Raw genomic sequence first — 72089 nt, 5'->3', positions numbered from 1 at the left:
TGAATGAATGTGAGGAGTAATGGTGCGCTTCATAGACAACACAATCAATGCATGGGCTTGTGCATCCTTTACATCCCAACGAGCTTATTCTGCCATAGGCAAAACACCTCTAACAACAGCAATCCTTGCAGCAAGACCTGCAACATTCTCAACATTGCCTACATCCTCAGAACCAGGACATACATCAATGCCCTGCACAATATTCAGACACCCTTTGACACAAGAACATGTTGCATCATGTAAGCCCACATAGGATAATTGTCCCCATCCAATCTGTCCTCAGTAGCAAACATCTTGAACACATCTATGTTGTTGTCAACCATGGTAAATGTTGCACCTGATGTGAAAACTACCCAAAAAGAGGATAAATAAAGCGGGAACAACATGTGCTATTAGCACAAACTATAGAAGACTGTAAGGGACCTATTATGCAAAAAATGGCACTGACAAAAATTCTGCACAAGATGATGAAATAGCTTGCACATTACTGCATGTAGTGGAAATGGAGGCTGAAACGAGCCCGATAAAAAATCAAGCTCTACAAGCTTGCCCAAAATTTTTGTCGACCTGCAAACGCTCGCCAAAGCTCACAAAAATCATAGAAAGTGAGCACGCATGTGCTGGAGATGCTGGTGACTAAGCTCGGGAGGATGCAACTTGCTTTGATACCAATTGTTGGAATTAGGGTTGCAAGAAAACACATACAACTTGGAGAAGATGAAGGAAGCTCAAGGCACACTACAAAGAGTATATTACTTAGTGTGCAATGGAAAGATAGATAGCCCTAGAGTTATGGGCTTATATACAATGCACGGGGAAAAACCTCCTAAAGAGGGAAAAAATTGCCCCGGCGGTCCTAGTGTGTTCACACACATCACTACCACATGTATATAGTGACAATTTTGCAAAGGAAAATTCTGTTCGTTTTTTCCCGTTAAAATTTTGCAGTGTGATGCCATCTTCTACAATGGGTAATATATTCCCACTTTGACAATGATCAAGTATTCACTCTCACCTTTGACAAGTTTTGTTGGTTTGGACACAGTTTGGTGTTCTTGTACCCACTCTCTTAGGAGTGAGGATTACGTTTGCTTGTGTGGCTATAGACTTTGGTAGTCACAGGTTTCACAGGTTTTTGCAAATATTTGAAGGCAATTCTCTTGTGGGATGCGTTTTGAGCTAGTTTTCTCTCTACTTGTGTATATGGTTATGCGCTTTATGCTCGATTGAGTAGTTTGTCCCAATTCATGCTTGCAGAGTTTGTAGATTGTGGAGTTGTTTTAAGCATATGTGAGCTTCATTTTTGATGCGTTTGATCATGCTTTTGATGATTGTGTAGTGGTCGAGTTACCTCCCACTTTGTTGCTAGTTTGGCATGGTATATGGTTGAGATTGTACTTGGCGTTTTTCTCAGTTTACAGGTGAGATTTTGTCAAATTTTTCCCAAATTTCTTGCCATACTTTGGTTCTTAGCCATTCACTTTTACAGTTGCAGACATGTGTGAAAATTTAGAGTCCATATCGAAGACTCTTGAGAGACGGCGATCTCATTCTTGCCGATACTTACATTGTTGGCATTGTGGTCAGGCAGGGCACATTAGACGTTGTTGTTTCAGATGTATGAGGTAGCAGCAAAGATGTATGCGTACTGCAGATATGGCTTTGACACAGGTTAGAGAGGCAGTTCCAGTGGACTGGCAGTCTATGCCAGTGAGACGGTGATGTCATGCTCGCCTTGAGTGTATCTCTTGTATCTTTGTCTATGGATAGCACACTTTCTCCACAATGGTTACTAGATAGCATTGTTGCTTTTGATGTCACACCGCATTGTGACTGGTTCAACACATTTTCTAGTGGGAGTTTTGGTTGTGTGCACTTGGACGATGGTTCGGCGTTTGACATAAAGGGTGCAGGAGATGTTTGTTTGTCTTTGCCTAGCGATGCATCATACACACTACAGCATGTGCGTTATGTTCCTCAGCTGAGACAAAGCTTGATCTCAGTGAGACAGCTAGCAGACTTTGGTTGTCAGATACTGCTTAGAGAGTAGTCTTTCCAAATGCATTGTGGTTCACAAGTGATTGCCAGAGAAGCCCGCAGCGGCCTGATATATCCTATGCATGTGTGTGAGGCTCGAGACGGCATAGTCTCGATTTTGTTACTGGCATGCTTTGAGCAAGAGGCGAGACGTGTCTCTTTCATGCGTGAGATACACCATGCTCATGAGACAGAGCATTTAGCCGTACATGACATGCCAATAGACTCTACAGAGACAGGGATAGAGCGATAGTGCTCTAGTAAGACTTGGGTGGTGTTGTCAGAGTTTCTGCAGGCAGAGGTAGAGCAGGCCTGCTCCCTAGAGCCACAGAATTAGATGACGGACATGTTCTTTGACATGCTCATGTTAGAGGCTGATGAGTTAGTGCCAGGATGCATAGTTTTGCCTATGGGTGACAAGGACATAACTTTCCCAGTGTCCACAGTGATACATCCATACGTGGTGAGTAGTCTTGATGATGCAGTGATTGTAGATAGCACAAGGGAGGCGAGTACAGCCAAGTTTGTGCAGATTTTATCAGCGTTCGAGCGTCTCATGTTTGACTTGTTAGTGTCAAGGCCCGATCTAGCAGCTGTAATGGGAGCATTTGCAGCAAGGATTGACAGTCGTGCCAGGGCTCACACTAGCATGATACATAGTGGAGTTTTGCAAACCATACATTGTAGTTTGCAAGATTTACATGCAGGCTCTAGTGTGGGTACGCACTCTCGCCTACCACCAGAGCCGATATGACTGTGTGTAGATCGATAGAGTGAGCCAGTGGGCATAGGTTGAGAGAGTCTCTCACCTAGTTTCTTGTACATACTAGTAGTTTAGCTAGTAGGTCTCACTTATCGGCACATCGGCTTTAAGTGGGAGTTTGTTGGGGTAAAGGAGGTGTGCCTCTTACCTCTGTTAGACATGTCAGAGATGTCCACCCGTCCATTACTTGTACACACCTTATTCTTCACTAGATAGAAGAATAAGGGGCTCTTTCACACACATAGTGTTGAGCAGATCCACCCACATCATGTGTCCTCTCTCTCTCCCCTTCTCGCTCTCCACACACACACCGCATTCGCATACTCACAAGGATATCATATGGATATGGGAGGGGTAGAGATCTCGAGGCCGTCAAGGGTTGGTTCATGCAGTGGAAGAGAGAGTAGAGAGTGGAAAGTCGGTCAGGTGTCTCAAGCATGCATAAAATGCTAAAAATGGGTGAGTTGAGTGAGCGTATTGCATGGAAATTTCTAAAGTGAGCTCAAGAGGTGGATTCCATGACCAAAAAAAAAAAAGAATCTTTTAAGTTTTTTGTAAAGAACATGTAAAAGGGAGTTCGTACGCATTTACAAGGGCTTTTTGCTAATTTTGAAGGTTTGGGAAACCGTCGGAGCTCCTCTATTGAGCGACAAGCTGGTTTGTGTATTACCGAGAAGCGGCTATCGTGATGGTGCGGAGCCGGAGGGCTGCCTGTTGATGTTTTGGGCTCGCCGAGGATATGCCGACTTGGAGATATCTTTGTAATTGGTCATGTTTTGCAAAGGGAATCCATCATTCATGTGCATTTCATGTCCATTCCCCCTTGCCCCTTTCTTCTTTGTTGTGTGCACGTGTTTTCGGGTGTGTGCCGATAGTTGTGCCCCCCCCCCCCCCCGATGGTCTATTGTGCACAGAGGGATTGAGAGAGGTTGTGTGTGTGGTGAAGGCCGTGAATCGAGCTGCACAGGGTGATTTGGCTTTGTCTGTGTTATTGTATAGAGTGTGTGCATACGATGGTGTGCAAACAGTGATTTTCCTACGAGTCGTGTGAGTCTTGAAGATGAACTCTATTGGTTAGGGGTGATGTGTATATCCTAGGCTGTACAAATGCGTTGGTATAGCTAAGTTAAGTCGGTCCAGAGTAATGGCTATAGCCTCACTATGGAATCATGTAGATACAGCTCGAAGCGGTGGAGTCGGTGCCAGATGCCGATAGCGGCAAGCTTGATCATGATGTGTATGCCAGATGTGGCAATTAGCAGGTCAAGTAGTGGTTTTTGGTTGCTAATGGTCGAAGTGCTTGCAGATGCATGAACATGGTCTTTAGCTCCTCTATGGTTCGACCATTGGCTTGTCCCTTGAAGGTTTTTGCAGATCCATTTCATGTTAAAGCTAGGACGAGGCCATCTACCATGATTACATTGAGGGTCAAAGTATCCAATGCTTGTAGCAGCAATACCTACGAATATCAATGAGATGGTTTGGTTCTAGAAGGCCAATGGTTATCTTCTTGCGGCCGTAAAAGCCGGGTCGTCTTCAAATGATGGTAAAAGTTTCAAAGCTTTTGAAGGTGATCGGCATCCGGCGGGAATGGCCGCTAAGTCGCAAGATAAGCTTTTTTAAAGCTTGCGATGCTAAAAAAAAATCGAGGGCGAGCCGCAGTCGAATGCAAGAAGAGGGCGCCATCTGTTGGGGAGTCTGCAGTGCAACAAAGGGCGTGCATGGGCAGCAAGGCCATTTGGGGGGGGCTAATTGTGTGGTGCATGCAGAGGATGAAAGCAGGGATTGAGGAGCCCGCCAAGGACCGAAAGGGAAAACGGGCCATCTGGAGGGCAAGCAAGGGCCAGTTGGCATGGCATGAAGGTAGCGCTGCCAGAAGGGGAGGCCGCAAGGTGACGGGGCCATGGATTGTTAGGCCGAGAGCTCCTGGCCGGGAGGAGGACGGGTTGCTGAAGGCGGCCAGTAGCTTATGAGGGGCTCCATCCTGAGCAACCAGAGGCGCGCTACAAGAGCGGTACCGGCCGAGGTTCAAACAGAGAAGGGGCTGGCCAATTCAGCTCTGGAGGGGAGAAAAGAGATAGAGTTGAAAGGAAGGGACAGTCACCCAAGGCTTGGCAAGAGGCTGCGCTACCAAGGGGCTGGTAGAAGATCAAAAAGGGGGCTGCAGGGTTGCGCCATCAAGGAGGGGAGGGCTGATAGGCCGCCTGAAAGAGGGGACCACTAGTGGCCAAAGCACGAGACGTGACGGGGGCTGCATACGTCAATAGACCGGCCAAGGGGGTAGCGCTGCTGCAGAGAAGGGGCCGCATGAGGGTGGCCATACCAAGCAAGAAAGGGGGGCTCGAGAGCTGCAGGTCAGCGCCACAGAGAATCTGAGGGGGCCGCATGGGCCAATTGCATGCAAAAGGGGACTGATTGTGTACCAAGGGGGAAACGCTGTAGAGTTGAGGGATGGCTATGGGTAGGAAGCGAGAAGGTGACAAGGGAGACAGTTTGGAGGAGCAGTCAAGGCTCTGAACAAGACAGTATGGTGATGAAAACAAGAGAGAGAAGGGTCGCAGGCTTCAAGGGTTACATCTCAAGGGAGTCAGAAGTAAAAACAAGGACGAAAAGGGCACCTGATGAGGTTCATAGGGCTATAGAAGGGGTCGGGTGTGGGAAACCTGCATAGAGAAGAGCTCCATAAGTTGAGTGAGTGGTGGGGTATGAATGCAAGTGCAATAGCGTGAGCAGAGAAGGCCACAAGGGCTGCAGTTTGAGAAGCGACCAAAGCATATAAATGAGGAGATGGGCCTCGAGGGGCCGTAGTCATCATAGGCCGCCAGGTCGTAACGGGCGAGAATAATCACACTGCATGGAAGTGGTCGCCAAGTGATACCATCATTGTATTCCGATGTTTTTGATGTGATGCATAATGTATTTGTAGTTGTCTTGAGTGTTTTGAACTCAATTATCGTTTCTCTCTAGTCTCGTGCAATGAGTCCGTGGTAGCTTGGCTCCGGACAGGATGTGTGTGTGTGCAGAGAGGGAGGGAGGGAATGATTGACTGAGCAATTTTTTGTGTGGTCGAGGCGTGTGTCGCCTCCCTGTGTGAGTGCATTTACAAGTTGGGAAGTTGTATGCATCCATTGGTGTCGGTTATGATGGTTTGTTGGTGGGTTTATTGCTGAAGTGCTCATGTGTGACTGTGGGTAGTCGTGATTGTCCATAGGCGAGTCCATGGTGTGAAGGTTGACAGATAGTGTGTGTGTGTGTACGTGATTCTCTGTGGCTTGGGGTGCAGGATATCTGCTAGGCTATAGAGAGGCATCTAGTTTGTGTACTGTGTGTGTTCCCACTTCCCCCATCCCAGCGTGTTGGTTGTGTGTCAGGTGTGTTCCTTTTCCCCCTTCCCCCCGTGTCCAAAGAGCAAATTATAAATGCAAAAAAAAGGGGAAAACCAAGCTCAATCTAAGATCTTTGGATGTAGTAAATCAACTCCGAAAACACTTAAAATCACCACAATATGCATACATGGTTTGCATATCTATCTACAACTTCCTGAATACCTTGCAGTCGACCGCCGTCAAACCATTCAGAAATTGCAAAAAAAATCCTTCTACAAACTTTTAGATCTCAAAAATTGGTTGGGAGTTGTTGGAATGGGCATGAAATGGGCTATTTTTATAGGTCAAAATAGATCTGTAAAAATCCACAGTTGTCTACCCTCAACATGCATGTAGTCTGCCAAACGTACAACAAAATTGGTACAAAATTTGGAAAAGTTTTCAACTAAAAATTTGTAAACCACAACATTTTTTAAAGGGATCACGAGAATCAAACTAAAAATTGGTCTTTTACTCACTAAAATTTCTGTTGCAAAACAGTGCTGAAAATTTCACAGCTTCATTGCACATTATAATTATGCAAGACCTTCACTCTGGCTCTGATACCACTTGAAGAGTGTGTAGTGCATGTGGAGTGCAAGGGAGAAGAAGAGGAGACACAAGGACAGTGTGGCCGGAGAATCTAGTGAGGATTTAAAATTACCTCGCTAGTCCTTAATGTTCCATATGAACAAAAGAATAGGTAAGGCTAGTACGATTAGTGTGATGGGTGTCCGGCCAACTGGCCTGAACCGTAACACAAATCTTAGAGTCATCTTGCGCAATTGATGCTATTTTTAGTCTATGTGATAATGCAAATACATATGCTTTTGTTATTAATGAGTGATGTATAGGACATTGTCCTTATGAATTGTTTCCATTTATGTAATCTGTTTTTAAACCAAATAGTGGATTCTCACACCGTGTTGTAGGGCATTGTTAAGGAGATGCTTGAGGATTTAGAACATGATGTGTACGTTGTTACGATGTAGAATTTAGGGTCATGTGATAAAGACGATGTTTTTATTTGTGGTGTATATGCATGTGATTTGATATATGCTGAAAATTCCAATGAAAATTTTAGATGGGGTGATGGATCATATACAGGCACTTACCTATACGACTGTGTGCATGGAGTATGCTAACAAGATGGAAAGGGAAATCCATGCTCTCTTTGTGGCATATTCATATTTTTATGAAGAAGAGATACAAAGATGCCTACAATAGTTGAGCAGGATCTATGTGAGAAAGAAGAGGCACAATTCTAGGTATGTACAAATTTTATGCATGCTATGAGTGTAGACATTTCCTTACATTAAACTACATGAAAATTGAAAAATGTTTCAAAGGTGGAGGAATTGATGATACATTATTGGAGCTTCTAGATGACGCTTTGGAAAGATTCCAGGTTCCATATCTCTAGCAATGAGGTGATGCGAATGATGTAGAGTTTAAGTAGATGCTAGATGAGGCTTTAAATGATTTTATGCCTCCCATGGATGATGTGCATGCAATGTTACAAGGTCCATATGAACTAGTAGACGTTGTAGAAGTCTCTGAATCAATGGCATACTAAGTGTGTTGATGCTAGTGAGGATGATATCAATTTTTTTTTGTTTTTATTCCTGAAGGGATATTTGTTGTTGCTACCATTTGATCTTGGTGGTTCTATAGGCTTCATAGACCAATGGAGGAATTTATGTTGATAATATGCTATGTAGGTTTTCTCTCATGCCATATGATCCAAGTGGCTATTACAATGCTTATGATTTATAATAGTTGGACACAATGCCATTTGATCCAGTAGGATATAGTTATGTGCACGTTCTTGGGCATTTTATCTATATGCCATTTGATCCAAGAGGATATAGTTGTAATGCTTGTGACAACGTATGTATTTGTGCCATGATGCACATGATTTGTTGGTTATTGGATGTTCATGCTCTCGTGGCTACAAAATTTTTTGTTTTCTCTATGGTTCCCGTAGGGGTTTATGCTTACATGAAGCCAAATATTGGGAGACTATTTCTAGCATGCTTAGAGTGGGGCAATGATTGAATCATTACATGTTTTATGCAAGCATGTAGGTTCAAAGGAGGTGGATGTTGTGCTACTATTTATGGTGATAGTGAGAAACAACCATCACATGTTTTTTTTGGCTTCTTATACATGGAAAAGTGAAGGTGTTTCATTTGGTCACTTTACAATGTGAAATTTCAAGAATTTATTGAACATTTTAGGCTATTTTTATAGTTTTTCACATTATTTTTAGAAAAATCAATAGAAAATTCTAGGTGAAAGGTCGAGGGCTATTGCATACTCATCTCCTCCCATTTGTGCTCCTATTATAGGCTGCCTGGCCCCTCTTTAGGAGGCCCCTTGAAAACTCATGCTTAGTCAGTACCTTGCCACCCAGGGTTGTGCCCCCCTTGTCCTATTACCCCTTGGAGAAGCGCTTTCATCCTCAAATATAAAATTGGGATATCATAAGGACACCAATGTTTTTCCACTAGAGCTATACCGTGATATTCAAGAATACCTTTACGCTCATGGAGTTGAGTGGGAGGTTTAATGAAATCAACAAGAACATCTTGATTGACAACATTGTTGTCCCTATGTAATGGTTTACGTAAATGGATTACATGAAAAACTGGATGAATACTAGAGTGTGGAGGTTTAACTAACACGAGTATTTTGAATGTGCCTCAATATCTAGGAGATAACTTAGATGTATGACCAGTTTTAGACTTTTTTAAGGTTCTAGAACACGTAAGAATACCTCTTCTTAATGTTCCATGAAAGTCACTCGCTAACGGTTCTCATCATTATATTTCTTGCATCGGTCATGTGCTTGTCATTGCGAGCATGTTGACAAGCAATCTTGAGCATGTCCATGTGATCTTGATAAAAGTGCTTGACACCCTGAATTGTTTCTTAAGGGCGGTCACTCATCAAAAGCTCCCTATATCATGTGTGTTCAAGAGAATATTAATAATACCCCAATATTCATGTTATATTTTTACACTATGGGCCTATTAAAAAAACCCTACCCCCCTCTAATGTATACATAAAAGTGTACAATTTGGACTATTAGTAATCCTCTTCAATTAACTCACATGATATAATACACATTTTGAAAAGTGATCACCTTGAGATTGTATTTATGGCCAACGTCATCGTTAATGGTGACTTAGGTTGAAAGCCATACATAAATCCTTAACAAATAATACATTTTTTCAACAAGAAAAAGACTTTAGAAGCAATCAAATGAATGGATTTACATGGCACTAGAGATATGCATTTGCTAAATACTAGGGCCATAACACCTAGTGTGCATGCACCTAGTTAGAGAGAGAGAGAGAGAGAGAGAGAGAGTAAATACAAGATAGAACACCTTTGGAACTGGAACTTAAAAAACTAACTAGAACAATGAGAATGTACAATAAGTGGTTTTATAGCCAAAATGCAATGCAAAGATGACATCGTAGACCATGTCATAGTATGTTGACCTCATACGTAGGTCAGGTCTAGGATGTTAGCATAGGGATGGTTCCCACACATACCATTGATAACATGGTGAAGTGATATGTCCAAAAACTGGAAGAATCTAAAAACTTTTAATATGAGTAGAGTGAAACAACGGATAAATGTTTTAGGCTATGCTTTGATGTGGGGTACCATGTTATTGAGATCGGAAACTTATGTAAGATTTGTGCAACAAGTGGAGAAGTGGGGAACCAAAGATTCCGCATAAGGAAGGTTAGGGTGTTCTTATAGATAATATATTCCTTCCATGTGTATCCAAACTCCTATACCCTTCTTGTGCTACCATAATTGGGTACCAAGAGGAAGGGCGATTTTGAACCTGGTATAGGGTTTTCTATTGCTTCCACCTTCAATATTGCATAGGAATAAGCACATTCCTTGCTATCTAAGATGGATTATCTATAATCTCTCACCACTTTGCAATAGGATCATCTTGATGCCAACAATTTTGTAAACTTTAGTGTCATGAATTCCACCCCATGCACTATAAATCCAAAAAAAACAAGCGACCCTCCAACAGTAGAGGAGGAGCAATCATGACTCTTCAACACTGGAAGAGATAACAAGTATATGAGCGAAGGGTTTATGGGCACAGCATGCAAGCACGTGATGCATTCCTCTTTATCTTCTCATGACAATATCTACAAATTTTCATTACTCTGATGTCTACTAACTCCCAATTTCTTCAATTTGCAAGGTTTGAACAATCATTAAACTCTATGCGAGCTCTTTGACAATCAACATACCACACAAAATTAAGGTATACTACTATTCTTTTGTTAGAATGAAGCACATTCAATTACAATTCACAAGAACCCTACATTTCCATAACTTACAAAAAAAAAACATATCAGTAACTTACAATGTTCACGTTGTTCTTAAATATCACTAGATGCTTGGAACTACATATAATAAGTTTAATTTTCCACAATAAACATTTACAAAGTTAATCATTATTCTCCTACCAACCAATCAAATTTTCACAAAGAGTCCTAAATACAATTGTGCCATTACTTCCATGTAAGTTTGCATAATCGCTAATAAATTCAATTGAAAATTTACTACAAAGTAATCATGGTGGCACACTAGTTACTAGAGTAGTAGCCAAGCATGTCCTTCACCATCTCATTGTCTTCTCTTTCTATAAAAAATATGGTAGGTTGGTTATCCCAATTCCCTCTTGAATAACAGGTCTTGAGTTCAAGACTTGCTAGATAGATCTTTAAGATCTCATGGGATTGTTCCTACAATGTTAAAACTTGTCTTCACATCTCTCTTTGCAGAAAATAGTAAAAGATTATGCCCCACCACCATTGCATCCATGCCCAAAAAAACCACCTCTACCACACCATTTGTGCCGCCTCCTCTAGAGTTTTGGACAACCGAACTCATACCACAAACATTAATGAACATAGATGTTGTAAAGTCCACTATGACGGAGAAAAATCACCTATGTAACGACCGATGTGAGATCTTGTTGAGATGTATCTTTCATGAGAGTACATTTGTAAGGTTATATTACTAGTTTGATTGGTGTTCTACGAACTTATGTAACTTGGATTTTATGTAATCTAAGAAGCACTCCAAGCTACCTTTTTATGTGCTTTGAGAAGCACTTGAAGGAACCATTTTTGTCTTTAGTGTAGAGTGTAGCATGTGAAGCATCAACGTGTTTCCTCATTATCTTATCACATGAAGTTTTTAGTTTTTTGTGTTGAAAATAGAGAGAGTGTATGCCACAGAGACTATCATCTATTGTGCTAAAAGTAAAAGGAACATATCTCGTAGAAATAGCAATAGAATGCAAATATAGACATGTTTATTTGTTAATCCATAATTTTTTAATAATATTAAACATTATTCTTAAATTTGTTACTTGCTTATTGATCCATCACTTTTTTGCTATTGTGTTGCCTATTCAATACACTACTAATGCCAAATGCTATGTTGCATTACTCTGCAATACGTTCTTGGGATTCTTTGTTTGACACCTATTGTCATAAAATATAATATCTAAACTTTACCAAATTATTTTCTCATATTAAACTGATCATTTAATATGGGAAGATAAAAGGGGAAGAAGAGTTAGAATAGACATGTGCTTCTAGACATGTCTCAACAGGGGACCAAAAGGACGTATTGCATTACTCTGCAATACGTTCTTGGGATTCTTTGTTTGACACCTATTGTCATAAAATATAATATCTAAACTTTACCAAATTATTTTCTCATATTAAACTGATCATTTAATATGGGAAGATAAAAGGGGAAGAAGAGTTAGAATAGACATGTGCTTCTAGACATGTCTCAACAGGGGACCAAAAGGAGAGATGGTTACATCTCAATAGGGGTCTAAAAGGAGATGGTCTACCAAAGAGCAATGTGTAATAAGTGCTTTTAGACTTATCTCAGTAGGGGACCAAAAGGAGAGATGGTTACATCTCAATAGGGGTCCAAAAGGAGATAGTCTATCTAAGAGCAACGTGCATCTAATGGAGCTTAAAGACCTTAGGGTTAGCCTTTCATTATATACCTCCACAAAGGTTAGTGTTAAAAGTCCTTGACCTAGGCAAGCTAGGGCTGAACTTGAGGTGGGAACCCGACCCAAGCTTGAGGTGCTTGTCATGCTTGGTGACTAAGGTGCTTGAGGTTCTTGTCGTTCTTGCTGACTAAGGTGCTTGAGGTGCTTGCCGTGCTTGCTGACTAAGGTGCTTGAGGTGCTTGTCATGCTTGAGAAGAAAGGTGCTTGAGAAGCTTCCCATGCATGGGGAGTAAGGTGCCTGAGTCAAAAAGAGACCCTACAAAGGAGGGGGACATCTCCAAAGTTAGGGGAATCTTTGACTTAACCTCCCACTCATCCAAAGGGCACCCCCTTTCTTAAGGGATAGATGGATACATGTCAAGATCTCCCTATGCTTAGACACATGGTGTGCTTGAATCCAATTGGTTGGTCTAAAGAGGGGTCCAATGAGCTTCTAGTTCAATTCAACAAATATCTAGATATTTCAAGCTCTCTCTCTCAAAGGGGTAAGGAGGACACTTGTCCAAAGGCTACCCATGTTCTTGAAATGCATTGTGCATGTGATTGGCTAGGATGAGAGGGGTCCAATGAAATTCATGCTTGAGAAAAAAGGAGTGTTCACCCAAAGCAAGGGGTGTGCTTGGGGGTATACACCTCTCACACACTCATTTTTCAAAAAAATTCACTTGGTGAAAGAGGAGAAACTCCATCTCCTTCTCCAAGATTTTTGAGAAGTTGAGAGCCTATACCAACACTCTTGGATATGGAATGCAAATCCAACCAAGATTCATGCTTCAATGCTTACGCTTGACATCTTCTCCATCTTCATTACTATGCTATTATGTATGCTAGCAAGAAGAGTGATAATAAGTGAGGAACTATTTCTTTCTCCTATGAATGATTCTTCTTCAACTTCACTACCCTCATTCCTCATTATCTCTCTCCACCTTCGAAGGTGTTTTAGGCCTTGGGACTAAGGCCGGGGATGGTTAATGCTTTGACAAAGTTTATGTTATGCTCGTGATGCATGAAGCTTTCCATCTTCATAGCATCGCCTATGTCACAAGGAACACAAAGATTGTATTGTACCAAGTCTCTCTTTATGGGAGAATCTATAATACACAAGCCTATTGGAGGGGAGACCGGCTCCACATGAATCCGGTCCTCAAGTGTTGTCAAGTTCTCTAAACTCTCTCTCTCTTGCAAAAGTATTGTTCTTGCCAAGTTAATTAAGTATAATGGTTATGTTGCTACCGCTAATTAATTTCACCCTCTATGTTCTCAAAGTAGTCTCACAAAAAATCTCTCTTTAATTATCCTAATTCTGCTATCCTCAAAGTTCATAGGCCATTTCCATTACATCGGTATCAAAGCTACTGGTTTCTCTTTTCCTGCTTAAGAAGAGAGGTCCTTAAGTTGTCCATGAAAGGTTGGGCCTGCTATTGCAATAGGATAAGTGGGACATGGTTCTATTATCTTGGTTGAAAAGAACTTAGTTCTAGGTACACCGTTGGGAACTATAGTTTTAATAAGGGAGTCTCTCAGGGCTTGCCTTTGGATTAACCATTATTGAGCTACTAGCAAGCTCAATAGGAACTATAATCAACCAAGCAATGTTAGACCCTCTCCACTAGTCTTTGCAATCAATAGTATCTAAACCACAGGTGTGGCTGCTTGAGAACTAATTTTCAAAGGTAAAGAAGAGTAGAGACTAAGGTTTTTGAGGGTACCATTTGAAGCACAAAGTAATTTATACATGAGTTTAATTAGCATGGATGACAATAACCAAGAGAGTAGAATGAATATTGACAACTTTGATTTTTCACATGAAGGTGCTAATGATGATGTCCCCATGTTTGTTAATTATCTTGTTACTAGGTTGCAACAAGCTATGTGCAGCCCCGCTTTGCAAGCCGGAGTTAACAACTTTGTGAAGTTATTGGATTTCCTTTCCTCTCCAAGAGGAGAGAGAGCTTAGGACGTCCCTTGTTGAGACCCCCAAAAGAAGACTCTCTCCCATACGAGAGGAGGAATTCAAAGAACGAGAAAGTAATGAATCCCTAAGTTCCTTTGAAGATGTGACTCCATGAAGACGGAGGTCTAGACGGTCATCAACTCCTCCCAAGAGGAAACAGTCAACCGATAGTCCTTCTCCTCGTCACTCCGAAAGGGAAGAGAGGAAAAAAAGGGCAAGAAAGAGGTCACCCTCTTCACCTTCCTCCTCTTTTGACGAAAGCTATGGCTAGTCTCCTAGAGAATACAAGAGGGGAGGACATTGCAAATCTTACCCTGCATGACGAAGGTCTCAAAAGCTCAAGAAATTCAAAGAAGGAGGAAAGAGTATCTATTTTCTTACCTATGATGGCACCTTTGGTGCTACTGACGAATTATTGGCCTTCATCCAATTGTTCAATGTAGCCTTTGGAGATGAGGGCTTCACAGAGTCCTCCAAGTTACATCATGTAGCTATGCACTTCCAGAAATCTACTCGTCAATGGTGGGCTAGCCTTCGTGGAAACTACGAAGCCCCAAAGACGTGGAAAACTCTACGAGTTTCCATCATGAAGCAATTCCTTGCAAGTGATGCAAAGAACAAAGTGCTTACCAAATGGTGAAGTTTGAAGCTACTCTCCAATGAGTCTATCCATAAATATGTGGAAAAGTTTTGGGATTTACATCTCAAGGCTACTCTATTTCAAAACATAGACTTTGTCGAGAAAAAGAAACAATTATGTGCAGAATTACTTGAAGAAATGGCGGAGTATGTCAACTCCCAACGGCATGGTTCTATCATGAAAGTAATTCACCACATTATGGTTGATTAGCGGATCAATTTCCAATAAGGAGCTAAAAGGAATGCCAAGACCATGGAAAACAAAGATCAAAATGAAGCAAAGGGGAAGAACAATGCTCAAAATTCTTTCCAAGGAAACTCTATCAACAACAATAAAGCTAAGGTGAAAGGAGTTTACAAAGACAAGAATCGACTTTCTCCCGAGGAGCTAGAGTGTTATCGCAAAGATAACCATTGCTTCAAGTGCGGGGAGCAAGGACAAGCCTATTGTGCTTGCCCCCAAAGAAATGTGCACAATGAGCCGCTTAGAACCTCTATGGTTGAAGCTCCAAAAGAGGATGCTCATTGCCAAAGATTTATCATTTCCTATGCTTGGGAAAGATGCAAGAGCATGATGACTTTATTTTGTTTGGCCCTGGTTCAAATCACTTCATATCCACGGAGTTGACCACCAAGCTAGGCATATTAGCCCACGAGATGGGAGATGCATTGAAACCCGATGGAGCTATCAAGGGACAAGACGTCTCAGTTACTCCCTTAATTGGAAAATTGAGGCTTCATGTCCAAAGCTATGTGGACAAAGAGGATTTCTTCATCTCCCCTCTTAAACATAAGGATGTTATCATTGAGGCAGTATGATTCAACCGCATGGCTGCCAACATGAAGTTCCCTAAAAGGAGAATCTACTTCACATAAAGGAAAAAGAGTATGTATATAGATGCTACTGAGTCGGGGAACACCATATCCTTGGTAAATACGCTTGCTTTTGATAAGTCAATGAAAAGCTCTATTTTTGCATATATGATTTTTGTTAGAGAATCTGTAAATGATTCTAATGTTTTCACAAGTAGCAATAAAGGGAATAAAGAGAAATTAGAGTTGTCTAGTTTCCTAAATGGATTCCAAGATGTTTTCATTGATGAAGTCCCTAGTGAGCTACCTTCAAAAGAGGGGATGATGGCCATGCAATAGAGCTTCTACTAGGAAGCTCACCGCCTAATAAACCTCCTTATTGAGTTTCACAAGCTCAACAAGAGGAGATCATGAGGCAAATGCATGAATTGGTGGAAAAACGGATGGTGAAGCCTAGCTCCTCTCCATTCTGTTCACCAATACTTGTAGTGCAAAAGAAAGATGGCACATATCATGTGTGTGTCGACTATAGAGCGCTAAATAGGATCACTATAAAAAGACGATTTCCCATGCCGCAGGTAGAAGATCTATTTGATAAGTTACAAGTTTTGGCCTGACAAATGCTCCCAACCGCATTCAAACTCATGATGGACAAAATCTTCAGGCCACTCAAATTCTCTTGAGGAGTATAAGCGACACCTCCAAGTAATCTTTCAAGTTGTGAGAGAAAATAATCTTTTTATTAATCAAAAGAAAAGTGAGTTTTTCCTACAAGAGAGATTCAATATTTAGGTCACATTATCTCTAAAGATGGTACCCGTATGGATCCAACAAAGTTAGAGGTAATAAAAGGATGGCCTAATCCAAGGAATCTATAGGAGCTACGAAGCTTTATAGGTATGTGTGCATATTATAGATGCTTCATAGAAAAATTATCGCTAATAGCAGGCCCATTACATGATTTAACAAAAAAGAATGTTAAGTGTTCATGGAGTGCAAAAGTGCAAGAAGCTTTTGAGAAGCTTAAGAAGAAGCTTATATGTCAACTTGTGCTCACACTACTAGGTCTCCCAAAGCCATTTGAGGTCCAATGTGATGCTTGTGGTGATTGCCTTGGAGCTATTTTTCTTCAAGAAGGACATGCCATAGCATATGAGAGTCAAAGACTCAACTCCGACACGCGAGTATTGGGCAAATACAAAAAAGAGCTACTAGCTATTGTATATGTCCTAGACACGTGGAAACACTATCTGTAGGGACTCCATTCATTCTACGAATGGGTCACAAAGCCTCAAGAACTTCATGATGCAAACCAAGATTTCCAACAAACAAATGAGGTGCGCAAATTTTCTTCCGCAATTTAAATTTCATATTGCTCACATTACTGGCAAGCACAATCAAGTGCTCGATGCACTTTCACAACGGCCAATGATAAATGTGGTGTCTATAACTCACAATGATCTATCTTTAATGAGAGATGAGTATACTACTGATTAAGACTTTAAGAACGTAATTATAGCCTTTGCATTAGCTAGGGAAGAAAAAAGAACCATTCACCTTGGAGGATGGTTATCTTCCAAACGGCAATAGGCTATGTGTTACTCGCCCATACAATAAGAAAGTCATGTATGAATCCCAAGCTTCTCCTTATGCGGAGCAAAGAGGGATTCCATAATCTACTCTTCAAGGAGTAGAAATGCATTTCTATTGGTCTACCATGAAAAGTAAACATGATTGGGTTGAGAATAAATTGAGGTCTAAATGACACTATTAGAAATTGTCTACTTGGCCACTACATGTAAGACTCCGAATAGTGCAATCCATCTTGGTGGCATACATGCAATTTTTCCTACCGATGTTGCATTGGCCACCCAATCGTCTTTGGGCTTTAATGTCTCGGATTCTGAAGCACTTCTAGTCTACTTCCTCTCAGAAAAGGAGTCTGTGTTTGCTTGTGATGGATAAGTTATGTACTCCAAAGTGTTGCGGTGGTCTAAATATTTTGCATTTGTGTTCTCATGTTACAATAAGAAAGTCCACTTTGTTGTTGGTGCTGGTTAAGCAAAAACAGCCCTAGACATAGATGTTTGCGTTTCTGTGCTCTCACACGTTCCACCATTGGTTGTGGAGAATCAAATTTGTGATTGGCTCTACGTTGGTTCTTCGATTCGTTCGATATCTGCAAAGAAAGTGTACTGCCATTTGCAGTCATCTTCCTGGATCCAAGATCACTATAATAAGGTATGGAATATGGACAAGAGTGTTACATGGTGGAGGAGTAAAGTTATGAAAGTTTGGCATGCTAAGCTACCTTTGAAGGAGCGACTATTTATGTGGAAAATATCGTTGGGGTTCTCCGGACTGGCAAATTTATGCGATCCCAAAGATTGGCCTCTTCGCGATGTGTTCACTGTGGTGCAGCCATTGAGAACATTCCACATTTGCTGTGGTCTTGTTCTCATACACAATAGTTTGTGGATTGCATCTTTGCGGCTCTTTGTGCTTCCCTGGCATGCATCTCGGTAAATTATTTTTTATCTTTGGAGTGCTTTCGCCATTGCTTTGGCCGTATGCATACTTTTTTGACTGCGTTAGATTCTAGGTGTTGTGAACAGTGTGGAGAGAACGCAATTTCCTCATGTTTCAGCAGATTCAAGTGGACTATGTCTCCTTCTTTAAGACATCTCTCCAACAATCTCTTCAAGTTGCCTATGACTTGGACGAGCTCCTTGCTAGTCATTACGAGCTCTACTTTGATTGTTTCTAATTTCCTATCTGTAGTATTTTCTATGGGTTTTCCTCGTCTTGTGTGTGTGTGTGTGTGTGTGTGTGTGTGTGTGTGTGTGTGTGTGTGTGTGTGTGTGTGTGTGTGTGTGTGTGTGAGAGAGAGAGAGAGAGAGAGAGAGAGAGAGAGAAGAAGAAGAAGAAGAAGAAGAAGATGAAGAGAGTTTTAACGTCATAGGAAACTATCCCAAGAGACCTTAAAGATCTAGCCGACGAGGAGAGTTGAACTCAAGACCTGTTTTAGTAGGTTTTTGGTGAGAGGAAGGTGAATTAAGGTTCTTTGATGAAGACACTGGGAAGCAAGGGAAAATTTATGCTATTTTGAATTAACTCATTGTATAACAAGGTTTAGCTCAACTTGTAATATAATTCAATTTTTCTTCCATCATTGTTTGTCTTGCCTTAAGGGAAGTACTCATTAGAAATTTTGTTACAAAAAGTTTCAACCTCTCTCTCTCTCTCTCCAACACACATTTTATTTTTTTGGTACATCTTTGGGATTAATTTACAAGTGGGAAACCTCCACATAGATCATATACAAGGGAAGGAACACAAGTAGCTGGCTGAAAAAGATGGGTAAAAACATTCATAGGAGAGCTAACGTATCTCCAAGGTAATATCGCCAACATCCATGGCAAAACATAAGGATTGCCTAAGGGAGAGCTTGAAAAACTAAAAAGGATTTTCATCAAAGCAGTGGAACATATAGCCATTACGTTCACGCCACAAGGTCCAATAAGCCCAATATCTGACCCCCATGAAGAAGACCGCAAATCGATGTAAGGAAGGGGGGAGAATGCCAAAAACCCATAACCATTTGTGGAAGAGCATCAAAGGGAAGCAAAGCCGCATGCAAACTCATACGCGTCAAAGAAAGGCTCTATTAATGTGCATGTGCACACGCACACCTAACAACCGATAGTAACTTAAAGATTTTTTTAGCATCAAAGTTACCTTGCCCTTTGGTGTTTGAATTTGAGACTACAATATAGCCCTCTAACTTGCAATAAGTAATCTGTAGAATTGAGACTGGTTTACTCGCTCCACTTCATAAACATGCAAGACTATTATCAACCGATAATGCACAGCCAAAAGCAACCAACATAGTTTACCATAAGGTGTTGGCATGTGCTGAGTACGATACTTCCATAGCTTCAAATCTTTCAACAAAATTTACCAAAAGCCAGCTCTCACATTACTTTCTCTATTTTTTGCATGTGAAATAACTATCATCAATAATCCACTGACATGGAGTTGAAGGGCCTTATTTGGTTGAGAAAAGATCTGGCATTTTCAGCAAGAGAGATGAATCAAGACCTTTGATGCATACAAAGAAAATAATTATAATTTCGTCTTAAATTGAACAAAATTTAGCCACATTAATACTGAAGAAATCTTTGCCGGGCATGCATCGATGCTTGCATTTGCAACTTATCTGCTATCGTCAAATAGTATGGTCTTTATGATGAACCAAAAACTACAAATTATCTCCACGAGGAACCCTCTGTGATCCAACCTCAAAGTTTCTTGCAACACTCCAAAATACTAGATTTCTGCCACAATCGGAGATTCATAAAAAAATTCAATCATGTAGGAAAATTGCTTTTCTTCAAGAAAGGTAATGATGAGGTAGGCAGGAAAATTTCAAGAGGTGGTCCAAGATGTGTTCAGATCCATACAGAATATGATACAAAAAACTGAAGGCTTAATTTGAATTGATTAAGTACCATACTGGGACAAGCCCACCTGTATTAGGGCTCTACTGTATGGGAAAGTTGCCCCATCTCAAATGACCAAAAACTCTGGGAGAATCATTAATTCACAAGAGTCCAAAGCCTGTTTGGTGACCTGCTCATAAGCTTATGCCCAATGTTTGAAGGTCAGTTTCAAGCTTTTCGGAACCTTCGAATGTCAGCCCAATCATTCCAGTTTGAATAGCAGCTTGTACATTCATTGATCTGCAGGCAAAATAAATAAATCAGATAACGGTCGCCCGCTTGAAATAAAGTGTCCCGTTCCCTCTTCTAATCAAAACCTCTATTCACCCCGCTCATAAAGTGGGCTCGCACAGTATAGCCACTTAACCCCCGTTTCCTGATAAAAATTATTAAGAGACAGCCATGGTTGTGTCCAGCACACTTACTGATCATCAATGAAAATAATGTCTGAAGGACTCAGACCCAACTGCCTGGCCGCATCCACAAATGCCTCTGGATCAGGCTTTCTCTTACCTGAAATCATGCTCGATGAATGCTCAACTGACTGAAGTAAATGGATAGGCGTAAGTCAACATCTTATGACGCACATGCCTCTTAGTACCTGTGTGACACGAAACGAATGTCCATGTAAGGTATTTTGAAAGCTCGAGCTTCTGCTCAATCAATTTGTACCTGTGACAAGAAACCAAAACAAGCTCCCTTCAACCACAACAAAAAAAGGCAAGGTATAAAATGTGCACCCACTACAGGAAAACAACACACTGTTGATGAAATAAGACCCTCCACTAGTTCTGTAAAAATCTTCTTGATTACAAGAAGGAAAATCCCAGGTAGAGCTCAATTCATTACCATGATGGGTAATTTGTGAAGGCATGCATTTGATACCCCTTTGCCTTTAGACGGTCCAACACAGATTCGACCCCTTCCAAATACTCATACCCATTGGTCACACAAGTCTTCAATCCTGACAGGACACAAAATTTTGTGAACATTCACCACACTATTAAGCACGTCAATTGGGACATGCAAGTATTTTCACCGCACTACAGCAAATTTTGCTGCGAACAAAACATGGAAAGCTGTTTACCATTAGCATCAAAGCTGCGCTTATCCTTGAAGAAATTGGCTACAAGCTCTTCCTGCCGCAAACACAGGAATATGAGTAAAGCTCTGGTTGAACAAAACCAGACTAGTGGTTCCACTTGTTATACCTCATTGATTAAACCCTTCTCAAAATCTATCCATGCAGTTGGATGTTTGATCTGCAGCAGTTCCTTCAGTGAAATCCTGTATTACGCAGCACAAAAAACTGAAAAGAAAATCATTTTAGTCTCTCTCTCTCTCTCTCTCTCTCTCTCTCTCTCACACACACACACACACATGAAAAGAGGCTGATTCTATTCCTTGCAAATCCCTCAGAATACTCAAATGGTGCCTATTATGAGAGCAAGTACACCCTGTTTACATAGCAAGCCAATAGGCATCAAATGAAAAAACTGACAAGCGAGATTTAACTAGGCACATGGCCAAACGATAGAAACGGGAGGCCAGGGTAAAGAACCTCTTCTAGAGAGTAAAAAGTGCCCTGGCAAGCTAAGTGGAGAGAGGATGACGGTAGCCTCAGGAAGATAGCACTTCGGCATTCTGCAACTGCAGATTTAGAACCGGAACCATCAAAAGCCACCAGCGGTGAAGTTGACAGAGAGCGAATACAAGACGACAGTGCGAAAGATCAGTTGGTGACGAAAACGAGGGTGAAGAGGCAGCTGACATCACCAAGAAACTGCAAGAGGATGTCCCCAGGTATGTAACAAAGCACCGGAGCTGGCAGGGAGCTTTCATCTAGAATAGAGAGCAGTCCACTTGCTGAAGGTGGCTCCTGAAAAATATAGCTGGAGAGGGAACTTCTGGGATATAGTGTAGGAGGCCTTGAAACCATCATCCAGGTGGAGATCGGTTGAGAATCTTGGGAGAGGGAGCAGAGGTAAGAGCAGCTAGCCAACCCCGAACAAATCAGCAGCCAACAAACAACAACAGTGACCCCAGCCCAAACAAACGAGCCAAGCCCACTACAAGAGGAAAAGGGAAACAAAATAAACAAGAAGAACAAAGACAGAAAGCAGAAAAAACAACTTGAAGGTCAAGCTTCCACGCACACACATTCATGCACACAATCACACCCAAAAGCAGGCCCTCAGAGGACAGCAAAGGAGCACACATACTCACACCCACACAGACTCTGAGAGCAAGCTTCCACTCTCTCACACCCACACGCACACTCACACCCACACAGACTCTGAGAGCAAGCTTCCACTCACACTCCCCCGCACGCACACACACCCCCCTAGAAGCAAGCCAATAGAGAGAGACAAACATACACCCACACAATCACAAAATAAAAAACAAACAAGAACCAAGGAAAGAGGAAAACAAAAGGAAAGGAACAGAGACCAAACCCACACGGCACCAACGAATTGTGAGAGTGCGCGTGTGCGGAAGCGAGAGAGAGAGAGAGTAGACCACAAACACAAGATATGGTGAAGAGGGGGCGATCAACACCCCATGACTACCATGAGCAAAAGACCCAATACACAAATAGTATATGATGGAAGTGGGTACCCCCCTGCCCTATAAATAGGTGCCCAAGGGGAGGTAGGGCAAGGCCTGATAAAAATCCTCACGACCCAACAGAAAATGATATATGGAAATATGAGGGCACCTCGACAAAAGTGGGCAGCTGGCCCCAAACTCAGGCGACCGGTCGGACCAGGTACAACCTAGACTATGAGTGGCCAACCTGGAGACATACTAGCCATAGAAGTATGCCCTAGACTTGTGAAGCAACAGAGTGGTGTAAGTCTAACACCCCCTCTCAGCACTTGATACTCAATAAACCGCGTGAAGCCGAAGATGTGAGGCAAATGATGAAGATGTCTGTTGCGATGTCCATTGAAGGATACTCCACAAGTGTAACACAGTCTGGGGTGTCCCAACCACCGAGAGATCTCCATGGTAAAATGTCGTCACGAGCAGTGTAGCAAACTATTGTACTCCGCCAATACAGTGTGAAGATACTACACGAAGGTCCCAACTGAGTGTGAAAACAACTCCTTGTCGTGAAAGAAGTGCCAATAGACCTGCAAGTGTCCTGCCCAATAGGATCTGTGGTGTCTGTAGTCAAACCATCTAGAGAGAATGGTGAAGCCCAGGAACTGTCATGAGAATGACTGGAACCTCTCATGACTGGAAGCCTATTAATGCATGAACCTATAACCCAATGTGGCCAGGTAGCTAAGATGTGTAAAACTCTAGGAAGGCCAGATGTAGCAATCTACGCCATAAACGTCCTCCAAAACAAGGAAAACCAGACTGAACAGTCCGCACTATAGAAGCTACCGTAAGCTGTAGCAGTCACCGGTAGACCGCACGAACCACCACCGGATGGTGTCCTATTAGTAGGTAGGTAATCCAAGATGAGGGGAAAGCCAAACTCAACAGTCTGCGTTGTGAAGAGCCTCTAAGAAGTGGTGGTGGTCAGATTAAGTATAACCGGCCTATACAACGTAGAGGGCGGTACTATTTGAATTACCTATTAACTTTACACAGAGCACTGAAAAAGGAAGAGAACACAATTGCGTCTAGCGACTAGAATGTCACTGCGCACACGAGACCGACACCCTGTAGGCCCCAAAGACTGGCGCCCCTTTCGGTATTTCTTTATTCAAATTAAGGTAGATGACCCCACCACTTAGCACAAGCTTTCACAAAGCTGTCCAAACCTGGCGAGGGCTGAAAACGCAGGTTTTTTACCGGATTTCGGCAACATAACGGCGCAAAAACCCCTATACGTCAAAAGCACCTGTCTAGGACAGATTACCCGCTAAGCTTTCTGGTGAGCTGTCACAGAAATTCAGCGGGCTGTAATTCTCTGTTTTTCACTACCGGGAGTCCAAAAGCCTGTACACGCATCCCAAGGCTCTCACAAGATTCCCCCGGGGTTCCCTTGCAGTTTAGGTGCAAAACTCTAAACCTGCAGAAAAACACAGCAGGCTGTAATTCGCTATTTCGGATAGTTTTTAGCGGAGCGAACACGCCTACGCGTGTCCCAAGGACTCCCGCACACAATGGGACAGTTCCCCTGTGAATTGGACGAGTTTTCACGCGAGAAAACTCTCCAAACTCGCAATCTTTCGCGATGGAACTGTGTGTACCTGTGGGGGATTAGCAATTAGCTAATCCGGTTCCTGTTCAGAAGGCTCTTGCCTTAGCAAACATGCATAAACCCCCAGAACTGTACATGTTCATCTGAGTAGCCCAACTAGTGGGGCATTACCATATGTGCCAAAGGGGAGAGAGAGATGCACGAGAGAAAATCATCGCGCTACATGAGACAGAGGAGAAGGCAAGCTTTCCATTAAAGCTGTAGACCTATACCCACTACTCACACACACACTGTAGGTCACTTATTGAGCAAAAAACAGCCCCCAGCCTCAAATGGGTGCCTCCTCTTGCTGAGGTGTCCTGCAGGCTGCTCTCTTCCTGCCAATTGTCCAGTTTGCCCCTTTGAGTTAATTCCCTAGTTCCCACCCACTTATAAAGTTGTAAGTGACTTTCCAAGTGGCTCAGATTTTGTTTGGCTTCCATACTCATCAGAATTCAGTGCTAACTAGCCCGACCACTTCCCGACCCACCGACCCAGACTCCCGATGTGAGAAACCTATTCGACCGCAACCGTTTCACACAGGCCATGCAATGTCCACTTGCACCTTTTCAAGGGTCCCGTGGAAACAAGTTTTTTTTTTTTTTTTTAAATAGTACTTATTTATTGAAGGCAACAGGAAAAATACACCTCCTGGTGACACACCCCACCCTTGAAATATTGCAAGCGACCTCGCTTGCATGCCAATAATACATGCGGTATCTCTTGATATCACACATATTCTATGATGGGAATCCAACAGATACATGCTTCCGGGAATGTAGCATTGGACGATTAAACAATCCCACCAACCTGGCTACGACACATATATCAAGCATAGAAGTCTTCTAGTGTACTCTCAAGCACAAACTTCTCTAGCTAAATTCTGTATGGAAAGAGTAGATACAATTGCTTAACTACTCTCTTGAGCATCATGAACCATGCTCTTGCCTTGCTCCAAAAAGGCTACATCAAGTCACTGTGGGCTCCATCTGAAAGGCTTCAAGATACAATTGCAATAGCTGAGGTGAATCAACCAATTCAGACTCTTCCATCCATTTGGCATCCAACGATGGATAGTTCTTGAACTTCACCAAATAGCGTCTTGCAACCTTTCCTCTAACCTTTCTTTCTTTATGTGCCAATATCTGTTCAGGAACAAGGATCTCATCCAATTCTTCCACTTCGGGTTGTTCCTCATCGAGCATATTCTCTGGCACATTACCAACAAAGGGTCTTAGAAGGCTAACATGAAAAGCATTATGTATTTTCCAGCCTTCTGGTAGCTTTAACCTGTAAGCTACATTGCTGATCTTTTCTGAAATCTAAAAAGGACCATAATATCGCATACTGAGCTTAAGAAACAAGCGTTCCTTGCCTTTCCTTTTCCTTAACCTAGCCTTTTCAAAGCGCAAAAGCACGCAATCACCAAGTGAAAATACAAGTTCACGACGGTGACGATCATCGGCTTTCTTTTGCTTAGCCTGAGTCTTCTCAAGAGCAATCTTTATCTTCCTGTATGTTTCATCCATATCTTGCACATACTTGTCTGCCTCAAAAATCTTGTCCTTAGTCTACAAAATGGGCGGGACTTTCTTTCCTCCTTCCACTATCTCAAATGGTGCCTTACCTGTTGACGTATGCGCATTGTTATTGTAAGCATATTCAACCAATGGAAGATGATGTTCCCAAGTTGCCTCGTACTCTGACACATAACATTTGAGCAGGTCCAGGACAGTAGAATTTGCCTCTTCTGACTGTCCATCAGTTTGCGGATGAAACGAAGAAGAGAACTTTAGCGTAGTGCCCATGTTCTCAAACAATGCCTTCCAGTAAAGACTCGTCATACGTGGATCCCTGTCACTGACAATTGACTGAGGCATCCCGTGATATTTAAAGATATTGCTCATGAATATCTTGACCATGTGTTCTGGCTTTATCTTCTTCCTCACAGGAATGAGATGGGCTTGCTTACTGAACCTACAAATGATAGTCCAAATCCCATCATTGCCTGTTTGCGTCCTTGGAAGATCAAAGATAAAGTCCATTGCTATGCTTTCCCATGGCCTATCTGGGATCGGCAATGGCTGCAACAATCCCGATTGCTTTTGCCTATCAAATTTGACTTTTTGGCAAACTAAGCATGATCTTACAAACGTATCAACATCTTGACGCAAAGCTGGCCAATAGAAGAATGTCTCAACCCCTTTCATTGTCGCATCAATTCCATGATGCCCAACATAAGATGGAGCATGACTTTCCATCAAAATCTTTGGCCGTAACTGTTTAGTAACGCATAACTTTCCATGCATCATGAGAAAGTCATTCTTAAGCATATAGTGCTCATGATGTTGCCCATCAACAAGTTGGTCATAGATCCTTGCAAAATCTGAATCTTCAGCATATTGTGTCTTCATTTCGTCTAGTTCACAATGGTACGGAATTGACACTGTTGAAATTTGGCGTGACAACGCATTAGCCACCACGTTCTTTTTCCCTTGCACATGCACAATTTGAAAATGGAACATTGACAAGATGTTTGCCCATCGCATATACTTCTCAGACAACTTCGTCTATGTGAGAAAATATCGCAAGGTTTGATGATCCGTTTGGACAACAAAATCAGTCCCCAGCAGAAAATGTTTCCAACTCGTGAGAGCATGAATTACTGCCAACAATTCTTTCTCATAGACTTGCAAGTTTCTTTCAATCTTCAAAAGAATTCTGCTCTCATATGCGACTACTCGGCCATTCTGCATTAGAACTGCACCAAGACTATGGCCACACGCATCACACTGAACCACAAAAGGTTTCAAAAGATCTGGCAAAATAATTACCGGATCTGAGGTCAGCTTCTCTTTCAAGTGTTTGAACGCTAAAATTTCCTTGGCTGTCCACTTGAAAGTAACTCCTTTTCCTTGCAGTGCATGGAGTGGAGAAGCAATCTCAGTAAAATTTCGGATGAACCTCCTGTAGTAGGAACATAAGCCTAGAAAGCTTCGAATGTTATGTACGGACTTCAAGTCTAGCCATGACCTAATTGCTTTTACTTTGGCAGGATCCATGCGTACCACATCCTTTGAAACAATGTGCCCAAGGAAGTGAATCTCTTGCAAAAAGAATTCACTTTTTTTCGCATAAATGAGTAGCCTGTTCTTACGTAACTCATTGAAAACTGCGGTCAAGTGATCCTTATGCTCCTCTTCGAACTTTGAGTAGACAATCATGTCATCAAAGAAGGTACCCACGAAGTTTCTATGTGGTCTAAAAATTCTGTCCATCATTCTATTAAACGTGGCACGAGCATTTGTGAGACCAAATGGCATGACAAGAAACTCATAAAGACCAAATGTTGTCCTGAATGCAGTCTTATGGACATCTTCTGGCCTAATGCGTATCTGATGGTAACCACTCTTTAGGTCTATCCTTGTAAACAATGACGCTCCCTCAAGCCGATCAAGAATGTCATCTATCCTCGGTATGGGGAACCTGTTCTTGATGGTATTCTTATTCAAGGCACGATAGTCAATGCACATGCGCCATGAACCATCCTTCTTCTGCACTAAGAGTACAGGCAAACAAAAAGGGGATAAACTGGGCTGAATCAGCCCCTTCTCTAAAAGCTCGTTGACCTGACTCATAATCTCTTTCTGCTGGGCTGCACTAACCCTGTATGGTGGTCTATTCGATGGACTAGAACCTGGCACAAGATCTATAGTATGATCCTCAGGTCTCTCAGGAGGTAACTCCCCTGACAAAGAGTCCGAAAAACAATCACTGAAACGACTCAAAAAAGTTGACCTGTCTTTATCTAAGGTAGACAAATTAGATACAACTTGAGGTACTTCTTTTGCAAAGATCAAGTACACAGAAAGATGATTCTTTATTACAGATGAAATAGCAGAAGCAGAAACAACTGGAACAGACTCGCCTTTAAGCTTTACATAAAGGACATGAGTCTTTCCTCTATGTACAAGGGTAATCTTTTTGTTGTAAGTATCCACCATAGCATGCAACCTGTAACACCATGGGATACCTAGTAACACATCACAGCCCTCAAGTGGCATAATATGAAATTCTTCCGCATCCACATAGCTCTGAATGTGCAGACGAAGCTTCCCCAAAATGGGAGTAACAGGCTCTGAATGACTTGGGCATGCCAAACCTGCTTCCCCTGTCATACCCATCTCCTCTGCACGAATGCCCAACTTTGATGCCAATTCTGGTGATATGAAATTTGCACGGGCTCCTGGATCAAAGAAAACCAACACTGTTTGGTCTCTAACTTTGCCCCAAGCTCTGCACAGCTCCGTGGCATCTGTGTTTGGTTGGTCTCCAACCAAATCTGGAACAAGTCCTGGACTTGGCTTTGGCCTCTTCCCTTTATGGTCTGACTTGTCATCCTTATCCTGTGACTTCTTCTGTGGGCATTTATTTGCAAAATGTCCTTCCTGTTCACAAATGTAGCATTTCTTGGCCTCCCTAAGAGCTTTCCTTTCTTCAAAAGTTTTGCCAGAAAAATGCCTTTTTTGCCCTTGTCCTCGTCCCGAAGAAGATTTAGACTGCTTCTTGGACGTATCACCTTCTTCAGTGGAGGGCTTCTATGTGGGAGGCTCAGAAGGCTTTGCTGCAACATTGCCCTTGGCTGAAAACTAATGCCCTGGGACCCTTTCTTATGGCTATTAAATCCATCGGAATCTCCCTTCGACAGATTGCTGGCCATTCTTGCATTCTCAATCAACTGAAACATATTCATGACAGTAGTCTTCGTGCAGTAGTCCCTGATTTTCTTGGGCAATCCGCAACAGTACTTCTCAATCTATTCTGACAATGGCACAAACCTGTAAGAGGTGACTGGCAACAGTGCGGCCCAAAACTGTTTATTGTACTCTTCCAGATTCGCACACTGTTTAGCATTCAACTCGTGCCATTCTGTCATCACATCCACTTCAAAAATGTTTGTCAGCCATGCAGGCGCAAAAAGCTGTTTGAATTGGACCCACGTTGTTGGGGCTTGACCCTGGTTCAACAATGCGGTCCACCATTGAAGCGCGTTCCCTTTCAAGAAAGTAGCAGCCTTGCGTATCTTTAAAGATTCCGTGAAGTTTCCTCCAGCATAAGCTGCATCGAACTGCTGTATGAAGGTCAAAGCCTTCAATTGATCCTCAGTTCCTTAGAAAGTTTCAAACTTCACTCCCTGCCCACCTTCCTTGTAATCCTTAGGCTAACTCAAAGGAGCCACATTATCATAAACAGGAGCATGTATAACAGTGGTGCTCCATGATTGTTCATTCCAACACTCGCATCAACTATTTACCCTGTCGTATCTGCATTTTGTACGTATGGCTGCGAAAAACCATCCATACCAAATTGTGTTCCAGGCACTCGAAACTGGCCATAGGCACCCTGAAAACCTGGTTGGACACCCATGTTCACGTACATAGGGTTACCCATGCCTGTTTGCATTGTCCCGAACACATTCCCTGGCATATAACCTGTGGAAGGTCCATCCACAGCTTGAAACACTGAACCACCTCCAAAATAACGAGGATAAGTAATAGGTAATGGAAGGGTCTGACGCATAGCGTGTTCATTACTCCCTTGACCATTCACAAACGGTTCCTGTCCAGCTAAAGCAAGTTGCTTTGGATCATTGGACACCGCTAGTTGCTCAACCACATGGGCTTTCCCTCGAGCATCATGAGTCCTCTACGCATTGGAAATCTCCTTTTCCTACAACGGCTCAACCATGCCCTGTGTAGGAGGCTGAAAACCCTTTGTCGGAGCCTGTAAGAACTCCTGCATCCTTGGGTTGTTAGCCAACTGCTGAAACATGTCCAGGCAGCAACGTAGTTGAGTTCTAAACAACCTGTCCTCTTCTTGAAGAGTTGAAGGAATTTTCTCTGTGCCATGTGAGGAAGATCCCTCTTCAGGTACTTGGTCTCTCTTCTCTGCCATATCGACAAGCTCTATGTTGCTTTCACCCACAACAATCCACGCTGCACTTTTTGAAGAAAAAGTGACTATCCCGTCGATGGAACCATATAACCGGCCTATACAACGTAGAGGGCGGTACTATTTGAATTACCTGTTAACTTTACACAGAGCACTGAGAAAGGAAGAGAACACAATTGCGTCCAACGACTAGAATGTCACTGCGCACACGAGATCGACACCCTGGGCCTGTAGGCCCCAAAGACTGGCGCCCCTTTCGGTATTTCTTTATTCATTTTAAGGTAGATGACCCGACCACTTAGCACAAGCTTTCACAAAGCTGTCCAAACCTGGCGAGGGCTAAAAACGCAGGTTTTCGACCGGATTTCGGCAACATAACTGCGCAAAAACCCCTGTAGGTCAAAAGCACTTGTCTAGGACGGATTCCCTTGCTATCTGGAAGCTTTCTGGTGAGCTGTCACAGAAATTCAGCGGGCTGTAATTCTCTATTTTTCACTGCCGGGTGTCCAAAAGCCTGTACACGCATCCCAAGGCTCTCACGAGGTTACCCCAGGGTTCCCTTGCAGTTTAGGTGCAAAACCCTAAACCTGCAGAAAAACGCAGCAGGCTGTAATTCGTTGTTTCGGATCGTTTTTAGCGGAGCAAACACGCCTACGCGTGTTCCAAGGGCTCCCGCACACAATGGGACAGTTCCCCTGTGAATTGGACGAGTTTTCACGCGAGAGAACTCTCCAAACTCGCAATCTTTCGCGATGAAACTGTGTGTACCTGTGGGGGATTAGCAATTAGCTAATCCGGTTCCTGTTCAGAAGGCTCTTGCCTTGGCAAACGCGCATAAACCCCCAGAACTGTACATGTTCATCTGAGTAGCCCAACTAGTGGGGCATTACCATATGTGCCAAAGGGGAGAGAGAGATGCACGAGAGAAAATCATCGCGCTACATGAGACAGAGGAGAAGGCAAGCTTTCCATTAAAGCTGTAGACCTGCACCCACTACTCACACACACACTGTAGGTCACTTATTGAGCAAAAAACAGCCCCCAACCTCAAATGGGCGCCTCCTCTTGCTGAGATGTCCTACAAGCTGCTCTCTTCCTGCCAAGTGTCCAGTTTGCCCCTTTGAGTTAATTCCCTAGTTCCCACCCACTTATAAAGTTGTAAGTGACTTTCCGAGTGGCCCAGATTTCGTTTGGCAGACACAGGCTTCCATACTCATCAGAATTCAGTGCTAACTTGCCCGACCATTCCCCGACTGACCGACCCAGACTCCCGATGTGAGAAACCTATTCGGCCGCAGCCGTTTCACACTAGCCATGCAATGTCCACTTGCACCTTTTCAAGTGTCCCGGGGAAACAAGTAAAATAAAAATAAATAAAAATATCTAGTACTTATTTATTGAAGGCAACAGGAAATATACACCTCCTGGTGACACCAAGCTGTCTGCATCGCAATCATCCTGTAGAAGTAGGGAAGCCAAACTGAGAATTCTGCACTAAAAAGATCCTCTGAGAAGAGGACAGGCCAGACCAAGATGTCTGCACAGTCTTGCCTGTATCTCCTGCCTCCAATCCACCAGTGTCAACCAAAACAAAATCCGCACCAACAACGCCACCAAATCGCATGTCGGTGTGGCTCTCAATGTGAATGAGCTGGGAGTGGCCTACTGCCCAGGTTGGGGAGAATAAGTCTGCTGTAAGGTTACCGAGGGTGAGTGTAAGCAACTCTGAAGGTAGCAATCCAAAAGATCAGGAGTGTAGAAGAGCAACAGTACTACCATCCAAGCCAAGCTCCGGGTGACTCCGAATGTAGTGGCGCGATGATGCCTGATCTCCCGCATCTTGCGGGTAAACTCTCCCAGAGAGTCTAAAGCACTGAAGTCCCACTCCAGTCTATAGATCCAAGCAATGAACCTGTCCAAGAAGAGATCCAAGATCATCTCCCTAAGTTCATGTAGATGCTCCTATGTAAGCAAGTGATCTAACGCGTCGAGGTCAAGTGTCTTTTCCACCCAAGATGGTGGTGTCTTCTCTGGGAATGTTGCAATCCCCTATGCCATGAGCATGGCCATATCTCGTGTGAGCTCCTCTGATGAGTGTATAGGTGTGTCCATAGCAAACCACAAGTCACCACCCCCTCTGGAGTGCGCAACCGCCAAATGATGGCTGGAATGAATGGATCTCCCAAGGATCGTACGCCCGTAGATGATCAAGCCGATGTCAAAGATACCGTGTACTGTAGCAGTCACTAAGAGACCGTATGGACCACCACCGGATGGTGTCCTGGCAGGATGTAACTCCATCCTCTGTGAAAAACACAAGCCATGTGGCTGCTGTCCACCCAAAAACACAACTGCGAGTGATGAAAATGCTGCTGTCCAGCGATTTTCAGCGTGCTCGTACGCTCCCAGCAGGGACCGGAGCGGTGCCGAGGGTGTGGGGAGGGTGGGGAATCAAAGTAACAACCTGGCTGAAAACAGAGAAAAACAGCAGGTGTATGTGGCTGAAATTTGTAGCAGATGAAGAGGATTCTTGACGGCAACGCATCGGATGCGAAGCCGTGTGGGAAAGCAAGATCCAATGGGCAAGGCCCAGTGCTGCCCCCTCTGCTGCAAAAATGCTGCTTCATCAGCCCCAAAAATGCAGGTTGAGGAGGTTTTCCCGAAACAGAAAAACGCAGATTTCCATCTGCTTGCCTGGTGCATGCAGCAACGTTGGCAAATCTGGTGGTTATTGCAAAAACGTTGGCTGTGCTGAACTCGCCCTTGGGAGGAGAACCTGTTTGCCGAAGGTGAGCCCTCAACGCTGGCGACTGATACCATGTGAGAGGAACCTGATGGGAGGATGCGCGTTGGAACACGGCAGAGCCTGAAGCTGCTGATACCATGTGAGTGCGCGTGTGCGGAAGAGAGAGAGAGAGAGAGAGAGAGAGAGAGAGACCACAAACGCAAGAATGGTGAAGAGGGAGCGATCAGCTCCCCATGACTACCATGAGCAGAAGACCCAATACACAATCAGTATATGATGGCAGTGAGTACCCCCCTGGCCCTATAAAGAGGTGCCCAAGGGGAGGTAGGGCAAGGCCTGATAAAAATCCCGACGACCCAATAGAAAATGATATTTGGAAATATATGAGGGCGCCCGAACAAAAGTGGGTGGCCGGCCCCAAACTCGGGCGCTCGGACCAAGTACAACCTAGACTATGGGTGGCCAGCCCGGAGACATGCTAGCCGTACAAGTATGCCCTAGACCTGTGAAGCAGCAGAGTGGTGTAAGTCTAACACGAACCAGCAGGATCAACATAGGGAGAAACGATTGAACATCTCTCTCTCTCTCTCTCTCTCTCTCTCTCTCTCTCTCTCTCTCTCTCTCTCTCTCTCAAGCGCAAACATTCATTCCGCTGCACCTTACACAAGTCCGCATGTGCTATCATCCACATAAAAAACATATCCAGAGGGTCAAGATGCATCACCAAAACTGTCTCTAGAAAGCAGGGAGGATGCATTGATCCCGCCATACCTTTCACAAGGCTCTCCACTTGGGCCCTTGGCACTTTCAGGCTCTACTATCTACCCTCTCTCTCACGCTTGAAGCCACAAGCTCTCAAGCTCCACTCCTCCATCCCTCTCTCCCTTATAGGCTGTTTTGAGGCTGCTTTTAGCATTTTTTAGAGGACTGTTCCAACGTTCCCGTTCCGGTCTCCCCCTCCCTATTCCGGTACCGTTCCGGAGCCCCCCGTTCCCGTTCCAAGTAACTTTGGCACCTATTGTGGATGCATGGCATAAGAGGAAGTTCATTGGAGAGGCGTATATTGATGGAGGTGCACATGTATGCATTATCAATCAAGCTTGTGTATCAAAGTTGGGACTCAATATGGTGAAAAATTCAGGTTTTCGTATAAAGCTTGCAAACCAATAAAGGGTGGATATATTTGATGTTAAAGCATTGGTCAATAATCAATTGTCATGTTATGCCTACAAGTATTGGTGCTTGCCCTCTCATCCTTGGAGGTGGATGTATTTGATGTTAAAGCATTAGTCAATTGTCATGTTATGCCTACAAGTATTGGTGCTTTCTCTCTCATCCTTGGAAGGCCATGGTTACAAGCAACCAAAGCTGTACACGATTGGGAACATGGTACCATCACTCTCCACAATAGAAGGGGTGATAAGAAGAGGTTTGACATGGCTAGCAAGAAATCTTTGGATGCTGATTTTGATGAGCAAAGTGATTAAGAAGAGTACTCAAGTGAGTCCAAACCTCTTCTCTAGCACACAAAATATCATCAATAAGCTCATCAGAAGTGAACAAATGCTCAAAATAATATGAAGCTATGTCAAGGACCCCATCAGGATCCGTACGTAACCTGTCTAGAGAATGACCTAAGGCTCAAATGGAAGTCCCCTTGGGACGTTCCCAGAAGTGTACAAAGAAATCCTTGTTCATCCTATCCACTTCGGCCATTCATGTCAAGACCAAAGCATAAAAGGAAAACTCTGATTTCTCGTCTGAATGTGACTAAGTGTCTCTCTGGTGTCAACCTCGCGCTCTCCTAGGAACTCATCTCCTAGAAACTCCTAGAGTTGCGAGCGTGTGCAACTCAAATGGTCCTGCAACTCTTGCTCCTTGTGGAACAGGCCTCAGCACCACTCTGTAGCTTTCTATCTGCAAGCCTCGAAAGACACATTGATGCATGTAACTAGATGGGATGTGGGATCTGCATAACCAGTGTGTCCAAACATCCCGACTCACCTAAGACAATGCAACATCATTTAACACCAAGTCAAGTATATATGTTAGGTGCAGCGGAATGAATGTTGTATTTTCTCAAGATTAGTGATCTTTACTGCTCAAGGTTCCTTTTAGTTCTTAGGGAAAGAGAGAGCTTTCCTTCTGTAGAGTGTTGTGGTCACGAACAAAGTGAGTGGATTGTGCGTGCAAGTGAATGAGACTGAGAGAAGGAGAGAGAAGAGATACGACACCGAGAGGTTTGTAAAACCCTCCTCCGAAGGCCCCACTCTCGTCGGCCAGAGTGGTCTATTCTTTGATTGCACAAGGTGTACAATGTGTATGCAATGGATTGATGCAATGACACTATGCCGATGACGACGACGGTGATGACGACGGCGACTTGGGCTGAAATCTGATCTTCTAGATGCTGAATTTCTTGGACTGTTTCAAGGCTGAAAATGGACTGTTTTGGCTGCGTTTTTATGGCTGAAAATGGGGGAACATTTGCGACCGGTCTGGGGCTGATTTGTTTCTATGTCATGGGCTGAAAACTGCGTTTACCTGCTGCGGCTTAAGGCTGAAAACAAAAACGCTGATGGTTCCTGTTGCTTAGCAAAACGCTGGTGCTGATCTGGGACAGCAAATCAAAAACGCTATGATGCTTGCTACAGATTTGGCTGAATATCAAAAACGCTGACCTGCTCCTGTTCTTGCCAAAACGCTGGCGGTGGAGGTGCAAAAACGCTGATGGGCTGCTTGTGCAAAACGCTAGCAAAGCTGAGGTTTTGCTGTGGATGAAAACGCCAGAATGGGGAAGATGGTCGGCGATGGGTCCTGATGCTGAGGGGGTACTGTTGAGAAGTTGCCTGTTGAGCGGGAAGCTCCAGCTGCCTCTTCTGCCAGAAAGTGTGAACTTTGGTTTGCTTATATATTAACTTAGCAAAATTGCCCTACCTACTTTTGTAGGAAAGTCGCTTAAAAATAATAAGTGAAAATCCCAATAAATAGAAAAATAGGCTAAATGCACTGGAAAATTCCCCTAACTGATGCGAATGGATTCTGATGGGAATTCCGATGATCATGCTGTGTGCAACCGGAGGATATGCATCTATGCTAAGTGACTGGGCATGCACGGGCTATGAATAGACTCACAAAAGTGCCAGATCACTGCTAATCTAAACTTGACCGGACTGACTAAACCCTCCTTTGGTGTAGCTTGTCCACGGACACATAGGGTTGGGATGTGTCACGTGACATCCCCTCCTTTTCAAAGTGAGGTACTGGTACAGAACTGTATGGCGTCAAGGGAGATCGCCAACAGCATCCGGAATCCTGGAAGGGACTCTTCGCCGGCCCACTCTGCTGTGTGGGTCGTGCGGTACTTGAACTTCATAAAGGTCTGCAACGCTTGCTTCTTTGGGCCGCGCTGAAAGCGACACAAAGTCTTCTGAATCTCCTTCGATGCTTCAACTTCGTCTAGAGTCCTGCTTCTTTCGTCTTCAAGAATCTCCATGGCTGAAAATTCCTGAAACCATCTCCAACACAAAACCATGAACATACCCATTCCATGTAAAGTGAAGGAAAAAAATCTTGTCTTCTCTAAAGACTGTGTATGCAATGTAGATGAACATAGAGACGGAGTGACAACCCGTTCATCAAACACATGCAAACAATGAGGTCGAATCTTTTCTATTTGATCGAAATCAATCAACTGTGGCAAATCACAATGGAAATGCCCATGCTTGGTGCTCATACAATCATGTGCTCGTTTGGAAACTCTAATGCCAAGGAAGAGACATGGAATGTGACTTCCTGACATACAAACTTTTCAGCTTTTCATGAACAATCCGCATACATTCGTGCTCATCCATGAGAGAAATGTGCTCAACATGCAATATGTCATGCCTAGGAAAAGGGATCACATAACGATGCTGACTAAAATACATGAAACCGTCACGAATGAAGCACTCGAACAATGCGTGCGTATCAATCATGCGAACACATAATACTTCCTGTGACGGTTCTTTGGACCAAGGCTCGAGAGCCAAAATCACTTCTTCGGGGTCTATCGAATCTTCTTGTGGGGGATCTGTGGACCTCGACTCGAAAGCTAAGATCGATTCTTGGTGATTGATCGAATCTACAACGATGTTAGCTTCGCTAGAAAAAGCATCAACTAACACATCATCCTTGTGAACAATCACATCTTCTTCATGCAACTTATCATGCTTGTGAGAAATCACATCTTGATCATGCAAATCATCATGCTTGTGAGAAATCACATCTTGATCATGCAAATCATCATGCTTGTCATTGTCATCCAAATCATTACGCAAATCATCATGCTTATCATTGTGCTTCAAATCATCATGCAAGTCATTGTCAATCAAATCATCATCATGCTTCACACAATCATGCAAATCCTGTGTATCATGCTTTAGAGAAGAAGAGACTGAGAGAGTCTCCTTTCCCCAAATCTCTTGCATCTGTGCCTGAACTTGAGAATAGAGTCGCCAAAACTCTTTGTTGTGGTGGTCGCTCTTTTCTTTGAGGGCTTTGTTCTGGCGATCAAATTCTGCTTGTCTTGCTTTGTTCTCTCGCGCTATGGCTGTCATTCTTTCTTGGTACTTACGCTCGATGGCTGCCATGTCTTCTTCGTAGGCTTTTCTGTCTGCTTCTCTTTCTTGGTCCAACTCCTCCATTGGAGTTAGTGCAATCTTTGTCGTAGATGGAAAAGGGTCGAAAAAACCTCCTGGTGGGGACGCCTCTCTCATGCTCATCACCTCCAAGCAAAGTATCCATTCCGCTTCGAGTGATGATCATTCTGCAATCGTGGGTTCTTGTGGGTTCTTGGGTTCTTAAGTTCACGAGGAACTTGGGTTCTTGGGGGTCTTGGGTTCGTAAGTTCATGAGGAACTTGGGTTCTTGCGGGTCTTGAGGTTCTTGAGGTCCTTGACTCGTGAGAATCTTGGGTTTCTTGAGGTTTTTGAGGTTCTTGAGGGTTTTCTTTCGCTTGCAAACCGCGTTGGAGAAGGATCTTCTCTTCACCCGAGTTCTACTCTTTTCTACGGACGCACCCCTTGGCGGCCTTGCGCTCACACCAAGGTTGCTTTTTCCCACCTCACGTCGATTGGCCGGCCGCTAAGTGCACGGTCCGCTCTCAATGAGTGAAAAGAGACACAAGGGGAGGCTGGACAAGCCCTTCTATCTTGGGATTCCTGTCACTCTTCAAAAAACATGATTAGGAATCGCCACGCCTAGGTAAACTTGGGTTCGTGCGACCGCAACAAGCAAAAAAATTCTTGTGATTCTTGTGGTTTTTTCCTTGAGTAATGCAGAACACTTCCAAAGCTCTGATACCAATGTTAGGTGCAGCGGAACGAATGTTGTATTTTCTCAACATTAGTGATCTTTACTGCTCAAGGTTCCTTTTAATTCTTAAGGAAAGAGAGAGCTTTCTTTCTGTAGAGTGTTGAGGTCACGAACAAAGTGAGTGGATTGTGCGTGCAAGTGAATGAGACTGAGAGAAGGAGAGAGAAGAGATACGACACTGAGAGGTTTGTAAATCCCTCCTCCGAAGGCCCCACTCTCGTCGGCGAGAGTGGTCTATTCTTTGATTGCACAAGGTGTACAATGCGTATGCAATGGACTGATGCAATGGGACTGATGCAATGGGACTATGCCGATGACGACGACGACGGTGATGACGACGGCGACTTGGGCTGAAATCTGAGATCTTCTAGATGCTGAATTTCTTGGACTGTTTCAAGGCTGAAAATGGACTGTTTTGGCTGCGTTTTTATGGCTGAAAATGGGGGAACATCTGTAACCGGTCTGGGGCTGATCTGTTTCTATGTCATAGGCTGAAAATTGTGTTTATCTGCTGCGGCTTAAGGCTGAAAACAAAAACGCTGATGGTTCCTGTTGCTTAGCAAAACGCTGGTGCTGATCTGGGACAGCAAATCAAAAACGCTATGATGCTTGCTGCAGATTTGGCTGAATATCAAAAACGCTGACCTGCTCCTGTTCTTGCCAAAAACGCTGGTTGTGGAGGTGCAAAAACGCTGATAGGCTGCTTGTGCAAAACGCTAGAAAGCTGAGGTTTTGCTGTGGATGAAAACGCCAGAAGGGGGAAGATGGTCGGCGATGGGTCTTGATGCTGAGGGGGTACTGCTGAGAAGTTGCCTGTTGAGCGGGAAGCTCCTGCTGCCTCTTCTGCCAGAAAGTGTGAACTTTGGTTTGCTTATATATATTAACTTAGCAAAATTGCCCTACCTACTTTTGTAGGAAAGTCACTTAAAAATAATAAGTGAAAATCCCAATAAATAGGAAAATAGGCTAAATGCACTGGAAAATTCCCCTAACTGATGCGAATGGATTCTGATGGGAATTCTAATGATCATGTTGTGTGCAACCGGAGGATATGCATCTATGCTAACTGACTGGGCATGCATGGTCTACGAATAGACTCACAAAAGTGCCAGATCACTGCTAATCTAAACTTGACCGGGCTGACTGAACCCTGCTTTGGTGTAGCTTGTCCACGGACACATAGGGTTGGGATGTGTCACGTGACAATATACAATCCTCGTCTAGGCATAGAGGAAGTCTCAAATCTCAAATGCAAAGAAACTGGGGCACGATCAAAGAGCAATGCCAGGCCAAATCATAATTGTCCCACCATGAGATGCTGCCCAAGGGCCCACATAAAATCTATCTAGTCGCTAGCAGACAACCGGACTGCCTTCTAAAACCCCACAACAATTGCAATGATTGTGTAGGGCGAGCCACAAATGAAGTTTGCCAAGCATTTCTACTAGAAATTGCAAAAAGAAATCTGTCCCAAGCATCTCTCTCACATGCTATTACATATGGTAAAGATCGGGGCCGAATGGCTCGGCAATCCTCAGTGGTCTCTACATTGTTGAAATCATCGCCAACAACCCACAAATCCATAGTAGGCAATACATTTTAATTTGCCGCCAAAACTCGGCTCTCTTGAGCTAAAGTGGGGGCATAAATACACATCACACCAAGCAAGGTATCATCAATCTCTAGAGTAATCCACATCGCTCTACCATGTACTAAAGTACCATGGTCACGTACACAATGGCACCAACGGGGTCCCACAAAAATGCATACACAACTGCTAGCATAATGTTGTCCAATCATGGTTTCCCAAAATGTATATCCCCAGGTAACAACTTACCACATCTACAATAAAACTCTATAAATCAGAAGAGCATCCTATTGCCGATTCCGACCATATTCACATGGTGCCAGCAATCGGGGTAGTGTGGTCCATACACAAAACCAGTGGTAAACAATAGCAGTCCTCTATGTGTAGCCACTGTGTAGCTCCTATGCACAGTGCCAGTCTGTCTGTAGCAATACATGATGGAATGCAGCCTACCCAAGTCTAGATAGCCTGCAAGGTGTGGTGAAGAACAAAATCCATCACTGACTTCTGTCCATGTCTCTGTGCCAGTAAAAGGTAGGGAGAAGGAGAGCATGGAACTCTGCCGACTACCTACAAGTGAGTGTGACCTCTATGCACGTCCTTGCAAAATGTACAGCCGAGCGGACCAATGCTATCACCATTGTACTCAGCTCCAAAAAACTGCCAAGCTGGTGGCGCGGAAGCTATGAAGGACCAAGGAACATGAGGGGGCGGTAGGGAGCACAACAGAGGTGGAGAGATTGAAGTGCCCTGGGTGAGGGTGGGTGAGTTGGGGTGGGTGGCAAGGGGTGATGGAGCTGCAGTGTCTGAGGGTGGGGGTGGAATCGGAGAAGGGGCTGGTGAAGATGGCAGAGGTGTGAACCCTCAATTACTACAATGCTTTGGCCGGTATTCTTACCTCAGGGGTTGCCAAAGGGGAACAAAAGAGGTGTGAAGAAGCAGTTTTCACCCTCAATTACTGCAATGCTTTGGCCGGTATTCTTACCACAGGGGTTGCCAAAGGGGAACAAAAGGTTGGATAACATATAGTGCCGAGTACTTTGAACATAGATGCTGATGGTGAAGCCTTGAAGTCAAGTTGCAATCATTGTGGAAAGAAAGTCATAATTGAAGAATGATCTCCTCACTAAGGAGCAAAGTCGTTAGCCTTCTTCCATTAGGAAATCGCAGATTCTTTGTCGATGAGACATCAGAGATTGAGACAGCACTTGTTGATGGGGTTTTCTATGAGCAAAGCTCTCTGGATTTCGAACCCCTATGGTCTTGATTGGATCATTGACAATAGTGCCACCAAGTACATGACTTCTTGTCGTATCATTGTCCTCTCACACTTTCAATCCTGTCTTGTTTAACTGAAAGTTATGATTCTTTTGCAACTTAACCCTTGCACATTTCATTGTTAAATAAAACTATTTGTTTATAAGTAATACTGAGATGAAGAGTATTATACCCGAAGAAAGCAGGTATGTCATGGTAGAAAGGGTCCCGAACGACTGTGCCCATGACATCGAAAAGTAGAACATGTGAGCGGTTTCCCATCGTTCCGACAACGCTTGTTGTGGCAGCCATTGTCTGCTTATCTGCAGAAAAAGGACTGTTTTGCCAGTAAAGACCCAGAGAAAACTGGGTTGACTTTTTCCAATAAATAGAACGCTGATTCCAAGCCCGGGTTCTTGAGGCGAAGTTTTGTAAGGGCAAAATACGAGGAGAGGTACTGTGGCTGCTCCGCGGGAGGAGACAGGCAAGTGCAGATACCATATCGTCACACGTGAACTCTGAGCACGTTTTTCTGGACAACAAAACGTCCTGGCAACATTTAAATATATCCCCCCCCCCCCTTCACTATATGGCACGGCTCTGGCCAGGAGGATCTACGAGAGAGAGAGAGAGAGAGAGAGAGAGAGAGAGAGAAGGAGAGAGAGAGAGAGATAGAGAGAAAGAGGGAGAGATAGGAAAGAGGGAGAGATAGAGAGGATGAGAGAGAGATATAGAGGAAAGAGGTCACTTGAATTCTGGCGCCACATTACCGGCGTCACTGGCAGGCGTCGGTATATGTGTGTATTTATGGAGGGAGCTAAAGTTTTTTTTAAAAATTGATTTTCAAATTTTCGACGCTTCTTCCGACGACAGCGCAAATTGACATACCGACGCCTGTTCCGATGGCTGTACCGATAGCTGTACCCACGGCACCTGCAAAAATCAAAACTGCGGGCTTTCTTTGCGTATTTCTCTTGTTCTTGCGTGTTTTCTCAAGCTCTCCTCTTTCCCATCTCTCACAGATTTGGTGCGATACAAGCCGTCGGAAGTGCTAATCTTGCTTGTGGGTTAGCACATAACACTACGGTAAGATTGTTTTCATGTTTACTTGTAGATTTAGAGTTTTGGGTTTAACTTTGTGTTTGTGTGTGTGTTTTTGCAGGTTCCAGGACTTTTACAACAACTTTCATTGCTCAAATAGGACGAATGTTGTTACCATATACATGCGGTAGTGATGTGTGTGAACACACTAGGACCGCCGGGGCATTTTTTCCCTCTTTAGGAGGTTTTTCCCCCCAAGCATTGTATATACGCCCATCACTCTAGGGCTATCTATCTTTCCATTGCACACTAAGTAACACACTCTCTATTGTGTGCCTTGAGCTTCCTTCGTCTTCTCCAAGCTGTGTGTGTTTCTCTGCAACCCTAATTCCAACAATTGGTATCAGAGCAGGTCACGTCCTCCCGGGCTTAGTCGCCAACTGCTCTAGCACACGCCTGCTCACTTTCTTCGATTTCAGTGAGCTTTGGCGAGCGTTCGCACGTCGACAAATATTTTGGGCAAGCTCGAAGAGCTTGGTCTGCTCAAAATTTTGATTTGAGCTCATTTCAACCTTCGTTTCCACTACAGGCAGTACTGCACAGCTATTTCGTCATTTTGTGCAGAATTTCTATCAGTGTCGTTTTCTGCATAACAGGTGCATTATAGTCTTCTACGGTTTGTGCTATATAGCATAGGTTGTTCCTGCTCCGTTTCTCCTATTTTCGGGCAGTTTTCACATCAGGTGCAGCATTTACCATGGCTGACAACAACAACACAGATGTGTTCAAGATGTTTGCTGCTGAGAATAGGTTGGATGGGGAAAACTACCCTATGTGGGCTTATATGATGCAACATGTTCTTGTCTCAAAGAGTGTCTGGAACATTGTGCAGGGCATTGATGTACGTCCTGGTTCTGAGGATGTAGGCGATGTTGAGGATGTTGCAGGTCTTGCTGCAAGGATTGCAGCTGTTAGAGTTGTTTTGCCTACGGCAGAACAAGCTCGTTGGGATGTTAAGGATGCGCAGGCTCATGCATTGATTGCGTTGTCTGTGAAGCGCACCATTGTTCCTCACATCCGTTCAGCAAAATCTGCAAAACAGGCTTGGGATATTTTAGCAGGTCTTTATGCAAGCTGCAATGAGGCTAAAATTGCTTTGCTACGTAAAGAGCTGGAGTCGAAGATTATGCACGAGGAAGATGATATGGACACTTTCCTTGCTAGTGTCAAGGATATCAATGAGCAGCTTATTTCTGCAGGTGAAGTCATTTCAGATAGTTCCCTTGTGCAGACTGTTCTTGATGCCTTACCAGATTCCTACCAGACTTTTGCTAGTACTTGGAGACTGATGACCCAAGGAAATCCTGAAGTTGTCAAGTTTGATGCATTATGCATATTGCTGTTGCAAGAGTCACTTTCCAGAAAAAACAGGACTACGCAGCGTGCAGTTGAACAGGCTTTTATTGCTTCTCAAAGAAAGGGTGGTAACAGCAATGCAGCCACTTCTTATGGTTCTACTGCGAGTGGCAAAAATTATGTTCCTAATGCTTCTGCTGGCAGTACTTCGTCTGGCAATTCCGGTGATAAGGGCAAAAAGAAGATGCGTTGCCATTATTGTAAAGCCAATGATCACTTGATCAAGTCGTGTCCTAAGTTGAAGGCCAAAGAGGCTAAGAAGAAAGAGGGTGGTTCCACTGCAAATGCTGGTTCCACTACAAAAGCAGCCATTGTTGAGTCTTCTGTGAAAGGAGACTGTGTTGCTGATGTTGATGCAGAATGGGCTTTTAGCGCAGAGTGCACTTACAATCCTGCTGTCCATGATGCATGCTTGTCAGTCGTTGCTGTAGATTCACATGTGTGGTATTTCGACAGTGGTGCTACAAAGCACATTACCTCACATCGTGAATTGTTTACCTCTCTGGAGTCGGTCCCTCATGGGAATTCAATCACTTGTGCCAACAACGCCTCTTATCCAGTTCAGGGAGTTGGAAAGATTTTGCTCACTGTTGCTAATGGCAGTTCCTTCACACTTGTTGATGCACTTTATGTACCTGGGATCAAGAAGAATCTCTTGTCTGTATCCGCACTTGCTAGACTTGGACTTGTAGTCAAATTTGTGGATGACAGATGTACTGCTCATGATCTCAATTTTGGTGATGAAATTGTTGCATCTGGGCTTTTGTGCCGTGGGCTGTATAAGCTCACTTTGTATGACAAGTGTGGACAAAACTTTGCAAATGCTGTTGCAGATTCAAGGGCTATTTCAGATGCAAAACTTTGGCATGCACGTTTTGGTCATTTGAATTTTGCCAGTTTGCTGCGTTTGCAAAAATCTGATATGGTTGCTTCTTTGCCACCTCTTGAAGCACCTGTCAAACATGTTTGTGAAGGCTGTATTTTGGGTAAGATGCAGCGTTCTAAATTTCCAAAGGATGGTTCAGTTCGGGCCACATGCAGGTTTGTGCTTGTGCATAGTGATGTTTGTGGGCCCATGCAAACTGCGTCCTTGGGCAATTACCTGTACTTCGTGACTTTCATTGATGATTACTCCAGGCATGCATGGGTATTTCTGCTTAAAGCGAAGTCCAAAGTTTTTATGTGCTTCAAACAATTTCTGGCTATGGCTGAAAATGTCTCGAAATGTACTATGGGCACCCTCCGTTCTGATCGAGGGGGGGAGTACATGTCTCATGAATTTAATGCATTTCTGGCTAGTCGTGGGATAAAACACCAATGTACAGTGCCTTATATACCTCAGCAAAATGGTGTTGTTGAGAGGAAAAACAGGTCACTGACGGAAATGGCACGATGTATGGTCAAAAGTCAAGCTTTGCCGCATTCTTTTTGGCTTGAGGCCATTATGTGTGCCACTTATGTACTTAACAGGTGTCCTACGAAAGCTTTGCAGTCTATTACTCCATATGAAGCATGGCATGATAGAAAACCTTCTATTGAGCACATGCGTGTTTTTGGTTGTTTGGCATATGCTTTGGTGCCACAAGTGCAGCGCAAAAAATTGGATGATAAGGCTGTCAAATGTATTTTTGTTGGTTATAGTGCTGAAAGCAAAGGTTACAGGTTGTATCATCCGCAAACAAAACGTATTCTGGTTTCTCGGGATGTAGTGTTTGTGGAAGATTCTGTTCAGCCCTTGCTGTCATGTACTAGAGACAGTAATGTAAGCTCACAGGACATTTATGACACTTTGTTGCCTCTTTTCAGTGGTGGAAATACGAATGTAAGTTCCAATGAGGCAAATGTACAGCCTATGGGGGTTTCTGAAAATGTTTTAGATCAGCCTATTACTGATGCAGATGTACATGATGTACTTGATGAGGAAACGGCTGAAAATGAGCAGGCTAGAGGTATGCCAAAATGGCTGGTGCACACTTTGCGTGACAGTAAATTGGATGCACCTTTGTCTAGTCATACTCGTTTAGGCTCTCGCCATGCATCTTATGCATCAGATTTTTATGCTTTGGCTGTGTCTAGTTTACATGATGTTGAGGAGCCTCTGTCTTTTGATGAAGCACAGAATTCAAAAAATTGGATGGCTGCCATGCAATCAGAATATGATGCACTTATAGAAAATGACACATGGACTTTATGTGATTTGCCTCCTGGCAAAAAGGCCATTGGTACAAAGTGGGTTTACAAGTTGAAACGCAAGCCGGATGGTGAGATTGATCGCCATAAGGCTCGACTTGTTGCAAAGGGTTATGCACAGCAAAAAGGCATAGATTATGAAGAGACTTTTGCTCCCACTTGTCGTATGACTACTGTGCGTTTTCTATGTGCATTGGCAGCTCATTTTGGTTGGGATGTACATCAATCAGACATTGTTACTGCTTTCTTGAATGGTGACATATTTGAGGAAGTTTATGTAACGCAGCCTCGCGGTTTTGTCATAAAAGGACAAGAGGACAAAGTGTGCAAATGTAACAAGGCTTTGTATGGGTTGAAGCAATCTCCTCGTGCTTGGTATGAGAAAGCTGACACTCATTTGGTCAAACAAGGCTTTCATAACAGTCCAACAGAAAGCACATTGTATGTAAAGCGTGAGGGTGATGTATTTCTCATCATGGTTCTTTACGTTGATGATTTGCTGATCACTGGACCAAATGAGAGACATATTGCTGAATTTAAGGCTGATTTGAATGCTACTTTCAAGATGAAAGATTTGGGGCTGTTGCATCATTATTTGGGCATACAGTTTAAGCAGTGTGATGGTGGTATTGCCTTGTGTCAGAAAAGTTACATAGAGACATTGCTATGTAAGTTTGGACTTAAGGATTGCAAACCTATTGCCACTCCCATGGAAACAGGTTTGAAGTTGAGTCTACATGATGCTGGCGATCCTGCTGATGTCACTCTTTACCAAACTGCTGTTGGCTGCCTCATTTACGTATGCAACACGAGGCCGGATATTCAGTTTGCAGTCTCACAAGTCAGCAGATTTATGCATAGCCCAGGGTCTAAGCATTGGCAGGCTGTTAAGAGAATTTTCCGCTACCTTAGTGTCACTTTACATCTTGGCTTGTTTTATCCCAAGGGGGGATCATTGCCGCCAGACTTACATGCTTTTTCGGACTCAGATTGGGCTGGTTGTTTTGACACGCGAGTGTCCACAAGTGGTTTTTGTTTCATGCTTAGTAGTTCATGTATATCATGGTTGAGCAAGAAGCAACCTACTGTGGCCACTTCGAGTTGTGAGGCTGAGTACAGGGCAGTCTTCACAGCTACGGTTGAGTGTGTATGGCTCAAACGCCTTATGGCTGATTTGGGTGTTGGACAGGACACTGCCAACACTATCTACATTGACAGTCAGAGCGCATTGGCAGTTGTGAGGAACCTAGTTTTTCATGCTTGCACAAAGCACATTGAGGTGCATTACCACTATGTCAGGGAGAGGCTCTCAGCAGGAGAGATCAGCTTGGCTTATGTGCCAACACAGGACAACCTTGCAGATCTTTTCACAAAGGCATTGTCTCGTGAGAAGCTTGAAGCTTTCCGCAAAGCTTTGGGCTTACTCCCCTTTGTGGACTGATCATGTCCTCAGGGCATGGCACTTCCTTTTACTCATGTGCCAGCTCTCGTTCACTGCATCACTCCAGGGGGGATTTGTTACCATATACATGTGGTAGTGATGTGTGTGAACACACTAGGACCGCCGGGGCATTTTTTCCCTCTTTAGGAGGTTTTTTCCCCTGAGCATTGTATATACGCCCATCACTCTAGGGCTATCTATCTTTCCATTGCACACTAAGTAACACACTCTCTATTGTGTGCCTTGAGCTTCCTTCGTCTTCTCCAAGTTGTGTGTGTTTCTCTGCAACCCTAATTCCAACAAATGTGAGTGCTCAAACCTTTAAATGCATATTAAGTTTATTTAAACTACTTTGTATATTAAGGAAAGAAAATTTCATGCTTTAAACTTTGAATGCTTTAAAAGAAATTAGGGTTTATTATGTGAAATTTAATTTTAAATTATGAATTTTTTTTTTAAAAGTTTATGAAAACATCTTGTTTTGAAGAAATTTTTTATTGAATTATGTCGTTTTTCAAATTATGCAGTTGATGGGGTTTATGTTTTAGGTTAAGTTTAGGTTATAAGTTAAGTTAGATTAGGTTAGGTTACATTAAGTTAAGCTACGTTGTTAGGTTAGGTTATACGTTAGGTTAGGTTAGGTTATCTTATACGTCAGGTTACATTAAGTTAAGCTAAGTTAGGTTAAGTTATATTAGGTCAGGTTAGGTCAAGCTATGTTAAGTTAAATTAGGTTATCTTATATGTTAGATTAGGTTAAGTTAATCTACGTTAGGTTAGGTTAGGTTAGGTTAAGCTACATTAGCTTAAGTTACGTTCGACAATACGGCAAGCCATAGAGCTTACCCATAGCACATATTAAAAACAACACAATGGCAATCCGTTCGTCAATACGGCAAGCCATAAAGCTTACCCACAACACATATGCATTGTGGGCAAGCTCTATGGCTTTCCGTATTGCCAATAGCTCGCCATTGTGTTGTTTATATGTCCACGAGCAGTTTTCAAGTCCTAAAATACCTAAGCGGCCCTGAAAATAACACCATGGCGAGCCGTTTGGCAGTACGGCAAGCCATAGATCTTGCTTACAATGCATATGCATTGTGGGAAAGCTTTATGGCTTTCCGTATTGCCAAACAGCTCGCCATGGTGTTGTCTACATGTTTGCGAGCGATTTTCAAGCGCTAAAATTGCCTTGTGCCCCTAAAAACAACACAATGGCGATCCGTTTGGCAATATGGCAAGCCATAAAGCTTGCCCACAAAGCATATGCATTGTGGGCAAGCTCTATGGCTTGCCACATTGCCAACGGCTCGCCATTGTGTTGTTTATATGTCTGCGAGCGATTTTCAGGCCATAAAATCGCTTCGCAACTCTAAAAACAACACAATGGTGAGCCGTTTGCCAAATTGGCAAGCCATAGAGCTTTCCCACATCGCATTTGCATTATGGGCAAGCTGTATGGCTTGTCGTTTTGCTAAATGCCTCACCATTGTATTGTTTTTATGTTAGGTTAGGTTAGGTTTAGGTTATAGGTTAGGTGAGATTATATGTTAGGTTAGAGCTATCGACGGCGTAATAGTCGAAAAAATACAAACGGACTTCGAAGATGACTCGTGTACTTCCAAAAACGCAAACGGACTTCGGTTAGGTTAGGTTATAGGTTAGGTTTAGTTTATAAGTTAGGTTACATTAAATTAGGTTAGGTATAGGTTTTAGGTTAAGTTAGATTATAGGTTAGGCATAACGATTATAGGTTAGGTTAGAGCTAGCGTCAAATTAATAGTAAAAAAAACGCAATGGGACTTCGAAGATGACTCATGTACTTCTAAAAATGCAAACGGACTTTGGTTAGGTTAGCTTATAGGTTAGGTTTAGGTTATAAGTTAGGTTATAGTAATTTAAGTTAGGGTTATGTTATAGGTTAGGTTAGAGCTAGCGTCAAATAAATAGTAGAAAAAACGCAATCGGACTTCAAAAGTGCACACAGACTTCAAGAACCTTAATATATAGTCATTGACCAATAAAGACGAGATTATTACCTTGTGGTCCTAATCTCCGTGCACCTCTAGACCGAGGTGTGCGGGGATCGAGCCTGCCTAGCTAGAGAATGTGAGGTTGTTAGAGCTAGCAGAAAATAGTAAAAAAAATGCAATCAGACTTCAAAAGTGCACACAGACTTCAAGAACTTTAATATATAGTCATTGACCAATAAAGACGAGATTATTACCCTGTGGTCCTAATCTCCGTGCACCTCTAGACCGAGGTGTGTGGGGATCGGGCTTAGCTAGAGAATGTGAGGTTGTTAAAGCTTGTCATGTACTTAGTAGTGTGTAGTTATAACAACTAGAGTGTTTTAATTATTTGTTGCATCATTGGTAGATAATGTATGGATGATAGGATGGCGTGTCCTTGTGCGCATTGCAAGCATCAGATCTTTTGAAAACAAAAAATCTGCGACCAACACATACACAATCACGGTCTCTTTCCGATAGAGCAAGTACAAGACCTGCGTTATCGATCTCATGGTCGAGAGATTGAAGGTCAAAGTCCGCAAGTAGATATTGCTCCAACTTCATCCCAGAGAAGACGATTTTCAAACGAGCAACCATCGACTGAGTCCTCTCAACTAATACCTGAAGCGGCATTTCAAGAAGTAGAGATGGAGCAGATGTTGGACGTGTTCTTTGACATAAATTCCAACATAGAAGGTGACAACATTGAACGCAGTAATGTGGACCAACCTCATCCATCCCGTTCATATCGACGGCATGATAGCAACGATGAAGAGGGCGAGATGATGCAAAGTCTTGCATGCATGCCGCTCTACACTGGTGCAAAAATCTCAGTTCTTCGTACCGCATTGGCAATGCTTAATTTGCAGTCTGTCTACGGTTGGTCTGATGCCTCAGTCACACAGAGATTTTCAGGTAAACATATTTATCCTAAGCATGGTAAAGTGCAAATTACAGCTCATATAAAGTGATCAAAGGGCTGACTTGTTCATGTAGCGTCAGGTTGCTGAATGAGCAAATCTTGCCAGAAGGGAATCACATGCCCTCTACCCGTCTAGCCGCTAAAAAGCTTCTTACTAATTTGGGCTTGGATTATCAGATAATACATGAATGTCCTAATGATTCTATACTTTTTTGCAATGAGTATGCAAACCTGGAACAGTGTCCCAATTGTGGATCAAACAAGTACAGGGAGGACACACAAGGAAAATTTATCCCTGCAAAGGTCCTTCGACACTTTCCTATCATTCCAAGAGTAAAGAGCATGTTCAGGTGCAAGTCCATAGCCGCTTTGATGACATGGCACTCAAATACTAGATCGACAGATGATGTTATGCAGGTACCTGCTGACTCTCGTGCATGGAAGCACATAGAGGAAAGTTGGCCTACATTTAAGAACGACCCTCGATGTATCCGCTTTGGTCTGGTAATGGACGGAGTAAACCCATTCGAATTACGGAGTTCGTCATGGAGCACGTGGCCTATTTGTCTGGTAAATTATAATCTTCCACCATGGCTCGCTATCAAGAAGGGCCCTCTATTGTTGTCATTGATCGTCCTAGGAAAGTACAAAGCAAAGAACATGGACGTCTATCTGACACCACTTATACAAGAGCTCCAAATCTTGTGGACAGGAATCGATGTGGTTGATATGTCCCAACCAATCGGACGACCAAATGTACATGTGCAAGGCATTCTCATGTGGACCATGCACGATTGGCCAAGCTTCGGTGAGTGCTCAGGTAAGCGTCTTTAAAACCCTCACACACATGTGATTCATGGCTATGTCAATGCTTTTAAATATTAATATGTGATGTTTCAGGCTTGAGTTACTCGGGCAATCATGCATGTCCAAAATGTGGTCCGCGACTTGGCTTCCGCTGCTGTGAGCATTTGAGCAAAGAGTTTACGAGGAGCATGGTAGATTTTTGCCTGAAGGACATGAGCTATGTGGACCAAACATATGTAAACATGACATGCATCCATTGAAAGCGAGCGATTGGAAAAACATGTGACTCGAGAGGGGAGATTGGATGCCACCTGAATGAAAAGACTTTATATTTTCCATGATCTCCCATATTGGAGTGACCTGCTGATTGATCATTTGCTCGACCCAATGCACATCTTCAAGAATGTGGGGGAGATCATATGGAAGACCATCACTGGAAAAAGGGAGAGCAAGGCCCAAAGAGATGACCTGCATGCTGTGGGTTGAATGCCAAAGATGTGGCCTCGAATTAAACCCAATGGAAAGTGGTCTATACCAAAAGGTCCATGGGTTCTGAGTCGCGCAAAAGAGCAACAAGTGAAGAAGACTATATCTTCATTCAAGACTCCCACAGGGTGCATGCGATGTTTGAAAACGGCTTTTACGAGAGATGACAATCTCAGTGGTCTTAAGTCCCACGATTGGCACAAATTTTTATAGTTCATCTTACCAATTTCCATAAAGGATTGTTTGACAGATGACATTAGAAGAACAATCTACAGAATCAGTGAGTTGGTACACTGAATCAGTTCAAAAGAGATAAGAGAAGACAACATTGATGCAACACGCTTAAATGCTATTGAAGCAGTGTGCATGGTGGAGAAGTGATTTCCAACAAACATTCTTACCATCCAAATGCATGTACTTGTCCATGTGGTCGATGAAGTTGCAGTTGTTGGGGTGGTCCATAGCAGGTGGATGTTCTTCTTGGAGAGATTTATGAATACTTTTAAAGGGGTTTTTTCGTCAAAGGGCTCGCCCCGAGGGTAGCATGGCCGAAGGATGGCTTGTACAAGAGTCTCTTGTCCTCATCAGTAAATTTTTTGTCTCAATTGATCCAGAGATGCCCCGAATGTGGACTACTGAGGTCAACGTCAAGGTGATAGGGGATGAGCCACAGGGACAAGGCATCGTTAGGAAGATGGACATCATAATGCGAGAAAAGGTTATGAGATTTTGCCTTCTCAACTCAGACATCATGCAAAAGTGGCTAGAGAGGTACAAAGGGGAAAAGCAACAACGTTTGACAAATCGCCTTCAATTCAAGTGCAACTAGAAACCTTCCTTTTCCAGATCATCTTCAAAAATTGCCTAACTTTCCAACTGGGCGGTGGTTAGATATGACACTCTCAGAGGCAAAGAGGAGTGGAGTGTTGATTACTGAAGAGGAAGAGGAGATGTCAAGAGGTTGCGATTGGCATGTAAATTTCACAACTACCTTTTTGAGCTCCACATGAAGATTAGTTTGCTTTAATAACTTTTAGTCTGTTTCAATTTTGTGGCTACAGTATCACAAATATGGAGCTTTGTGGTCGCATGGGAAGCACTTCAGAGTGCAACGGATCGACGAACAAAGGGTCACTTTCGATAGTGGTGTTAGGGCAAGCTTTGTCCAAGAAAGTAGGAGTAGTGCCAGGGATGAGAATACAGAGACTAGCCAGCTTGAATACTTTGGCTACATCCAAGACATCTTGAAGATTAGCTTTAGAAAGTTTGATATGTTTATCTTTGATTTCAAGTGGTTCAAAGTTATTACCAGCGGCCCTAATGCAAATGTGTGTAAAGACAAGCGTGGATTGATTCAAGTAAACTCTAAGCGGGTGTGGACAGTTGAGCGGGATACATTCGTACTTCCGCAGCATTGTGAACAAGTTGTGTTCATACACGATCCACATGGACAAAAAATGATGAGAATGATCTGTCTAAACCCTGTCGGCTCTATGTCGTTCAAGTTGCTCCACGTAGCAAGCAAGTGTGTGAAGGATTGGATGTTGAGCTCGAAGAGGTGATTCATGAACAAAGCGCAGGACCGACTCCAACTTTAAGTTTAGATTTTGAGGTGGATGTCAGCATTGAGCAATTGTCTGAACCTAGAGATGAGGTGTCAAATAGTGAAGCTGATGCGGAGAGCGACGAAGAAGTAGAGTTTGATGATGAAGATGCAAAAGTACAGGTTGAGATAGACATCTTTGGTGCATCAGATCTCATAGAGGATGAGAGATTAACTAATGAATTTTGCTAGGAAACCTTTTGTAAAGCTCTTTTTATTAGTCTACAGTACACTTTAGATGTTGTCATTTTTGTAGCAGTTTCGTTGATTTATTATTTGTATTGATTAAGCATTCCTTACGTAAACTAACGTATTTTGTGGGTGTTGTTTATGTATGATTAGCCATGGCGATGACGATGAGCCATACTCTCCTAGTTTTAGTTTTCCTGTCACTCCGGCCGGCATGCGACATGATCGATGACTATGAGCCATACTCTCCTAGTTTTAGTTTTCTTGTCACTCCGGTCGGCATGTCACCCGAGCATATGGGCTCGTTTTTGTCTCAGTTCATACCAGAGCAGATCGCGATGGCATAACACCTTTGGGGTGCAGGTCCCTCTAGACCTACTACGGTCGATCCTACGCCCGGGACTAGTGTGGTCCCTACACCGAGCGGCCCCACACCTCAATCTAGTGTGCCCCCTACGCCTAGGACTCGTGTGTCCCCTACATCGATGGGTGGTTCATCCTCTAGAAGACATAGGCGTCGTTCTGGAGGTGGTGGTTGCTATGGTAGCGGTTCTACCGATGCGTCCACACCACCGAGAGAGCATCCACCACTCTCTTCAGTAGATAGTTCACCGATGGGCACACCACGTACACCTTGGTGATCACACGAGCATGATCCTAGCAAGGTGTACAAGAGCAGGGATGGGGCTGTTGTGGCAGATAGGGTCAAAAAGGCCATGCGATAGAGGATTCGTCAGCTCTGTACGATTCAGTTTGGCCAGTCTGTGATGGAGATTTGGGAAAATCTCGATGCTGAGAGAAAGAATTACATCGTCGACGCCATTCAGAGAGAGTACAGGCCGGCAGAGGGGTATGATCAATCTCGAACAATTGGATTTTGAGCGTGGCGAAGTACACAATGTTACACCGTCGATCAGAGGCGAGAGACAGGTACAATGACGACAATTCCAAGCCGGCATGGTTGGACGCAGAGGAGTGGATGGGGATTGCACGAGAGACATAAGACAATCCTGATAGATTTCAGCAGCAAAGAGATGCAACCAGAGCACGCTTGGAGTTTGCTGGAGCGTCACATCTTGGGAGTGGAGGCTACGATACGCTTCGACATGAGTTTGTAAGTATTATATGTATACTTTAAATTATTGATAATATATATGTTATTTGAAGATTTTTCTAATGATTAAACCATAATTTTGCAGGAAGTTGCCGTGAAGCGCCTTTCGAGACGCCAAGAGGAGAAGTATGGGTACAAGCATGGACTTGTGGCCCTTGTGACCAAGCTGCAGGAGGAGGGAGAGGACGTCGATTGGGAGGCATTACCATGAGGGTCTTCTCACTCGGTGATTGTTTGCATATATACAGTTTTGTAGTGCTTATGTTTATGGTTTATGGTTATGTTTATGGCATGGCACATATGTTAGGGTTAAGGTTTGACAATCAACTTAAGATTAGGGTTTTGCTATGAGGTATGACAATCATCTGATGGTTATGGTTATGGTTATGGTTGTGCAATGATGGTATGGCAATCAGGTGATGGTTATGGCTTTGCTATGATGGTATAGCAATCATGTGATGGTTATGGTTATGGTTGTACAATGATGGTATGGCTGTTATGGTTATGGTATGACAAGCAAGTTATGGTAATGGTTATAGTATGGCAAACAGGTTATGTTTATGGTTTTACAATTTTCAACTCATGTTTTAATTATGTTAACAAGTTATGTTATTCTTACAATTTTGCTAATTGCCATACACTCGCTCTCTAGCGTCAGCATGTAGGTGGAGTGCGGTTGCTTGTGCATTCTTCCTTTGGGCAGAGAGGGTTGTTTTCTTTTGTTGCAGTACATGCAGCATTAGTTCACAGCCCTCTCTGCCCAAAAAACATTTGCACGTTTGGTCATCGGTACAGGTGACGGTATCATCGTCGGTAGGGGCAACAGTATGAGCGTCGGAATACACTATACAAATACCGGTGCGTATTATGTTGTGTATTCCGATGCGTATTTGAAGGTTTATTTTGACGTAAGCTATACCGATGGTCATAATGACTCTACGATACCGGCGTCTCTTCCGAGGCCTATTTCAACGCTTTTTAGTTTTAAAAGTAACTTCATTTCGTCGGTACCTGCATCGATTTCTGCACGACGTCTTGTAGTATGTATGCAAGTGTGGTAGGAGACATTCATGGGTAGATAAGATACGCGAGGGAAATTGTGGCTGAGAGTAATGCACCCCTATCTATCTATCTATATATATATATATATATATATATATATGTATGTATGTATGTATGTATGTGTGTGTGTATGTATGTGTGTATATGTATATATATACACATATATATACATATACACACATACATACATACATATATATATATATATATGTGTGTGTGTGTGTGTGTGTGTGTGTGTGTGTGTGTGTGCGCGCGCTTCGTTCAATGGTTCGAGAACGAGCAATCAAGTTTCATGTGAATCTTAGGCTTGCCAAGTGAGATTCGTCCATGTACACCATTGTATGCAAGACACATGGCTATATGTGGCCCTTGCATGTGTCTTTGGTCTTTGGTGGACCTGGGTGTGTGGTCAAGGCAATGCATGATGAGCACGCTTTGTGGTGGTGCTTCATAGCTTCGAAAAAAGGAGGTCACTGTTAAATGGGTTGCATCAAGATATGTTGAGAAACTTCAAAATCATCCAATGTATAGGCCGAAGGAGTTGATGGTTGATTTGCATCAAGAGGTGGGAGTGTAAATTTTGTACAAGATTGCTTGGAGGGCGAAGCAACTTGCTTTGGATTATATTCATGGTGATCATGCAAAACCCTATGGAAAGCTTCAATCTTACTGTGACAAGCTTGTGGCTAGTAATCCTGGCAGTGTGGCCCATTTGCAACAAATTATTGTAGGTCGTTTTTTTCTTGTGTTTCTTGCATTTGAGCATGCATCATTGGCTTTTCCCATTGTCGTGACTTTATTGGGTTAGATGGCATATTTTTGACAAGCAAATATCATGGTGCTTTGTTGACGGCGGCCAGATGGATTGATGTTGTGGGAGCTTTGTTTCCAATAGCATTTGGTGTAGTGAGGGTGTAGTGGATGCGGAAAATGAAGACAATAATTTGCGTGTGGTATCTGCAAAATGTATGTGAATGTATGATGACTGTCAATGGAGTCACATTTGTATCAGACAAGCAGAAAGTTCTTCTCCCAGCTATTGATGAGCTTGTCTTTCCAAGGTGTGAGCATGCATATTGTATGCATCATTGGATACAAATCTCAAGAAAAAAGGCAACAATAGGAAATTCATTCACACTATGAAAATCTCAAAGTGTTTACCGCGCTGTTTTACCGCGTTTTGTAGAGAGAAGGTGCAAATTCAAGTAGAGAAATAAGAGAGAGGAGGGTGACGACGGCAGGTGCAAATTCAAGTAGAGAAATAAGAGAGAGGAGGGCGACGGCGGCAGGTGCAAATTCAAGTAGAGAAATAAAAGAGAGGAGGGCGGCGGCGGGGGGGTTGTGTTTAAAATATTACCTCGATTGTTTCCGCTGTTATTACCACGGTTATTATCGTTGTTATTATCATGCGTATTACCGTTGTTATATCCGACAACCAAATTTAGCGCCTATACTTTCAAATCCTGGCTTAACCCCTTCCCCCCCCCCCCCCCCCACCCCTTTAAATTTTGGTGTTTCCCTCCTCTCAATAAAAATTAAAGAATATTGTATATAATTTTCAAATTTAAAAAAGAAGAGAGAGAGAGAGAGAGAGAGAGAGAGAGAGAGAGAGAGAGAGAGAGAGAGAGAGAGAGAGAGGGGGGGGGGGGGAGGGGGGAAGGAGGCGGGGGATATAAGATTACACTTGGTTACAACTAAAGTAATCATTGTGAATTGATTAACATAATTGAGCATATTCTCAAATCTAAAGAGAGGAAGAGGAGGGAGAGAGAGATGAATGGATTACACGACCAAAAATCTTCATAATTGCAAAATGTTTATGAATCATCTTCCAAAAGATCTCTACATGAAGCATTATCCAATTCTAAGCCCATGGCTCCTAAATCAATAAAGAGAGAAACGGAATTGTCGTTTGTGGATGCATTGCCTTCATCATCTTCGAGTTCGTCATCCTCCATCTCATCATCTTCATCATCATGACAATTATCCTCGCTAAGACTTGCTGCCACCGGACTTGATTCATCATCCTCCCTCTCCTCTGTTTCCACCTCATTGAAAGTCGGAGGTGGAAGAGGGTCGAAGATAGTCTCCACTTCATTAGTGAAAAAAATGGTTCTCCCCCGAGGTGTTACGGGAACTACGAACCAAAGTTTTGGTTGGTGGATTGCTGGAATATAGATGACCTATAAAATAGAAGCTCAAAGTGAGTAACATTGGTATAACTAACACTACAAGCTAATAAGAATAAAAAAGGTACATGTCACTCACCTGCTCACAATTGCGCGGTAAAACTAAATTGTCATACCTCCCTGTGGGATGCACACTAGAGTCCACCATGTAGAGGCCATTCTCATGTCGTCTAGACACATTTGCAAACCACTTACACTCGAAGATGAAGGTGTGAAAGGTTCTAAAATTAACCTTTAGTATTTTTTCAATAGTTCCGTAGTACCTGGCTTCATCACCATCTGTGTCAAAGTTGCCCATGATGGCACAATCCATGGTGGTTCTACGCTCGTCAATGTGGCGCGTATGAAAGTGACGACCCTTTGACCACATAGAGTTAAAGGAAAGGCACTACAAAATAGAATAATATCAAATACATATTAAATATAATTTCAAGAAATAGCGTTACAATATGGTTTAGGTATATGAGTACTCTACCCTTGGTACGCAGCCTCGTGCATACTCACATTCTTTGCAGGTGATGTCTTCTCTGCGTGCTTTTGCCTCGGTCATTCTCTCATGAATCCACTATGAGTAATGAGATCTGGGAAACATGCAAGGTGTCTAGACACTGGGGGTGCCCTCCTTCCTCCATGTGCTTGTCTCCATGGTTCCCTCTCTTGCAAACGCCTTGCCTTTGCCAATGTCCACAAGTCCACCCACTTGGTCATAATCTTTGCATTGGGAATGCAAAAGTTTTTGACCACTCGGGATAGATTCATATCCATGTTAAGTAGTTTCCCCTTTCCACTTGGCAAGTGTGAAGTCATCCTTGCATCTTCCTCGTCTGACCACATGCAAGGCATTGAAGGATCAACTTGTGCCAAATAATCTGATATGTAAACAAATGCCTCTTGAACGATCCACCCTTCGGCCATACATGCCTCTAGTTGAGACCGTAGCTGCACAAAATCTTTGAGAGTCTTAAAAAACCTCTCTAAGAAGAACATCCATCGTGTGTGCACTACTCCACATATAGCTATCTTCTCCACCATGTGAACCAAGAGGTGAATTTGACTAAGAAGGACCGATCGAGCAAATGCATCTTCAATGGCATACACAGTTTCTATTGCAAGTGTTTGAGTAGCAGGGATAGCATGTATTTCGATTTCCTTGGAGCTCACAAATCTGCAAGAAAACACACAAGGATACACTAAGTGGTAGTTGAAAGAGAGAGAGAGAGAGAGAGAGAGAGAGAGAGAGAGAGAGAGAGAGAGAGAGAGAGAGAGAGGGGGGGGGAAAGAGAGAGAGAGAGAGAGAGAGAGAGAGAGAGAGAGAAGGAGAGAGTTAGAGATAGGATAGAGGGAGAGAGAGAGAGAGAAGAGAGAGAGAAGGAGAGAGTTAGAGATAGGATAGAGGGAGAGATAGAGAGAAAGAGGGAGAGATAGAGAGGATGAGGGAGAAAGAAAGAGAGAGAGATAGAGGGAGAGAAAGAGAGAGAGAGAAACAGAGAGGGAAAGAGGGAGAGATAGAGAGAAGGAGAGATAGAGAGAAAGAGGGAGAGATAGATATATAGGGTGAGAGAGAGAGAGAGAGAGAGAGAGAGAGAGAGAGAGGGAAAGAGGGAGAGATAGAGAGAAAGAGGGAGAGATAGGGAGAGACAGATAGATATCTAGGGAAAGAGAGAGAGTAGATAGAGAGAGAGAGTAAATAGAGAGAGGGAAAGAGAGGAATAGAGAGAGATAGGGAAAGAGACAGAGATAGGGAGAGAGGAAAATTGGGCTCCAAAGGGATACATGAGGAACCAACACCAAGATTACCTTCAAGGCGAGGACGCTTTGTTGAACGAAGTGCTTGCTTTACATGGAGGCGCAAGCATGACTCTGGGATGGAGCTTCCGCTTTGTAGTTGAACTGCATGACCGAGAAGGGGAGAGTGAGAGGGATCGAGAGAGAGAGAGATACTCAGTGATAGAAATGGAATTACTTATTGCATTTCATTAGAATTGTAATGTTACAATCAATTGATCACTTAAACGTTGAATCTAGGTGCAACCAACACAAAACGATGGCTACATTTACAACCATAACATATATGTGTGTACATATATATTTGTCTATGCATGTATGTAGGCACTAAGTACGTGAGCATAGCACCCGAAGGTTAGACGCTTCCTCTTGGGTATAGTCCTTTTTTAATCGTGGTGTTGCGGTCATTGATCCACTCATGCATGGATTACCGCAATGTACCTTTGGTTTTACCACGGTTGAGACTGTGATGATATCTAAAGAGGTACAGTTGACCTTTGGCACTACTAGCCTCTATTTAGATCTACTAGTATGTATATGTATCTACGTGTTTGTGTGCTAATATATATGTCCTCTGGGAGAGAATTGTAATGTTACGATCAATTGATCACTTACACGTTGCATCTAGGTGCAGCCAACACAAAACGTTGGCTACACTTACAACCATAACATATATATGTGTGTACATATATATTTGTTTATGCATATATGTAGGCACTAAGTACGGGAGCATAGCACCCGAAGGTTAAACGCTTCCTCTTGGGTATAGACCTTTTTTAATCATGGCGTTACGGTCATTGATCCACTCATGCATGGATTACCGCAATGTACCTTTGGTTTTACCACGGTTGAGACTGCAATGATATCTAAAGAGGTGCAGTTGACCTTTGGCACTACTAGCCTCTACTTAGGTCTACTAATATGTATATGTATCTACGTGTTTGTGTGCTAATATACTTGTGTACATATTTATAGATGAGTGAGTAGGGTGGAAAGCTTAATCTTATATTGTTCTTTGTAATGTAGATGTCAGACAAGAGACCAACTGGTGAGGAGCAGCCAACTGGCTCTTCTTTTGGTTGGTTCACATCTCAGGTGGGCTTCCACGCGGGTGGACATCGCCTCCAGTGGACCCGAGTCTTGAGTCGGTGAGAACATGCAAAGAAATAAAGAATGTTTCTACATAGTTAATCCTAAACCATGAGTGTCATAGGTTTTTTTGTTATTTGCAGGCATGGCCATCCTACACATACCCTTCTCAGGTTCCTCCACCGGTCGTAGATCCTGACTTACAACAGGCTATCTCTTTATGAGAGCAGTACCTCCGTTCGACGGAGGGATTTGTTTGGCCGCTTCACTTCGCAGCAGCTTGCGACCTACGGTATTTCTCCGCAGACTACATCATGGGGGAGTCAGGGAGGGACTCCTTACCTATAGAGCCTCGCACCGATGGCACCTCCCTCTACTCTCCCTTCCTATCGTCCTACTCCTATTCCATCGAAGGGTCCTACTCCCCTTGCATCGCAGGGTCCTACTCCCATGGCATCATAGGGTCCTACGCAACTCGATTCTAGTTCTGCTTCGCCAGAACATTGTCGACGGACTTCCTCTGGTAGCGCGCGTCGACACTTGTCTCAGGGCAACGAGCGCCGTGAGAGACTAAGCGGCGGATGATCTTGTGGTTTCGCATATTTTGGTAGTGGCGGGGGAACGGAGTCCCCACTTTTAGAGCGTGCCTCCCCTGACGTAGAGGACGAGGATACTGACACACCCATGCCAGACACGCATGGCGCTACTACAGGGTTAAATATGGTGGAGAGGTGGATTTTGGCACAGCATAGGGCAGGGCATTTCGACGCCATCTACAAATTCTTATACATTCAACGTATAAGAACTGCTTTATAAATTTTAGAGACCAATTGCCCGATCATGCATGGTACATTGAGGACGCTCTATTAGCTAGATTTCCAAACGCCCTCGATCAACGTTTTTCACAACAATGGTTGGAGGGCTACATAAAGACATTTATAAAAAACAAGCAGTCTAGTGCGCGGCGCGTAGCAGTCAACTAGGTCAGAGATCCAGACAGGAGTTACCGCGGTGGCAACATGGCAGACGCGGAGTGGGAGTGGGCAATTCAAGAGAAGAGCGATCAAGCTGCGAGACAGGCTCATCATACAAACAGCAACACGAGGCTCGTGCAAAACAAACTCCCACGCACTATGGCTCAGGAGGCAAGGGAGCTTGGAAGGATAAATATGTAAGATTAATTGAGTTATAACATCGATCGGTGATTATAAAGATTGTAGTTGATGATTTGATATTGTTATTGCTAACTTAGGAAAATATCACTCTTTGTCAACCAACCAGAGAGATGGTCAAGCATTGGGAGCGACATACAAAATTTGATACTTGGCGATGGTTGTTCGAAAACAACCACATCTCTCGCGAGCAATTCGACACAGCGGTCGGACCACTACAAGCGGTAAGTTTAAACAAGTAATTTTGTATCAATTGTTTTGAGCTGTTGATAATTGTTTAATTTGGTTTTGGGTTTATGTAGAGTCAAAGTGATCCAACATATGTGCCTCTGGACGACGACGAGATAGAGGAGGATTAGATAGAAAAATATTTTGTCAAAACTTTCGTAAAGTCCCAATGTGGCACAATGTATATACAACTAATTACTTTTTATTGTAACTTTTTTAAATAGTTGATCTTCTACATTTTTAATTGTCAAGGTAAAGTAGATTCAATTTCAGTTCTTTGGTATTTTTTTATACTCTTCCAAAAAACAATTGATGTTTCATTGTTTTATGCAGGTAAAAAATAAAGGTGCTCATTTGGGCCACCCAAAATTGGGTGGCCCAAATGAGCACCTTTATTTTTGAATTAGCATGTAACGGCAATAAGCGCGGTAATAAATGCGGCAATTGACGCAGTAATACCTGCGGGTATATTGTCGCGACTATTACCGCGCTGATTACTGAGAAACCACTACCACATACATAGCCGCGGTTATTGCCGCCCCCGCAAATTTTTCTCTCTCCTTTTTCCTTTGTTTTTCCTTGGCAATATTATCGATTATAGACAACTCCTCTTATAGTGTCAATTGTTTTGGATAGCAACTTATGCTTACATTATTATCGACTATGATGAGGCTATCCAAGGGATGAAATCCATAAGTCCTGGTGCGACTGACTACTTATTTTCCACTTCACCTCCATCTCATTTGGCAACGATTGCACCTTACATTTAACATTGCAGAGTCATTGAATGCATGGTTGCTTGAGGATAGAGATAAGCCTATCATATCTATGCTTGACATCATTCATTGTCAACCAATAGCTTGGTTCTATGCACGTGGATCAGAGGGTAAGAAGGCATGTGAGTCTTTGGGAGATTGAGCGCAATTTACATTAGTTGCAAATGTAGAGAGGAATTTGTGTGGGTGGAAAATATTTCTCGGCAATACTAAATCTTGCCCTCTAGTGATATGGTTTTTGAGATCTTGACAAGTAAGCAAGCATGTGTGGTTGATGTACGTACAAGGTCGTGCTCATGTAACAAGTGGCAGGCATTTGAAATTCCATGTGCTCATGTCGACTGCTATTCTTTTCAAGAGAGAGTCCATTCAATCATATGTGCATAAGGCATATACTATTAAGGCCTCTCGTGACACCTATAATGGCATCACAACTCCAATTGTGGATGCAATCAAATATGCTAGTGGTCAATTGAATCCACCTGCAATACGCCGACCACCTGTACATCCTAAACAACTCCGTATTAGAACTGAGGATCGCTTTTAGGCTTTCAGGAAAAGTGTATCTTTACATGCTCTTGTTGTGGTGGTCTTGGCCACAATGAGCGTAGTTGCGTGCAAAGCTCCAATTGTAGATTAAAATGTAGCGAGAATGGCTTCATTTTGTATGGGAAAGCCAAAATGTGTGTGAGAGGTTTTTTCTCTTCGATTTTTGCTCGACATTGGATTTTGGGTATCTTGAAAATTTAAGGGTATTTTGGAAAATTTTTGGTGTATTTTGCGGGTAGATTGGAATTTTTTGAAATACGAGAGGCATTTTGGGTATTTCAAAAAATTAAAGGGGTATTTTGGTAATTTTTCCAAAAAAGAACTAGTGTCGTAGGGAACACCTCAGCTCAATTCATAGATTTGAATCGTCATTGAGTATGCTAAGTTGCAATTTTTCCGTTTTAAGTTTATTCGAAGCGCTTGTATAGATTACATCAACCCAAACCTTGCAAGATTGTAGAAATAGGAAGTTAGCACATACTAATTGTAATAGGAAGTTGGAACATGCAAACATGTTTTGGAGAATATCATGAAAAATGCATTATGTGCTCGCATGCTTGTGACCCCCCAAAAAAGGAAAAAACCATACACGAGGAGGTGGCATTGTCCTGACCCAAATATTTTAAACCATAGGGAACGTGCTTTTCCTCCGTGTACTTGTATTCTCCACCAATGTTGAAGGGTCATTATATGCTCCTCCTCTAGTATTGGAAGGTCATGATATTCTTCTCCTCCAATAATGAAGGGTCACTTTTTTTGGATCTACAAGATATAGGAAGGAAGTCATTACCTTCAAGTTCTCCTATGGCAGCAATCCAGCAAGCATTAGCTACCACACATGGAATGAGTTGCAATCAACCACCTTTAGTGCTAGTAAACCTCCTCTATGGGTGATCTTGGCCTTATCGTAATGTCTCTTGTCTATCCAAAACTTCACTCATACTATCAAGTTTCATTTGACCCTCATCCATATTGGAAGATTTCCAAATAGTTCAAAGCTTCCTTTGTGACTTCTTGCTGTAGAACTCCCTCTATAACCACATTACAATGGAATCCTTCTTTTTCATGTTCTTCACTTCCTCTAGCCTTCTCCTCCCCTTTTGGGGTCTACAATATTCTTGCATGGGTCAATACATCTGTAATGATGGCCTCACACTACAATCATGTAGCACTTTTTGCTTTTTCCATGTATATATTACAATACAGGCACACGGTCTAATGGCACATTCCTGGCTCCAACTTGCTGCCCATGAAGGGCACAATAAACTAGGAGTAATTTAAGTTGTGTGACAGTGAGACGCAACCCCTTCTCTCTTATACAAGATCTGGCATGCTATATGAATCTCTTCCTTGCTTGAGAGAAGAATATCACCTCCTACCTCAATTAAATGTACTTGCATAATAGTAATAAGTGTGGCATCCAGATAATCACTCACTATTCGTTTCTCAAACAGAATCTCGATAGGAAACGTTCTTCCTAGAATAGTGAAATCGTTACATTAAAAAAAAAACAAAAAAATTGACAGCATCAAGTGTAGCTAAGGTGACTATAAGATGCAAATCTTTTGGCCATCTTACTAGGTTTTCAGTAGGCCAAAGAGGACATCAATAAGTATTGCTCTTTCATGTGCTTCATCAAGCATGATAATAGAATGCACTTAGAGCTCCATGATTTCTATCGCGATCTCTAGTATCGTGTAGATATTCATGTCTACTGCATGTAGTCTCCATCATCATCTCTTCTCTTGCTCTAGTCTCTACGTTCATCATCATCATTATTACTAGCATATACATTGTATATGTCCCTACGATCACCAAAGATGATATCTGTGAATATTGTTCTTTCATGTGCTTCATCAAGCATGATAATAGAATGCACTTAGAGCTCCATGATTTTTGTCATGATCTCTATCATCATGTCTACTGCAATCTCCATCATCATCTCTTCTCTTGCTCATGTCTCTACATTCATCATCATCATTATTGCCAACAAATCCATTGTATATGTCCCTAAGATCACCATGCTTTGTGAAGTATCCTATAGTTAGAGCATGCACACACATGCTTAGGGGTCGTGGACCATGAGAATTTTAAAATGTCTCCCTTGATGGGGGAAACCTATGATACAAAGCCTTTTAGAGGGGGGACCGGATCCATGTAAATCCGGTCCTCAATTGTTATCAATAGCTTAATTTCTCTCTCTTTTGAAGTATTTTTCATGGCTATCTAACTAGGTGTTATGCTTTTTGTTGCTCTCTCCACCCAAGCACTCTTGTTAGGCTCATTAGGAATCTATTCTAATAAAATCCTCACTATGTTCATGCTATTTTCCACTACACACAAGTTACTAGGCCATTAAATGTTACACATCTTTCCACTAAGCAATTCTTCCTGAAGTATTAATTTTTCTGTATATTGCTAACTGCTTATAAGATGCCAACTCTTGTTTCATGAGCTCTTGGCTGTTAGTCAATTCCTTGACCTGCTTCTACAAAATCTCCATTTCAGACTGAGTCTTCGTTTCCTTTTGTACACCCTCTCTGGTTTGCTTCAACTCATTGTGCAATCCCTCATTTTTCCTACTTAACAAGGTCAAATCCATGGCTTGTTGATCAACATACTCCTTTACTACACCCAATGCACTTTGCACATCATTTGAAGATACATTTGGAAAACTTGCTTTAGATATGCTCGTCTTTTGAACGGTAGAATCCCCAACTGCAAGTACATGATCCTCTCCTGTAAGTTTCCCCTTCAGTTTACTGAGTTTGATACCTGTTTTTACTGTCACAAGAACTGCATTTCTTTCAAAGGGCCTTTGAATTGCAAACTCAGGAAATAAATCCCTAAATTCCTGATCTAACTTGACTTTTACTGCATCCATAGACTCTTTTTTTGAATACCCTGCAGCCATCAGTGTGTCCATATTCTTTGTCATCTCTCGAGGGGCTTCCTGTCATGTTGTAGTTTTTGCCTTTTCTCCTTTATTTCAGCAGACCCTGAGTCTTCAATCATTTTTCCTGGTGATAGAAAGCTCTTCCCCTACAATATACTTTTGTTATTCATATATTGAAAAATTACGGACCCACCTTGGTTGTTTTGTCTTCCTTATTTGTTTGGTATAAATCTAAAATTTAATCATGTCAAAGAGAATATTGGCCCATCCAATTTGTCTACCTCCTTCAGCTGCTAGCAATATCCCATAATTTTACCTGCTTATGTATTCTAATTTAACCAATAGAAACACTCTTTCAATCAACCACCTGACCTGCTGTTGCCGACCTGATGTTTCATACCTGACAGTTGGTAGTAGTGCTTGTCACCTTGAGATGGCACAAAAGCTTTTGACATATCCTTCTCTGTGGCTTTACTGACTTCATTGTCCTCAGCAGTAGGCACATCAAACACTTGGGCAATCAGGGATTCAATTAGGTAATCCTGAGCAAAAATATGGCCATCATTTTCCTGTAAATACTTCAAGTAAACCATGGGCATCTGATTCTTCCTCCAACTTACCCATGGTAGTCTTGCAAAATCCAATAGCCCTATGCTCCTCAACCATGATACATTGTCATCATTGGCTACCAAATCATATTTGAAATCCAAAAAATTATACTCATGTATTGGTTCTTCCTTTGCAATTGGCATAGCCTTGAGAGGTGTTAGCATCTTGGGTTCATCTTCAGAACTGGAGTCACGGATGATGGCCCATTGATTTTTGGCTTTACACAAAGGCCTTAGCATGGCAGGAGGTTCATCATCTCTAAGCGCAAGTCGGACCTTGCTCCCCTAGAAGTATTGCGATGGCTTGACATATTGTAGCAAGGAGAATAACTCAACGCATAAAAAAAAATGCAAAGAATCAAAACTCGTAGCGCACTTGCTAATAGTCACCTCATTAGCCATGTCACATGAATAAGTTGTCACTATCCCAGCATCATCATTAAACATATGCTCCACTCGAGTCCCGATTAATTCTCCAAAAAATGGCTTTAATTGAGAACTATTAACTGGTTTGGCAATGAGCTACCCTAACTCATCAGTTAGAACAAAAGTATTAGGCCCCACAATTTTAGCTATCTGAAATGGACCCACATATCTCAGTTTCTATTTGCCAGGTAGCTTGCTATTGTAAACCATCACCCAATCTTCTGTAGAGAAAATTTTAAACTTTATGTTCCTGTTGATCCATGCTTGCCTTCTTTGCTGGATAACCTCTGCAATATACATACTTTTAACTCTGTCTTCTTCCAGCTTCAGTAATGCTTCCTTTCTACAGTTTACTGACTCTTCAGGTGACAATTTTTGTTGAACCGCAACCCTTAAACTTGGTACTAAAAATTCCATAGAAACTAATGCTTCCAACCCATACACCAACTTAAATGGTGTCATGTATGTTGTTACTTTAAATGCAGTTCTAAAAGCCCAAAGTGCTGAATCCAACTTTTCATCCCAGTCTATTCTATTCGGATTGACTAATTTCCTGATTATCCTGATCAAAATCTTTGTACTCTCTGCTTGTCCATTTGCCTGAGGATAGTACACAATTGATTTCTTATTCAGGATCATATGCAACTTAGTCAGTTTATTGATCACTTTGTTGATGAAATGTCCTCCCTAATCAAAAATCAACTCAATAGGGCATCTAAACCTGGTCATAATGTTTTTATACAAAAAAATTTCCACACTCCTTGCTGCGTTATCTCTCAAAGCCACGACTTCTACCCATTTTGTGCAATAATTAGTTGCAACCAATATGCACCTGTTCTATGTAAACCTTGTAGGTGGCTTGATTGGACCAACAAAATCTAATCCCCACTTTTGAAATGGTTCCAAAGGTAATATAGGTTGCAAGGGCATCCTATCTAAATTCAGTGGCATGCCCTCTCTCTGATACAAAAAATGGTTCTTACTAAATTCCTGAGCATCTTTTATAACAACTGGCCACCAAAGTCCTGCTTGAATTATTTTTTTTGCAGTAACATCTCCTGAAAAATGTCCTCCTAAGTTACCTGCATGAGATTCTGCCAGTACTGCTCTTTGCTCAAATTCAGGAACACATCTCTTGATCACCTGATCAATTCCTCTCTAGTACAATACTTTTGCAATTACTATGTAAGGTTTGCTTCTTAATGCTAATTTTCTTTGATCCTTAATCATTGCTTCAGGTAACACCCCTTCAATAAAAAACTGAAGCATGTCTTCATACCAATCTCATGACTGCTCTGTCACTTGAACTAAAAATAACTATGCATCAGGTAAGTGATCAGGTACTCATGAGGAATCAACCTCACCTGTTTCCAATCTACTGAGATAGTCAGCCAAAACATAAAGTCTCCCAGGAGTATGTATTACCACATAATCAAATTCTTGCAAGAGCAATATCCATCTGGCCAACCTTCCTGATAAATGTGGTTTGTTCACCAAATAGATAAGAGCCTGTTGTCTACGTGGAAGATTACCCCATTGGCTAAAAGGTAATCTCTAAATTTGTGCAATGCATAGATCATTCACAAGCATTCCCTCTCTGTGACTGTGTAATTCTTTTTTGTAGGTGTCAATACCCTGCTTGCATAGTAAATTGGTCTAAACCAGCCTTGTCTGGTTTCTTGCATCAATGCTGCACCTACTGCCACATGAGATGCGTCCACAAAAATATGGAATGCTAAATTCCAATCAGGAACAATTAAAATTGGTGCTATAGTTAACATTTCTTTAGAACCCTGAATACTCTTCCATGCTCTTCTCCCCATTCAAAAATTACATGTCCCAAGAGAACTCTTCTCTTAACTGAAAATGCACACTTGGTTGGGTTTAGTGACAGTCTAAATTTCTTGCATTTTCGAAAACACAACCTCAAGTGCTCAAGATGCTCCTGCTTCTTTCCAAAAACACTAAAATCATCCAAAAAAACCCTCATAAATGTTGTAAGGAATTCAACAAACACACTCTGGACCACCTTCTGAAATGTTGGTGGAGCATTCTTTAAGCCAAATGTCATAACATTGCTAGCATAAACTCCCCACTTAGTGACAAAAGCTGTATTGTCCCTATCTTCAAGTGCCATTAAGATCTCGTTGTATCCACTAAAACCATCTAGAAAACTATAAAGCTCATGTCCAGCTACTGCATCCAATAGTGTATCACAAAAAGGTAATGGAAATGGATCAGACACTATTGCAACATTCAGTTTCGTGTAATCTACACACACCCTGATCTTTCCATTCTTCTTGGGAACTACAACAATTGGTGACAACCAAGTAACCCCATGCAATGGGTAAATGAAACCCACAACCAATAGTTTATCAATCTCCTCTTTAACCTGTTTGTCATAGTTAGGAATCATCCTGTATCTTTGTCGTACAACTGGAACTGCATATGATTTCAATTTAGTTTTGTGCTAACAAAAACTAGCATCTACTCCCTCATATTTGTTTATTTCCATGCAAAAACATCTTTGAATTCTAACAACAACTCCTTTAGTTTCTCCTTAAACTCCTCATCCAGTTCTGCTGACACCCTCACTGTTTGTGGTTCCTCCCAAGTGTTCAGGTTCAGCTCTTGCAGTCATCCTGAGTGACCCTAACAATTCTTTCCATCTGATGTTCAAAAGCTCTTTTTGCCTGCTTTATTGCTTCAATAGCTTCCAATTCTTCTTTATTTCTAATCTGCAAAGTTTTCAACAACTCATATCCCAATTTGGTAGTTGACTACTCACCTTGAGGAGTCAGTGCTTCCTGAGTCAAAGACTTTAACCCATTATCCTGATGTTGCAAAACATACTTAGTTGCTATCTTTTGCACATCCACTTCAAAAATAGGTACCACTGATGAATTGGTTCTTAGAAATTCTTCTTCTACATCCTCTCCAATTTCTTCTACCATGTTCAGTCCCTCTGCATGTAGTGCCCTGAAACCTGGTAGTATTACCTTTTTGGCATCCAATTGCATTATGACTTTCTTCTTTCCTCTTTTGATCAAAATGAAGTCTGCTCCCATAACTGCTTTACTCTTTCTGCTCTTAACCATGGTCTTCTCGACATTATTGGATAAGAATGAACAGATTCTTCCAACCCGAGTACTACAAAGTTGGCTACAAACTGTAGTCCCCCAACAGAGATCTGTAAATTCCTCAAAATTCCCAAAGGTTGAACTCCCCTCTGGTCTGCCATTTTCACTTGAAAAGGAGCTGGATCCCGCTTCAAGAGATTCAAATGTTTGCAAGTTGACTCCGGGAGGATATTAACTCCTGATCCCCCATCCAAGAGTATACCATGGAAAAACACCTTTCCAATAGAAACCCCTACTACTGGTACCTTGTAATCAACATCTAAAGGTTGAACTTCACAAACTTCCCCACAATCAGTTTCCTCAATATACATTCTTGTTTCTTGATTCTTTCATGTTACTTCCTTATTAAGCCTTTTTATTAGTTGTTGTGAAAATGCAGGTACCAGCCTCAACATTTGCTTTACTGTGATTGTTATCGGGACTGTCAACAAAGCATTATAAAATTTATCGCCACCAACCTGTTCTTGCAGTACAGTTGGACTGTGCTCCAAAGTCCTTTTTCCCTGATCATCCAATGACCTTATAACAAAATTCCAATCCTCATGTGGTACACCCCCTCTCTAAGAGTCTTGCACTTCCTTGAGTGCCCTTGTCCTTACTGCTTTTTTCTAGTTCAAACTGTCCGGGTTGTCCACTTCTTCCAAGGTGGATTTTCCAACCTTGGACTTTGCCCTAGTGACCACCATGGCATCAGTACATCCACTGGGTTCTGGAACATCCTCAATTAGGATACAAGCCGTGCAGTCACAATTATAATGCATAGGTGTTTCTTGAGTCAGGTTGCTCTCTTGCACCTGCTGATCAGTTTGCTGTTTCTCTTTGGGAAACTCTACCTTTTTCTCAATCTACTCTTCCTTAGTCCATGCTTCTTCAGTCCATTCTTCCAAAATCACTAAATTAGCCTGACTTGGAGGTCTTTGTTGCTGTTGTGATGGAAGTGGCTGATTCTATTCTGGAGGTTGATGTTATGGAATTGATATTTATTCATTTATTGCAGCTGACAGGTGGCAAAAGCATTAGCAGATAATGTATTATGCAGAAGGGTATTACATTTTATGTATATTTGATTATTCAAGTGCTCTTTATGAGCTTTGGTCAATTATGCCCGGCCGGTCAGTTTGTACTCATTTTTGGGCATTCAAGAAATCTATAAATAAATGCGTGCAAGAGGGAAATGTTCACTCTTGCATGGGGGGAGATTGCACCCAACGTCGTCTTATTCTTCTCTTCTCTCCTCTCTTCTCGCTCACCATGGCGATACTCGGAAACGAGAAAGGAATAGTACGTGTCCTTAGATAGGATGTCACGAAAATATAATCTTTTCTGAAACTTCGGCTATGACTCACAACATAGGATAAAAGGTAAGGAAAGTTTGTAATTGATAAGTGAGATCTTAATTAGCGGGGTTAATATAGTAGTATTGGGTTTCAATTCTTTGTTAGCTGATAAGTAATCCACCAATTTTTTTTGGCAAAGACCGAGTAAGGGAGGCAACACAGTGAAGAAGAAAAAGAAGAGTATTCTACTGTCGTAGAAGTCATGTTGCGATTGTTAGCCAAGGGCATGCACAACGAGAGCTTCCTTCTACTGCCTATCGCAAATTTGTATGGCCAGATCCCATCAAACAGTAATTGGTTGTGAGCTACCCAAATCCAGCTCACACTCGCATCTGAAGTTCCGAATTC

General features: G+C 42.7%; 1 protein-coding gene across 1 annotated transcript; it reads right to left on the bottom strand.

Annotated features, from left to right (window-relative positions):
• Positions 1-20034: 20034 nt before the first annotated feature.
• LOC147441156 (Haloacid dehalogenase-like hydrolase (HAD) superfamily protein) lies at positions 20035-41845 on the bottom strand. Its single transcript, XM_086483666.1, has 7 exons — positions 41454-41845; positions 21373-21448; positions 21249-21300; positions 21011-21125; positions 20763-20833; positions 20587-20674; positions 20035-20401 (listed from the first exon to the last, which is right to left on the bottom strand). The coding sequence occupies exons 1-7, from the start codon at positions 41759-41761 to the stop codon at positions 20296-20298; spliced, it is 816 nt and encodes a 271-aa protein (XP_086339792.1). The 5' UTR covers positions 41762-41845; the 3' UTR covers positions 20035-20295.
• Positions 41846-72089: the final 30244 nt, after the last annotated feature.

This window comes from Adiantum capillus-veneris, chromosome 15 (genome assembly GCF_014529385.1).
Source record: "Adiantum capillus-veneris isolate H3 chromosome 15, ASM1452938v2, whole genome shotgun sequence".
NCBI lineage: Eukaryota > Viridiplantae > Streptophyta > Polypodiopsida > Polypodiales > Pteridaceae > Adiantum > Adiantum capillus-veneris.
The sequence above is the reverse complement of the archived record's forward strand: the minus strand, read 5'-3'. Positions and strand labels throughout refer to the sequence as shown.

Coding starts and splice junctions, on each gene's coding strand:
- LOC147441156 (XM_086483666.1), bottom strand. CDS start 41,761: ATGGTATCTGCACTTGCCTGTCTCCTCCCGCGGAGCAGCCACAGTACC. Junction 21,449..41,453: donor GACATACCTGCTTTCTTCGG/GTATAATACTCT, acceptor TGCGTAATACAG/GATTTCACTGAAGGAACTGC. Junction 20,402..20,586: donor ATTATTTTCATTGATGATCA/GTAAGTGTGCTG, acceptor TTTTGCCTGCAG/ATCAATGAATGTACAAGCTG.